The sequence below is a fragment of the Zea mays genome, chromosome 1 (genome assembly GCF_902167145.1).
Source record: "Zea mays cultivar B73 chromosome 1, Zm-B73-REFERENCE-NAM-5.0, whole genome shotgun sequence".
NCBI lineage: Eukaryota > Viridiplantae > Streptophyta > Magnoliopsida > Poales > Poaceae > Zea > Zea mays.
In genome coordinates, this window is record NC_050096.1 from 276,559,979 (window position 1) to 276,631,656 (window position 71,678).

The 71,678-nt window shown below is 48.5% G+C and overlaps 3 protein-coding genes across 3 annotated transcripts; 2 read left to right on the forward strand and 1 right to left on the reverse strand.

Annotated features, from left to right (window-relative positions):
• Positions 1–15,242: 15,242 nt before the first annotated feature.
• Positions 15,243–16,006, forward strand: LOC103643930 (probable histone H2AXa). The gene is made up of 2 exons (NM_001364002.1): positions 15,243–15,505; positions 15,617–16,006. Exons 1-2 carry the CDS (start codon positions 15,311–15,313, stop codon positions 15,833–15,835), a joined length of 414 nt encoding a protein of 137 aa, NP_001350931.1. The 5' UTR covers positions 15,243–15,310; the 3' UTR covers positions 15,836–16,006.
• Positions 16,007–22,860: 6,854 nt separating this feature from the next.
• Positions 22,861–23,541, forward strand: LOC100277034 (uncharacterized). Its single transcript, NM_001364004.1, is given in 2 exon segments — positions 22,861–23,046; positions 23,048–23,541. Coding segments are annotated over 2 exon segments (303 nt in total). The 5' UTR covers positions 22,861–22,950; the 3' UTR covers positions 23,255–23,541.
• A 1,743-nt stretch (positions 23,542–25,284) lies between these two features.
• LOC100278267 (hyccin protein) lies at positions 25,285–26,552 on the reverse strand. The gene has a single exon (NM_001364003.1). It carries the CDS (start codon positions 26,498–26,500, stop codon positions 25,487–25,489), a length of 1,014 nt encoding a protein of 337 aa, NP_001350932.1. The 5' UTR covers positions 26,501–26,552; the 3' UTR covers positions 25,285–25,486.
• Between the last annotated feature and the right edge of the window lie 45,126 nt (positions 26,553–71,678).

The window sequence follows — 71,678 nt, forward strand, 5'->3', positions numbered from 1 at the left end:
GATATAACAACTCAATTCATCTTTGGGTCAATCTTAAAGGATAGATAATGTAAGATTGATAGCTCGAGATAAGAATTGAGTTAAACCGCTCAAGCACCCCAAAGCTTCATATCATCTCTAGGTACCTGCAAAACTTATTAAGTACATTTTGGTACCCATCTCATGATAGGTCCATCAAGGTTAGCCAATAAGGACTTAGGCACCCAAATAGCCTTGGTCCTAGAATGTGGTGAACTCATCACCTTTCTACCACAAGAGTCAAATTTGGGTCTCCTAAGCATATTTGAATGTATTGACAAGTTAGGCTTAGGAGTTTTACCCTTTGGACAAACCTTGAATAGATGACCTTTTTCACGGCAATTGTAGCAAATGTGATGCTTGTCCTTGCAATGCATTTGCCTTTTGCTTTCATCCTTTTTGATGGCCATCTTTCTTGATCGTGCAAGGTCTTGATTCTTCATGTGGGGGCATGAATCAATTTCATGGCCCTTCTCCTTGCATCCATAGCACCTCCTATCGCTTCTCTTTGATCTTTCTTTGTTGAAGCACATAGGTACATTGTTAGAGCAAATCATATGAGCATTAATTTTCTCACCATGGATTTTGCTCATGCCCTTCTTGGAAAGCTTGGTATTCTTTTGAAGAGGTTTTGTGCATGCTACGGTTGTCCCCTTCTCAAGCTTTTTCACCATATTATCACGGTTATCTTGAGAAGGTTGAGCATGACACTTTCCCTTCAATTGAGTCAAGCTCCTTTTTAGCCTCTCATTTTCTTCCTTGAGCTCTTTATTTTCTTGTGTGATAGAAATATCACTAATTCCTGAAATTTCTAGCTCAATGGAAGATTGGCTTGCTTGATAACAACAATTGTTAGCACATGGTAATATAGTTTCTATTTGAGTACATGTGCATATGTGAGGTTGGTATGATTTCAAATTAGTTAACACAACCTCATGAGCCATTTCTAACATGATATGTGAATCCATAAATTTATTATGAGAGTACATAAGCATATCATGTTTTTCTTGCAAAGCTACATTTTCAATATTTATCTTTTCTATTGTGTTCTTGAGCATAGCATTTTTATTTTCAAATTGAGCAATATATGATGAATGATGAACAACTTTAATTTGCTCAATTGAAATGTCTTCATACCTTTGGACCAAATCATCATGAGAGCACTTTAGCTTCTCATGCTCTTTGGTCAACTTCTCCAAGTCTTTGATTTTTTCGATGAGGATGTCTTCTTGCTTATGAAGCATTTCCTTTTGTTCTTCTGCTCTTTTCATGAGATTGAGCAAGCTCATCCGGTTCTTCTTGCTTAGTTGAGCGAAGAATTTTTGAAGATCATCCTCATCTTCACTATCACTTTCATGCTCCTCCTCATCCTCACTTTCGCTTTCACTGTCACTCCCATTAGCGACAAAGCACATATGAGAAGTGGATTTGAAAGACGAACCTTGTGAAGAGGTGGATTCATCGTTTGGTCTCCATCGATCATTTTCTTCTTCTTCAATCTTGTTCTTCGCCTCATCTTCCTTCATTTTGAGGAACATCCTTTCGGCGATTCTCATGGCAAGATCTATTGCCCTAGGATCAACATCTGCACCAAAAGATAAAGTCGAGGCAACCTCAACTTTTTCAAGCTTAGAAGCACTTTCATTTCTTAGCCCCCTTGACATGATCTTTTCCTCACGCGGTTAAGCGTTAGAACGAGGATTAGGCTCTGATACCAATTGAAAGTTGCCTAGAGGGGGGTGAATAGGCAAGTTAAAACTTTTTCAACAAAAAACTAGAAGCAAACTGGGTAAAACTGAATTGATCTCGAAATTCACCCAGTTAACTTTGGAAATGAGATGTTCTAAATGATCCACAGGGTTCAAAGTAGTAGATCTGAGAAGGGCACTTCTCAAAATCCACACACCTAAAAGATATAAACAAATCTTTCACGGAATGGTGAGAGAACGAAGAACATAAACAAACACAATGAGCAAGAACACAAGAGACACAAGATTTATCCCGAGGTTCGGTCACACCACCAAGGTGCCCTACTTCCTCGTTGAGGCGCCCACAAAGAGCCGGGTCTCTTTCAACCCTAATCCTCCCTTTGCCGACCACAAAGGTCAAGCCCACACAATAATCTTTGCTCAAACGAGCGGGTAATACAAACTTTCTTGTGGTCTTCCACAAAATTTGGAGACTCGCAAGAGACACCTAGTCGTCTAGGAGCTAGAAGCTCCAAGAGTAATGAATCCACAAAGAACTCAATGTAGTACCAAAGCTCGAATGAAGAAGAGTAAGAGAGATTTGGAGATGAAGCAAAAAAAAAACCGCAGCTCTCAAACTCACTCAAAGATTTCTCTCCAAAGATTTGAAATGGGAGAGGCAAGAGGTGTGTGAGAGAGAGTGGGAGGTGTTTCTCAGGTTGGGAATGAAGTTTTGTGCGTGCTCTACTGTGGGGAAGAGTGTGGGAGGTGTATATAAAGGTGCCCCCAAAAGCTGGTGGCCGTTGGGGAAATCTGACTGAAATTCGGTTGAACCGGTTCTAAAACCGGTTGAACCGGATTCCACCAGTCGGTTTTCGGTTCACTGGCGGACTCAGTCGGAGACTGGACCGGACTCAAATTCGGTTCAACCGGTTTCAAATTCGGTTAAACCGGTTTCAAATTCGGTTGAACCGGTTTTCCAAAAATCTGCACACGACTTTTTCTGACAGGACTGACTGGCAGACTGGCAGTGACAGAGGGGAACAGTGCAGAAACCGGTTGAACCGGTTTGCAAATTCGGTTGAACCGGTTTGCAAATTCGGTTGAGTCAGGCCGAAATTCGGTTGCTCCGTTTTTCAAATTCGGTTGAGCCGGGCCAAAATTCGGTTGATCCGTTTTGCAAATTCGGTTGAGCCGAGCCAAAATTCGGTTGAACCAATTTTTGAAACTGTTGCGCAGATTTTGAGAAAAGTGAAGTGAAACAAGGGTAAAATGGAAGTTTTAGATCAAGGATTTTGAGCTTTAGTACCAACACCAACCTTCTTTATGGATCCCTCTTGATAGTACGACGATTCCTATACTCAAGTTAGATAAAATATAATTAAGTAAACTCCTTGAGTCATTGGTGTCTTAAGTGTGATTTCTCCATGGTGTTGCTTCATAAGGATCACAAACATCTTTGTCTCACCTTTTGAAGCAAACACAAATCGAGCCTGTGACTTGTGCCATTTCACCATATATGAGTTCAAATCATGGCTTCAAGTCACCTTACTGATGCATCAACATGTTGTAACTCTTTATAGCTGATTAGTTCATCGACTTAGTGCAAGTACTCTCTTCTTCACCTTAGCCATGGTACCTCGGTCTACAAGCCGTCGCTTGGCCTTCACCTTCGCTTAGTTCCTCGAAGCCCTTTCCTTGCTATCTTCACCCTATCAAGCCATTCTTGAGTCACATCCTATTGAGCATCCATTGAGAGAATCATTTCTTCAATATTGTGAACCTTGCTTGAATGTCATTTAGATATAACTGCTAAGATCAATCAAGCTCTAGTTTGATTCTCATATATTTATATATGGACTAATAGTAATATGGTCAAGCCAATTCACGATTCCTCATATCTTATTCACTTTGGCTTGACCAATCCTCTTAATCACTTCAACCTCTATTATGATCATATTTATGCATAGTGATTTCTCAGGACTTGTCCATATATTCAAACCAATATAGAGACCATATTATATCCATTTGCATTGTCTCACTAGTTATTTGACCTTGTGTTGAACCTTGTTCACTGATCATTATACACTATTCAAGTATGTTCATCATACTGAATTCCCTGTTCAACACTTAGCAAACTTGTTAGACCTTTAAATGTGTTGTTATCCAAATCACCAAAACTCACAAAATGGATGAATGCACTTTCAAAAAGTTTGTGAAGATTCTTCATCCCAACATGAGCAAGTCGGCGATGCCAGAGCCAGCCCATATTAGTCTTAGCAATTAAGCAAGTGTCTAGTTCAGCGTTGTTATCATTAAAATAGACTAAATATAGCTGACCATCTAACACTCCCTTAAATACTATTGAATCATCACTTCTCCTAAAGACAGTAACACCAGTATTAGTAAAAAGACAGTTGTAGCCCATTTTACATAATTGAGAAACTGAAAGCAAATTGTAATCTAAAGAATCTACAAGAAAAACATTGGAAATGGAATGGTCAGGAGATATAGCAATTTTATCCAAACCTTTGACCAAACCTTGATTTCCATCCTCGAATGTGATAACTCTTTGGGGATCTTCATTTTTCTCATATGAGGAGAATATTTTCTCCCCTCTCATGTGGTTTGTGCACCCGTTATCGATTATCCAACTTGATCCACCAGATGCATAAATCTACAAAACAAATTTAGGCCTTGTTCTTAGGTACCCAAACGGTCTTAGGTCCTTTCACATTAGAAACAAGCACCTTGGGTATCCAAACACAAGTCTTTGGGCTCTTGTGTTTGCCCCCAACATATTTGGCAACTACCTTGCCTGATTTGGTAGTTAGCACATAAGATGCATCAAAAGATTTAAATGAAATATTATGATCATTGATGCATTGACAATTTTCTTTTTAGGCATTTTGATATGAGTGGAATGCATAGAGCTAGATGCCTCATTATTATACAAATAAGCATGATGTGAAACAATATGAGGTTTTCTAGCATGGATTTTCCTAATCTTGTGCTCATGATAGTTCTTAGGATATAAAATATAACCCTATCTATCCTGAACCGTGGGAGCCTTACCCTTAATAAAATTAGATAGTTTATTGGGGGCATTAAGTTTGGAGTTGCTTTGGCTCCCTTGTTGGAAGCCAATACCATCCTTAATGCAGGGCGTCTCCCATTATAAAGCATGCTTCGAGCAAATTTAAATTTTTTCATTTTCTAATTCATGCTCGGCAATTTTAGCATTTAATTTAGCTATGTGATCATTTTGTTCTTTAATCATGGCAATGTGACCATTCATAGCATCAACATTAACATCTCTACATCTAGTGCAAATGATGACATGCTCAATAGTAGATGTAGATGGTTTGCAAACATTCAATTCTTCAATCTTAGCATGTAAACTAGCATTCTCATCTCTAAGACAAGATATTGAAATCATTGCAAATGTTAAGCTCTTTAGATAAATTTTCACATTTTTCTATCTCTAGAGCATAAGCAATTTTCAACTTAACAAATTTTTTATTTTCTTTAACGAGCAAGTCCTCTTGGCATTCCAAGAGATCATCCTTCTTGTTAATGGATTCTATCAATTCATTTATTTTCTCCTTTTGATCTTTATTAAGGTTGGCAAAAAGAGAAGTTAGATCATCTTCATTATCACTAGAGCTACTCTCATCATCAGAAGTAGTATATTTGGGGGTATCTCTAGAATGTACCTTCTTCTTATTGCCGTCCTTAGCCATTAGGCACTTGTGACCGATGTTGGGGAAGAGAAGCCCTTTGTTGATGGCGATGTTGGCGGCGTCCTCGTCGGAGGATGAGTCGGTAGAGCTCTCGTTAGAGTCCCATTCCCGTCCCATGTGCGCCTCGCCACCCTTCTTCTTGTAATATTTCTTCTTCTCCATCTTTTTCTTCCCCTTCTTGTCGTCGCCCCTGTCCCAGTCACTTGTATATGTATATTTAGCAATAAAGTGACCGAACTTACCACACCTATAGCAAACCCTCTTGGAGCGGGGTTTGTAGTCCTTCCCCTTCCTTTGCTTGAGGATTTACCGGACGCTCTTAATGGTAAGCGCCATCTCCTCATTGTCGAGCTTGGAGGCATCGATTGGGAGCCTACTTGGTGTAGCCTCGTCTTTCTTCTAGTCCGTTGCTTTGAATACAACGGGTTGTACCTCGGGTGTGGAGGTGGCGCCTTGATTCAAGTTGACAATATGTTTGGAGTCTTTGATCATGAGTTCAAATCTCACAAACTTGCCAATTACTTCCTCGGGAGACATCTATTTATATCTTGGATCTCCACGGATTAGTTGCACTTGAGTGCGATTACGAAAAACAAGAGATCTAAGAATAACCTTGACCATTTCATGGTCACCCCACTTGGTGCTCCCGAGGTTGCGTACTTGGTTGACCATTGTTTTGAGCCGGTTGTACATTGCTTGTGGCTCTTTTCCTTTGTTCAGGACGAATCGACCAAGCTCTCTCTCGATCGTTTCACGCTTGGTGATTTTGGTCACCTTGTACCCTGTGTGCACCGTCTTGAGGCCATCCCAAATTTCTTTGGCATTCTTCAACCCTTGCACCTCATTATACTTCTCTTGAAACAAGGAGGCGAGGAGTATAGAAGTTGCTTGGGAGTTAAAATGCCTAATTTGGGCGGCCTCGTCCGATTCGTAGTCCTCGTCGCCCACCTGTGGTGCCTACGCTCCAAACTCAACAATATCCCATATGCTTTTGTGGAGTGAGGTTAGATGATGTCTCATTTTATCACTCCACATGCAATAATCCTCACCATCAAAATATGGTGGTTTGCCTACGGGTACCGAAAGTAAGGGAACACGTTTAGGAATGCGATGATAGCGTAGGGGCATCTTACTATACTTCTTACGCTCATGGCGCTTTGAAGTTGTAGACTCGGCGCCGGATGTGGAAGGTGATGAAGAGTCGGTCTCGTAGTAGACCACCTTCTTCATTTTATTCTTGTCACCCATCCTATGTGACAAAATATTAAATGAACAACTTTAGCACTACATTTTTTTGCTAAAATTTAGCTACTAAAAAACAAACAAGGTGGCTAAAAAGTGATGTGCTAAAATTTAGCAACCATTAGTGAAAGGGAAATGTGCCCTTGGGCCATTTCTAAGTATTTTGGTGATTGAGTGCCAACACAAGTGGACTCATGTTCATCGATGGATAAAGTGCAAATCAAGTAAAAAGGTATGTTTCTAAGACTTAGTACATTGTTTTGGAGACTAATGTACTGTGTCTAAGTGCTGGAAATAGGAGAAATCAAGTTGGAAAAGAGATGACTCTGTTCAGCCAAAGACAACTCGGTCTGGGTACACCGGACAGTGTCCGGTGGTGTACCGGACAGTGTCCGGTTCGCCAGGCCGGCGACTGTCAACTGGCTGCTCTCGGGAAGCAATTAACGGCGTACGGCTATAAATCACCGGACTGTCCGGTGGCGCACCGGACTTTCCGGTGAGCCAACGGTCGGCCACGGAATCCGCGCGCGACGCGTGGCAGAGCCAATGGTCAGAAGGGGGCACCGGACTGTCCGGTGTGCACCGAACAGTGTCCGGTGCGCCAACGGCTAGGAATCTGCAACGGTCGGCTTCGCCAAATAAGGAAAGAGATCTGCATCGGACAGTGTCCGGTGGTGCACCGGACTGTCCGGTGCGCCAGGCGACAGAAGGCAAGAATTGCCTTCTTGAAATTCTCTCAATGGCTCCTAGCTGCCTTGGGGCTATAAAAGGGACCCCTAGGTGCATGGAGCAGAACACCAAGCAACCTTTGAGCATTGTTGATCACTCACACTTCATTCTTGCGCACTTGTTCGACATTCTTAGTGATTTGAGCTCTGTTCTAGTGAGAACCTCGAGATATTGTCTTGAGCTCAAGTCTTGATCTTGTGTGTGCGTATTTGCTGTGGATTTGAGTGTGTTGCTTCCCTCTCTTACTCTTGTGCTTCATATTGATTCTTATTGTAAGGGCGAGAGACTCCAAGTTGTGGAGATTCCTCGCAAACGGGAAAAGAGTAAAGTAAAGAAGAACACCGTGGTATTCAAGTTGATCATTGGATCACTTGAGAGGAGTTGAGTGCAACTCTCGTCCGTTGGGACGCCACAACGTGGAGTAGGCAAGTTTTGTACTTGGCCGAACCACGGGATAAATCCTCGTGTCTCTTGTGCTTGTCTTTATTGTGTCTATTATTGTGATTCACAAGAGCTCTCCTCTCTACTCACTTGATTTCAGTTTTCTAACTCTTAATCAAGTTTGTGGTGTTAAGTTTTAAGTTTTACAGGATCACCTATTCACCCCCCTCTAGGTGCTCTCAATTGGTATCGGAGCCGTTCTCTTCAAGAAAGGGACTAATCGCCCGAAGAGATGGATCCTAGGGGCAAGGGGATGGTGGTCAATGATAAGGAGAAGGAGTCCTTCGTCAATGATAAAAAAGATGACAAGCCTACTGACTCGGGCTCAAGCCACAAAAGAAAAGACGGGAAGAAGAAAAAAACAAAGCGCATCAAGGAGATCGTCTACTACGACGACAGCGACGAGTCCTCTTCTTCCCAAAAAGACGACGACAACTACGAGAAAAAGAAAACGGTCAATTCAAACTTCTCTTTTGATTATTCTCGTATTCCGCAAAATGCAAATGCTCATTTACTCTCCATTCCACTTGGTAAACCTCCTCACTTTGATGGAGAGGACTACGGATTTTGGAGTCACAAAATGCGTAGTCACTTGTTCTCTCTCCATCCAAGCATATGAGAGATAGTAGAGAGTGGAATGCAATTTGATAGCAGTGATAGTCCCATGTTTATTAATGAGCAAATTCACAAAAATACACAAGCTACTACTGTTCTTCTAGCTTCATTGTGCAGGGATGAATACCATAAGGTGAGCGGCTTAGATAACGCCAAGAAGATTTGGGACACCCTCAAAATCTCACATGAGGGGAACGACGTCACCATGCTCACCAAAATGGAGTTGGTGGAGGGCGAACTTGGGAGATTCGCAATGATCAGGGGTGAGGAGCCAACCCAAACGTACAACCGGCTCAAGACCCTCGTAAACAAAATAAGGAGCTATGGAAGCACGCGATGGACGGACCACGACGTCGTCCGCCTAATGCTAAGGTCTTTTACTGTCCTTGATCCGCATCTTGTGAACAATATTCGTGAAAATCCTAGGTACACCAAGATGATGCCCGAGGAGATACTTGGAAAGTTCGTGAGCGGGCGGATGATGATCAAGGAGGCTAGATACGTTGATGATGCTTTGAATGGTCCAATCCACGAGCCTCAAACTGTTGCTCTCAAAGCAACGAGGAGCAAGGAGGCGCTACCTAGCAAGGTGGCACAAGTTGAGGCGGCGAGACTCAATGAGGAAGAGATGGCCCTCATCATCAAGCGCTTCAAGACGACGCTAAGGGGTCGCAAGGAGCACCCCAACAAGACCAAGACAAAGGGGATGCACTCATGCTTCAAATGTGGTTTATCGCTAATTGTCCCGATAATGATAGTGACCAGGAACAAGGGAACAAGAGGGAAAAGAAGAAGGCTTACAAGAAAGCTATGGGCGAGGCACACCTTGGAAAGGAGTGGGACTCGGATTATTCGTCGTTCGACTCCGAAAACGAAGGACTCGCCGCCACCGCCTTCAACAAAGCGTCCCTCTTCCCCAATGAGCATCACACCTGCCTCATGGCAAAGGAGAAGAAGGTAAACTCTCGAAAATCCACTTATGCTTCTTCTAGTGAGGATGAGTCTAGTGATGATGATGAAATAGACTATGCTAGTTTATTCAAGGGACTAGATAGAACTAAGATTGATAAAATAAATGAATTGATTGATGCTTTGAATGATAAGAATAGATTGTTAGAAAAGCAAGAGGATCTCTTATATGATGAGCATGATAAGTTTGTAGAGGCACAAAACTCCCTTGCGTTAGAAATTAAAATAAATGAAATGCTCTCTTGTGAATTGTCTACATGCCATGACTCTATTTCTAGCTTAAAGAGCATAAATGATGATTTGAATGCTAAGTTAGAAATAGCCAATAAATCAACGTCTTGTGTAGAACATGTTGCAATTTGCAATAGGTGTAAAGATTTTAATATTGATGCTTGTAGTGAACACCTAGTTTCAATTTCTAAATTGAATGATGAAGTGGCTAGTCTTAATGCCCAACTTAAGACTAGCAAAAATGATTTTGATAAACTAAAATTTGCAAGGGATGCCTACACGGTTGGTAGACACCCCTCAATTAAGGATGGTCTTGGCTTCAAGAGGGAAGTTAAGAACTTAACAAGCCATAAGGCTTCCATCTCCATCAAGGAGAAAGGGAAGGCCCCTATGGCAAATAGTATTCAAAAGAACCATGCCTTCTTATACCATGATAGGAGATATTCTAGGAATGTTCATCATGATAGGAGTTGCAATGATGTTGTTTCACATGCTTATGATTCAAATGCAATGTTTGCTTCTAGTTCTTCTATGCATCATAGAAATTTGGCTAGGAAAAATGCTATGCCTAGAAGAAATATTGTTCATGTTCCTAGAAAAGTAATGAATGAACATTCTACAATTTATTATGCTTGCAATGCTTCCTTTGCTATTTGTAGAAAGGATAAGAAGATAATTGCTAGGAAATTAGGGGCCAAATGTAAGGGAGACAAGACTTGCATTTGGGTACCTAAGACTATTGTAACTAACCTTGTAGGACCCAACATGAGTTGGGTACCTAAGACCCAAGCCTAAATTTGCCTTGCAGGTTTATGCATCTGGGGGCTCAAGCTGGATTATCGACAGCGGATGCACAAACCACATGACAGGGGAAAAGAGGATGTTCTCTTCCTACGTCAAGAACAAGGATCCCCAAGATTCAATCATATTCGGTGATGGGAACCAAGGCAAGGTGAAAGGCTTAGGAAAAATTGCTATTTCATCCGAGCACTCTATTTCGAATGTGTTCTTAGTTGAGTCGCTTGGATATAACTTGTTGTCTGTGAGTCAACTGTGTAATATGGGATATAATTGTTTATTCACAAATGTAGATGTGTCTGTCTTTAGAAGAAGTGACGGTTCATTAGCTCTTAAGGGTGCACTAGACGACAAACTTTATTTAGTTGATTTTGCAAAAGAGGAGCTCAACAACTTTAAAAGAAATGAAGTTTGGACACTGGTACCTCGTCCCAAGCAAAACGTTGTGGGAACAAAGTGGGTGTTTCGCAACAAACAAGACGAGCACGGGGTGGTGACAAGGAACAAGGCACGACTTGTGGCAAAAGGTTATGCCCAAGTCGCAGGTTTGGACTTTGAGGAGACTTTTGCTCCTGTGGCTAGGCTAGAGTCAATTCGCATATTGTTAGCCTATGCTACTCACCATTCTTTCAGGTTGTTTCAAATGGATGTGAAGAGCGTTTTCCTCAACGGGCCAATCAAGGAGGAGGTGTACGTGGAGCAACCCCTGGCTTCGAGGATGAACGGTATCCCGACCACGTGTGTAAGCTCTCTAAGGCGCTCTATGGACTTAAGCAAGCCCCAAGAGCATGGTATGAATGCCTTAGAGACTTTTTAATTGCTAATGCTTTCAAGGTTGGGAAAGCCGATCCAACTCTTTTTACTAAGACTTGTGATGGTGATCTTTTTGTGTGCCAAATTTATGTCGATGACATAATATTTGGTTCTACTAACCAAAAGTCTTGTGAAGAGTTTAGCAGGGTGATGACTCAAAAGTTTGAGATGTCAATGATGGGCGAGTTAAGCTACTTCCTTGGGTTCCAAGTGAAGCAACTCAAAGATGGGACCTTCATCTCTCAAACGAAGTACACGCAAGACTTGATCAAGCGGTTTGGGATGAAGGACGCCAAGCCCACAAAGACTCCAATGGGAACCGACAGACACACCGACCTCAACAAAGGAGGTAAGTCCGTTGATCAAAAGGCATACCGGTCTATGATAGGGTCTTTACTTTATTTATGTCCTAGTAGACCGGATATTATGCTTAGCGTATGCATGTGTGCTAGATTTCAATCCGATCCAAGGGAGTGTCACTTAGTGGCCGTGAAGCGAATTCTTAGATATTTAGTCGCTACGCCTTGCTTCGGGATCTGGTATCCAAAGGGGTCTACCTTTGACTTGATTGGATATTCAGACTCCGATTATGCTGGATGTAAGGTCGATAGGAAGAGTACATCAGGGACGTGCCAATTCTTAGGAAGGTCCCTGGTGTCGTGGAGTTCTAAGAAACAAACTTCCGTTGCCCTATCCACCGCTGAGGCCGAGTACGTTGCCGCAGGACAGTGTTGCGCGCAACTACTTTGGATGAGGCAAACCCTCAGGGACTTTGGCTACAATCTGAGCAAAGTCCCACTCCTATGTGATAATGAGAGTGTTATCCGCATGGCGGATAATCCTGTTGAGCACAGCCGCATAAAGCACATCGACATCCGGCATCACTTTTTGAGGGACCACCAGCAAAAGGGAGATATCGAAGTGTTTCATGTTAGCACCGAGAACCAGCTAGCCGATATCTTTACCAAGCCTCTAGATGAGTCGACCTTTTGCAAGCTGCGTAGTGAGCTAAATGTCTTAGATTCACGGAACCTGGATTGATTTGTAGCATATATGTGTTTTATGCCTTGATCATGTTCCTTAATGCATTTCGTTGTTTATTTATGGTGCTCAAGTTGTACAAGCACTCCCCGGACCTCACAAGTCCATTTGCAAGTGATGCACATATTTAGGGGGAGATGTGCTACAACTTGACCCTTTGAGACTAACTGTGTACTTGAGTTTGCTTAATTTAGTCTCAAAGGAGGTTTGAAAGGGAAAGGTGGACTTGGACCATGCAAGACTTCCACTGCACTCCGATGAAAGAGTAACTAATTCCAAGTTCATCTTTGTACTCTTATTGCCTTTTTTACTCTTAGTTGAAGATTTTGGTGAGGCAATGGGGTTAAAGGGCCAAAATTGATCCTGTTTTGGGTGCTTGATGCCAAAGGGGGAGAAAATAAGGCCAAAGCAAGAAATGGATCAGCTACCACTTGAGGATTTTGAAAAAGTAGAGTTAGAGTTTTTGTTTGTCAAAATTTTAATTGTCTCTTTTGTCAAAAGTTGGTCTCTTGTGGGGAGAAGGCTTGATTACGGGAAAAAGGGAGAGTTTTTGAATCCTTGATCAATTTCTCTTGAAATATCTCTCTTTATGTTTCAACAAGTGTGTTTGACTTAGAGATAGGAAATTGAGTTTGATTTGCAAAAACAAACCAAGTGGTGGCAAAGAATGATCCATATATGCCAAATTTAAATCAAAACAATTTTGAGTTCTCATTTGTATTGATGTTGCACTTCCTTTAGTTGCTTTTTATTGTATTGGCATAAATCACCAAAAAGGGGAGATTGAAAGGGAAATGTGCCCTTGGGCCATTTCTAAGTATTTTGGTGATTGGGTGCCAACACAAGTGGACTCATGTTCATCGATGGATAAAGTGCAAATCAAGTAAAAAGGTATGTTTCTAAGACTTAGTACATTGTTTTGGAGACTAATGTACTGTGTCTAAGTGCTGGAAACAGGAGAAATCAAGTTGGAAAAGAGATGGCTCTGTTCAGCCAAAGACAGCTCGGTCTGGGTGCACCGGACAGTGTCCGGTGCGCTAGGCCGGCGACTGTCAACTGGCTGCTCTCGGGAAGCAATTAACGGCGTACGGCTATAAATCACCGGACTGTCCGGTGGCGCACCGGACTGTCCGGTGAGCCAAAAGTCAGCCAGGCCAACGGTCGGCAGCGGAATCCGCGCGCGACGCGTGGCAGAGCCAACAGTCAGAAGGGGGCACCAGACTGTTCGGTGTGCACCGGACAGTGTCCGGTGCGCCAACAGCTAGGAATCTGCAACGGTCGGCTTCGCCAAATAAGGAAAGAGATCCGCACCGGACAGTGTCCGGTGGTGCACCGGACTGTCTGGTGCGCCAGGCGACAGAAGGCAAGAATTGCCTTCTTGAAATGCTCTCAACGGCTCCTAGCTGCCTTGGGGCTATAAAAGGGACCCCTAGGCGCATGGAGAAGAACACCAAGCAACCTTTGAGCATTGTTGATCACTCACACTTCATTCTTGTGCACTTGTTCGACATTCTTAGTGATTTGAGCTCTGTTCTAGTGAGAACCTCGAGATATTGTCTTGAGCTCAAGTCTTGATCTTGTGTGTGCGTATTTGCTGTGGATTTGAGTGTGTTGCTTCCCTCCCTTACTCTTGTGCTTCATATTGATTTTTATTGTAAGGGCGAGAGACTCCAAGTTGTGGAGATTCCTCGCAAACAGGAAAAGAGTAAAGTAAAGAAGAACACCGTGGTATTCAAGTTGATCATTGGATCACTTGAGAGGAGTTGAGTGCAACTCTCGTCCGTTGGGACGCCACAACGTGGAGTAGGCAAGTTTTGTACTTGACCGAACCACGGGATAAATCCTCGTGTCTCTTGTGCTTGTCTTTATTGTGTCTATTGTGATTCACAAGAGCTCTCCTCTCTACTCACTTGATTTCAGTTTTCTAACTCTTAATCAAGTTTGTGGTGTTAAGTTTTAAGTTTTACAGGATCACCTATTCACCCCCCTCTAGGTGCTCTCAATTAGCACTTTAGTTCCACCAAAGTTGCTAAACTTTGCTAAAAGTGGTCTCCAACCCTATTTTGCATTGAATACCCCTTTCTCTTCCCCACCATTGGTCGCATGCTCCTCGTGGATCGCAAGTGCTAAAGTTTAGCACTTTATTCAAACATGCCTCAAGTGCTAAAGTTTAGCATGCGCTAAATTTTAGCAGGTGCTAAACTCTAGCACTAGAGAAACAAACATGACCTTAGATATATGTGCCATAGTAACAAAGTAAAGCCTACCCTAAGCTATACTATTATTAAACTTGCTCTAATCAAATTAGACCATATACAACATTTCACCTCATTCAAAACACTGGTTAGCACTGTAAACTGAACTGTTTATAAAATAAATTTGAATATAAATATGATGATGGGTACGCTACTCGAGATAACCTTAGCATTGGATTTTGTGCACTATCCGACTTTCCAAAATTTATACACCATCCGGTATCAAAATACAAGTCGTTTAGTACCACGACATGGTCTCCAAAATATAGCGTTGACCAATTTTTTCTCTCTTAAGATTAAAATAAACTTTTAATATATTTATAATTCTGCAAAATTACTTTTTAAGGGAAATCTATATATGTGATTGTTAGATTTTAAAACTAAATAACAAAACTGTTATTAGTAGTCACAGTTTTATATGTTTGATTTAAGCCTTGACTTTTTTTAAGACAGGAGGGAGTACTATACGGAACAAACGCCACCACTAGTGTCGATGTTGATGCGTCATAGGAAAGCGTTTCACACCATGCTGAGCTGGCTTGCCACATCACCGATCCGTGCCTCACTGCCTCCGAACTCCCACCAATCACAGCACGCGCCCCACTGGAACCCTAACACTATAAAATTGCACGGCGTCGCCCGCCTTTCACCAATCTACTCCTCCATTCTCCACCGCGCCCCAACCTCGAAGAGTTCCGAAGTTTCCACACCCTCAAAGCGAAGCAGCATGAGTTCCACCGGAGGCAGCGGCCGTGGGAAGGCGAAGCCAGCGACCAAGTCTGTGTCGCGGTCTTCCAAGGCTGGGCTCCAGTTCCCCGTCGGCCGCATCGCGCGGTACCTCAAGGCCGGCAAGTACGCGGAGCGCGTAGGCGCCGGGGCTCCCGTGTACCTCTCCGCCGTCCTCGAGTACCTCGCCGCCGAGGTAATCCCCCGCCCCACTTCTTCCTCTCTTGCTGTTTACCAGGTCTACGCCGGTCCGGTCTCGATGTTTGAATCCCCCGTCGTGAGTCGATTGTTTCCTTGGTTTTCGCAGGTGCTGGAGCTGGCCGGGAACGCTGCTCGGGACAACAAGAAGAACCGGATCGTGCCGCGCCACATTCAGCTGGCGGTGCGGAACGACGAGGAGCTGAGCAAGCTTCTGGGCACTGTGACGATCGCGGCCGGCGGCGTGATGCCTAACATCCACCAAAATTTGCTGCCTAAGAAGGCTGGTCACAAGGGGGACATCGGCTCCGCCTCCCAGGAGTTCTGAACGCGTCTTCGGAAGGAGGAGAGACGCGTGGTGATGTTTGGGCTTTGCGGTTTTGGGGCTGTTGTCGATGGGTTTGAGACTGATGGTTTGTGGGATGTAAACAAATGCAGCGCGTTGTTTCATGAATGAACGGATGAAGATGAATGATGGATAGAAGAAAGTATTTATTCATGATTTCCTCCCTGCTTGCATTTGAATTCGATTTGTTGTTTGTCCTATCGTTTGGCACATTGTATCAGGGCTCATGATGGAATTGGTTGGATTGGTTCTGTCAACTGTGCATCCTCTGGTTTGTCAGATTACTATTCCTGTAGGAAAATGCAGTCCGAAAACTCTGTATCGTCTGGTCTTGGGCTTCCACCTTCCAGTAGAAGTTCGTATTGATCATAATCTGTAGCATTACTCATTTGAATTATATTGATTGTTGATGATCACGGTGAACTTCACCCGATGATAGGTTGATGGAATTGGTTCAGGGTTATCCTTGCGCCTCTGTCAACTTATGTTTCTTGTAGCATTACATCTGATACTGGCTGTAGCTGTGGGCCTGTGGCTGTCTTCCGGCTGCAGCTACATCTTCTATAGCACAACAGCCAAAAGCTGCAGTTGCTGCTGCTGCTGCTGGCTGCTGCTGCTATATCCGGCGGGAACCGTTGAGTCTGTACTTGATTAGCCTGCAAGATTGTTCTGCTCTGCTTTGCCCCGAAAGCCAGCCTGCAGCATCCTTGTTCCACTTTCTTCCCTACTTTCCTTTCTCCCTTTGCGCTAAAACAGCAATACGTCCATATGAGCAGTTGAGCACTCCATAAATAACCCATATACTAATAGGTAAGTGTAAAAAACACTAGAGCGTATGTTAGCTAAGAAACGACTCTATCTCTAACATATTCTCTAAGTCATATAAATAATCCTACAAGGTGTGCTTTCTCTAGAGGTATGTACAACGATACATTAGTGTTGCTAGATAGAATTAAATACTTTATTTGTCTTTGATTCTTTGAACCAGAGATGGTTGTCTTTTATACTGGAACGAAGGAAGTAAATACAAGAATTAGATATATTAGATTGTATGAACACGTTTATTTAGTGTATGTAGTGCTTAGAGAACCACAACATAATATTTAGATTGTATATACCCTAAAACGTTAAGCAATTCGTGAAAGTGATTGCGCCTGAATCCCTATTGCTGTGTCTGATTGTGCCTGAAAGCGATGCAGCCATGCAGGTTGTCTCGGTCTAACGTTGAGGTACTCCAACGTTCCGCAATTTTGAAAGTGATTGTTCCTGGATCTCTGTCGGTCTGTCTGATTGTGCCTGAATGAAAGCGACGCAGGTTGTCTCGCGGTCGCAGTCTCGGTCTGACGACGAAGGTCTGGAACGAACTGTGGGTGTCCGACGTGAGGGCCTGGAGGGAGCTATGGGTGCAGTGCAGGCTGGGCCATGTATGCGTTCGGTCATGGACCTTAGCAGTGCCGGTCCTGACATTTTAGAGGCCCGGAACAAGATTTATAATAAAGGACCTTTATAATAATAATTCTTACGCACAATTATAGTGAGCATATATATTGTTAATAAATATTTATATATATTTGAAAACGTTGTTCATATTAAATACAAAGTAACTAAAATATAGCCTAACATCTCATAGAAAAATGCAGCATATATATGTGTCCAGATGACTTAAAAGAATATTACCTCGAACAGTGATTAAATGGATGTAATGCATTGTCAGATCAATCGACCAGGTCATGTTAGTTTCGTTTTTGCCGTGTAGGGCAAGACGTCGCCGTACCCAATGTCATGTGTTGGCTACCGAGAGGAGAGAGCACGGCCGCCTGTCTGTTTGCGACTGAGAGCCTAGACAGATGGGACTGAGACTACGAAGTACTGTTAGAATCTATACTGTCTAGGATCGATTCCTAAGTCCCTAGAATACCAATCCGTAACTGAAAGTAAAATCTTGATGACGTGTAGATCTGATCTACTGATCTACTGAGAGGAACGGAGAAACACACCTTTGTTGCTGTTGCTATCTTTATATCGTCGTCCTGCAGAGAAGCAGCAGGCATCGGGATCCGAGCCGCTGTAGGTTGTCGCGTTTCCAAACACTCCGACGCCTAGGCGATGGGGGCCTCTGGGGACTAGGGTTTTGGGGCGAGGTACTAGCGTTAGTCTTTCCTGCGACCCCTTAGTCCTATATTTATAGCGTCGTGTGCCTGGGGGCTCCAACCGAGGTTAGCGTGGGCCCTCCCAATCAAGGGCCCATTTAAAGAGATAGATAGTTGGGTTTAGCCCAATCCGGTCACTGATGACCAGCTGTAGAGGACACACCCAACAATCTCCCCTTTGTTCTCTACATTCCTTATTCTCAACTTTTCTGGATTCCATCCCTTGACAAGTTTACACATAGAGACCAATGTGTGACAATGACCGATTAAGTATCATCGCACTCATTGACTACAACATGCTCGCCTGCTTCAGAACGGAAAAGACTTTATTTGGTTGCAATCTGCAGCCCCTGTGATTCAAGATCATAGGCACTCCCTTAAACCCATGCCGGCTACGTGATATCTTAACACGTTGGGTGGAAGACCTTTTTGTGAGCGGATCCGCTAGCATCTGCTATGTTCTGTTATGCTCATCTTTTATGGTTTGATCCTGAATCTACTCCTTAACAACAAAACACTAAAAGTCAATGAACTTGGCAGCGCCACATGACTTGTTGTTATAGGAATACGGTACCGCTGGCTCATTATCGCAGTAAATTCTCAGTGGTCGCTCTAAGCTATCAACCACTCTTAATCCGGGTAAAATTTTCTTTATCTTTATTGCCTGCCCATTTGCCTCATGCATGGTTACAAACTCAGCGTGCATTGTCGACGATGCTCTCGCTGTCTGTTTGCGACTTTTATAAGAAATAACTCCCCCAGATATAGTAAATTTATACCTCGAAGTAGGGAACTAGATCTTCTGTTTATTAGCATGAGGCCATTTTTATACCTTGGAGGTACATTAGAGCCTTCTTAACTGCTTAACGGTGTTCTATGCCTGGGTTGATCTGATATCTCCCAAGCATCCCGGTAGTAAATTCTAAGTCAGGGCGAATATATATTTGAGCATACAAAATGCTTCTGATAGTAGAAGCATATGGTACTGACTTTATCTGATCTTTCTGACACTGAATCTGGGGACACTGATGATTCCCAAACTTATCACCCTTGACTTTTGGCGCAGGCGCGGCCTTACACTGATGCATACTGTACTTCTTTAGTAGTTTTCTATGTATGACTTCTGTGAGAGTTCTAATACTTCATTATGTCTATCTCTGTGAAATTCTATTTTAAAACATAAGAGGTTTCTCCTATGTCTTTTTTATATCGAAGTTCGAGGAACAGAAACTTTCTGTTTCCGCCAGTAGATCTTTATCACTACTAGCTAAACATATGTCATCGACATACAGAACAAGGAAGATATACTTTCTTTTTCCTTAGATTTCGCATAAATGCAATTGTCTTCCTCGTTATCCTCGAAACTAAACTTTCTGATAGTCTGATCAAACTTGACGTACCACTATCTGGAGGAATGTTTTAATCCATAAATGGACCTCCTTAAGTGACATCTCTTGTTTTTCTTTTACCGCTCACAACAAAACCCTTTGGTTGTGTCATGAACACGTTTTTCTGTTAACTCTCCATTTAGTGATGTTGTCATTACATCCATCTGATGGAGCTCTGGATCAAAAAAAAGCCACTAATGTCATAATGATCTGAAATGAATCTTTTGTTAGGACAAGTGAGAAGGTTTTATGGTAGTCAATGCCTTCTCACTGTGTGAACGCCTTGGCCACATGTCCTTGTATCTTTCTATATTTCCGTTGGAGTCACGCTTGGTCTTCTAGACCCACTAATTTGCGCTTCTCGTAGCTGTTTCATATGTAATGGGATCACTTTCTGCTTCAATGTCCTCACACATATAAATCTCATCGATTTCTATGTCTACACTTGTGTAAACTCCATAATCATCAGGAATCGCAGATCATCTAGACCTTTGAGACCTTCATAAACTTGTTTCTAGTTCTGGTTCGTTATGGGGCTCCTGCATTGGTGCGTCACTTGGCACAACACTACCACTCTCATGTGAGCTCTCCTATGCAACCGACTCAGAAGAGCCAGACTGTGCAAAAGGTGAATTGACTTACTCTGTGGTAGTTGCACTTGGTGATGCAATATTTGCAGCAGGGGTTTCACCTCGAGTCCTTACAACTGTTGGTGGAACCACAGCGGGTATCGAGAAGTATGGTTCTTCAGCCATCGGAATTGGGACATACGTCCTCTTTTCCTGAAGGTCAACCTCTCTGAGTACCTTACTCCCCTTGATCATGTCATCTTCTAGGAAAATGGCATGTCTAGTTTCTATAAACTTGGTTTGTCTGCCTGGATAGTAGAATCTGTAACCCTTCGATCTCTCAGGGTAGCCAATAAAATGGTAGTTAGTGGTTCTCTCATCTAGCTTTTCCTGTCGAGGATTAAATATTCGAGCTTCTGCTAGACAACCCCATATGTTGAAGTAGTTGAGCGTGGGTTATCTGCCAGTCAACAACTCATATGGAGTTTTAGCCACTGATTTACTAGGAACTCTATTTAGTATATGAATGGTGGTTTTTAAAGCCTCCATCCATAGACCCAATGGTAAGTTAAAGTAACTAAGCATACTCATTACCATGTCCATCAGTGTTCTTCTTACGCCTTTAGGCAACCACATTCTGTTGCGGTTCACCAGGTGTTGAATATTGTGCTACAATACTGTTTTCACTTATGAACCTCGCGAAAGGATCCTGGGACCTATCCATACTCAGTATGGTGCCCTCAGTACTCCCCCACACGATTTGATATGACAATCTTTGTGTTCAAATCGTGTTGTTTTTCTACATCAGCATTGAACTATTTAAACTTGTCTAAATCTTATGATCTATCCCTTGAAAAAAAAGGGTAAATATAATCGTAGCGAGAGTAGTCATGTGTGAAGGTTATGAACAAGTCAAAACCAATGTACTGTCCTAACTGGAAAAGGACCACATATATCTATATGAATAATTTCTAACACTCTCGTACTGTGCATGCAATCTTTGCATTGCACTAAGTCTATCAAGTCTAGGTGATGGAGAATCCGTCCCTTAACGAGACTTCTTTTCTCCCCCTCGAAATATGGCCCAAACGATAGTGCCATAATTTCGACGAGGTTTCTCCATCACATTGTTTTCTTACTCCTGCCGATGTTGGCTAGTTTGTTTTCTGGTGTATCTAGCACCACTGTGCGAAGATAAATAAAGCATGTCTCGTCAGATGGCGAGACCAACATCTTTATTATCAAAACTGAATAACACACAGTCTCTGTCACCGAAGTGATAGTGGATGTGCTGATTGTCTAATCACGAAACTGAAGTTAAGTGTCTGCTTGCTTTCCGTTAACCACTGTAACTGTTTTCAGCCCACTAGGAGCCTTAGGTTTGTACGGAATTGCATTCTGTAGCTTCTATTGCAGGAATTCTGGACACTTTCTATTGTATGCCCTGTCTTCTTGCAATAGAGGCAGGTCTCAGGGGATCTGAGAAACAGTCTGATTGTTGCATGTAGAAAACATCGTGATCATGTTTGATCTTATTCTTGAACCTTTCTTAGAGGTCTTGTTCTGTCTAAGGATTCTTAGTTTGGGAAGATTGATAGAATCACTTATCTGACTTATCAACCTTTCCTCCTTCTAGACACACTGTGTCATGAGTTGATGTATATAACACTTGTCCATTTAGACATGTGCTTTACTGATCATGAAATGTCTCATATTCTGGAATAGCACCCTCAATAGGATCCTGGATGAAACTCTTATTATGGTCAAGTACATTACACTTGGATCTTTTCCAGCTGACCTTATAGATGCTGTACTGCACCATCTTAAGGTCATCCTAAGGTGAGCCTACTGTAGGCTTAATGGGTTTCTCAAACCACAGTGAGGAATCTATTTCATCCACTGTAGTTATCATTTCAATCTTTTCCCGCCATAAGTGACAATAAATACCACATAGCGGTTTAATCTACCTTATCTGACCAACTAGTAGGCCAAAATGTGCACTTTTGCAAAGTAAAACAGAAAATATTTAGAACTTGCATGAATACTGAAAACATAGAACTTGCATGAATTAAATATTCGACGTTGGTTAAATAATAACCATGCCTGATCTACAAAGTTTCTGGTTCTAAAATTCTAAACCATCGTTGGATGATCTAGAAAATATAATTATTGTATAAAATGTGGCAACGATATTCGACGTTGGTCAAAATATTCAATCACCACAAAAAAATCTGAATTTCTATGCACTTAAAGAGAATTAATCCACGTAGGCTTCATAATAAACAATAATGCATAGAGAAACAAATAATAATATGGTTCTAAAATTCTAAAACCATCGTTGGATGATCTAGAATATGTATATTTCTGTTCAAAATGTGGTAACAATATCTAACGTTGGTTAGAATATTCAATTACCACAAATTTTCTGAATTCTATGCAATTTAAACAATAAATTAATCCACGTTGGTTTCATAATTAACTGAAAAATTGCATAAAATACTGAATAAAGTACCAAAAGTACGCAGCGGAATAAAATAGTCCATAAATATATCTGTAATTTTCTATAACTGGAAAAATATTTCTAAGAATTTTCTGCACTGTTTCTAATTTCTGGAAATAGAAAAACAAATTCCAGAAAAAAATTGGAGCCATTTCGGCCTGGCCAACCACCCGGCTCGGCCTTGTTCGGCCCACCTCGGGTCTGGCCATGTGGCCCAGCCGCGCGCTGGCGGCCCATGAGAGGAGAGGGCGCGCGCCTGGGCTGCAACCTAGGCCCAGGCCGCGAAGTCAGCCCATGCGGGGCGCTACCCCACCCCGTCTAAATCCTGGCCGTGCAGCCGGATCGACGGTCCAGATTCTTGCGCGCATGCTATAAAGGGCGGAGATCTCGGTGCCGGTGGAAAAACCCTAAACATTCTACTCCTGTATCCCAGCCGCCACAAACAGCCAGCCGGCCGTCAGGATTTCTCCTTGCGTTCCTGCATGGCTGCATGGCCACTAACAGACTGCCGGCCGCCAGGAGCTATCCATGCATTTCTGCATGGGCCTCATGGCCGAGCTATGCTCAAGTGCCGCCTCTGATTCCCTTTTTTTTTTAATTTTCTTCTCCCCAGCCGCTGCTCCACTCGGCCGCCAGGGAGCATCACGCTTGTTTCTTTCTCTGATTCTTTGTCTGCGCAGCCGCTAGAGCACAGAGCTACTGGCCGAACGTGCCCGAGTACGGCCGTTCCTGCGCGCTGTCTCTTTTTCTTTTTTTTCTTTCTTTCACTGTTTACTGATTTTGGAGATTACTAACGCACGGTTGGCTTCAATGAACCGGAGATGGCCGGCCTGAGCCGCCCCGCATCCCCATCCCGCCGACGTGCGCGTCCCTTCGGGTGGGCGCGCCGTCGTCGGATGGGTGCTGCGCGGTGGTTGAGGCCCAGTCCGACGAGTTAAGAACTGCGGCACTGTTAGCCGTCGTCTGCGAACCTCTCTCTCCCCAGGATCTATCCTCAACTCGATCCCTCAAGTGATTTTGTAACAGAGTCGAGTTTTGGAGGTAAAGAATCATAGATCTGGGTCCCGCGATATTTCTGTTATTTTCTGTGATGATTTTAGTGCATCTGTACACTTTTGATTCACGCGGTTTTTGAAAAAAATTAGGGTTCTAACCCTAGCTTCGTTCTGTACGACTTTTTCCTGATCTGTTCTTGACCGTGAATTAAAAAAAATCACGAGTCCCTGTTTACAGGTGTACCGATTAGGGTTAGGTCATAAATCCTAACCCTAGACAGTTATGTGACCTCTCTCTGGTTTGAGGCCGAGACACACTGTGTCTCTTACAGTGACCAAACCTAAATCTCAGGGTTGAAAACCCTAACCCGAGAGCATCGACTTCTTTCTGTTCTATTATCTCTCTGATCTTGGTGATGAACAATAATAAAAAAATGAGCTCAATCACATTAATCGGGACCTTTCTGTGATCTCATAAAACCGATGTGGATTAGGAGTTCTAGGGTTCTTAGGATGCTTTGATACCATTGTTAGAATCTATACTGTCTAGGATCGATTCCTAAGTCCCTAGAATACCAATCCGTAACTGAAAGTAAAATCTTGATGACGTGTAGATCTGATCTACTGATCTACTGAGAGGAACGGAGAAACACACCTTTGTTGCTGTTGCTATCTTTATATCGTCGTCCTGCAGAGAAGCAGCAGGCATCGGGATCCGAGCCGCTGTAGGTTGTCGCGTTTCCAAACACTCCGACGCCTAGGCGATGGGGGCCTCTGGGGACTAGGGTTTTGGGGCGAGGTACTAGCGTTAGTCTTTCCTGCGACCCCTTAGTCCTATATTTATAGCGTCGTGTGCCTGGGGGCTCCAACCGAGGTTAGCGTGGGCCCTCCCAATCAAGGGCCCATTTAAAGAGATAGATAGTTGGGTTTAGCCCAATCCGGTCACTGATGACCAGCTGTAGAGGACACACCCAACAAGTACTACTATTAGAATATAGAAATCAAGATTATTGGACTACACCTAGTTCTCCTTGCTTATAATTAGGTCTTTAAAAGTTCTGTAGAGTCAGCAGATATATATATATATATACACAATATATATTATATGTCTATATATACGTACAATTATTTAGTACCTAGACTCCTAGATTGAGGCCCCATTAATCTGAGGGCCCTGGTCGGGGGCACTGCTCGACCCCCGCCAGGGCCGGCGCTGGACCTTAGTTAGGTTGACAATAACTGCAGAGCTTTACGAAGGATACAAGAAAGTCAGGAACCCGATACCCCTCTGACTCTTTCTACCAAGATAAGTACAGTAGTACCCACACCAACATACGGCTTTACTAAAAAATAGGTATTTTTTGCCATGCTGAATAGTCTTATGTCTAACGGTTTTATTAAGTCGGATATAATAATGAATAAGTCCGAGGGGTCATACATAATCCCCGGGACGCACCGGCGGCCGTTACAACCGTTAACTTTGGTAAATGCCGACGGCCCCTTGCAGCCGTCGGACATAAGTTATTTCTGACCCGTTACGACCGAGGGACATGTGCCGTCGGATAAAAGTTTTTGGTTGTCAGACATAAGTTATGTGTTCGATGGTTTAGGTTTTATTTTCGACGACTTTTGCCGTCGGAAATTTTATATTTTATTATGAAGATAGTGGACATTTTGGTCTATATAGAGAATAAAAAACATAAGATATGTTATTATGAAGAGATGTATGTATTACACAGAGGTTTAATATGACATTTTAAAGAATCTTATCGCCGACTTCACGTCGGCGAGTACCGGTTTCCCGAGACGGTTCTAAACTGTGTTCTTTACATTTCACAAGCTTGAAAACTTATCATTCTGATAGTTTGTTTCAGTTTTCAAACGATTACATCACTTATTGCGCGTAATCTCTCTGCTGGACAATACAAGAGAGACTGGAGTACTTCTATCCGAATGCCAGAGGTAATGCTACCCATAATAAATAAATACTCGTTGCATTAGCTGAATACGTTGTCAGTATTCACCAGTCTATCAGTTGTTCGAGTTGAGAATGTTGGCCCTCATGGCCTCCAGCTCCGCCGTATTCTCGATGGCGCCAGAGAAAGAGGGCTCCGGGATCGGTTCCTCCACCATCTGCGACAGCCTCACGAGGCTCCTGGTGGCCAGCACCGCGCGCGCGTCCATCGTCTCGGTGGCCCTCCAATACAGGCATTCCGCGGCGCGGGCGGCCTGCGCCTTCAGCTCGTCCGAGCCCGTGGTGCCCAGCAGGCAGTGCGCCACGATCTGCAGCGCCGGCTGGAAGAGCTCCCACGGCAGCGGCACCCGCTGCCATTTCTCCGCGTCGCCGCCGGCGGGGGCGGGCGGGAGCCGCTGTTTGTCGGCGCCGTCCAGCTTGCTGTGCGTCCCCGCCCAGGCGACGCAGAACCCGCAGAAGTCCATCTTGGACGACAGCGGCATGTGCGCGAGCTTCCCGTGGTAGAGCTGCAGGACCGCGCCGACGATTTGGGCGCGTCGGGTGGCGCGCACGGTGCCGTGCGGCTCCAGCGGCGGGGAGAGCACGGCAACGTCGAGGTCGACGGGCTTGGCCTTGGGCGGCACCTTGGCGTCGTGGTACGGGCTCGGGTTTGCCAGGTTCGGGAGCGACACGGTCTCGGCCTCCCCGGCGCCGCGCTGCGCCGCGGCGTGCGCGTACAGCGCGAGGAGCACGGCCTCGAACCCGGCCAGCGTCTTCCGGGACACGGCGCGGCACAGGTACACCCCAGCCAGCACCGGCACGAATCGCAGCACCACGAGCTGGAGCTCGGGGACGTTGGACCGGAACGCGTCGTAGAGCCAGCGGCAGAGGCTGTCGTTCCCGGCGCCCGACCCGGGTCCGCGGAGGCGTCCCGTCACCTCGCTGGCGACGTCGGGGTCGTTGAGGAGCGCGGCCGCGGGGTCTTCGGCCGCGGCGACGGAGCCCGGGAGCGCGCCCCCGAGGATGCCCGCGAGGGCGTCCATGGCGTCCTTCGCGCTGTGGATGGGCGGCGACGGCGCGTCGTTCGGCATCGTGGCAGTCAACGGCGCAGAGAGGAGCGGGCGCGAGGATGAGGAGGCTAGCGCGGTCGCTTGTGGCGTGGCCTCGACGACGTACGGGAAGGGAAGGCGGATAGATCGGAAAGGATCACTGGTCGAGAGATTCAGAGATTTGAGCGGGTGCGCTACGTCCCAGCTAGCCTTTTTGACCCGCGCACCAAGCTCGTCAGGAGACGAGAGCGAATTAAGGTGGGCGTTTGGCGACGGTGTGCATGGCTGCATGCAGCGTTGACCCTACCCATATTGAAAACAATAAACTAGGCATATTATACCAAAGGCATGACCCTATACCCATATTGAAAACAATAGCAAGTTAGCTGCTGTGACCCCAGCTTACAAACTACTAGACAAGAACAAGCAAAAACTCAAAAGAGAGCTGAAGGCGCAGGATGAATTTGATAATTTGATAAGTCACTTCCTTTGAGCTTCCTTTGATAAGTCACTTCCTTTGAGCTTCATCTGAAGAAAGGATATAGGTCTATAAACATGAGTACATACAAGATCAACTAGTATAAGAGATTAATTCTGAAATTCAACTAGTTATTACCTGCAATCATGTTCAGGATGAATTCTCTCCTAAGAGTCTCAGGAAGCGCGAAAAGCATCGTCATCTGATTAGGGACCTTCACAAAAACAGCAGCGGCTTTGAGCAGTTCACTACCCCCAAAACCAAGTCTAGTCAACTCAACAACAGACTTCTCTTGTAACTCTTGCATTTGATCCTTTTTTGCTTCCATCTCCATCACTTCTGCCATCCTTCCAAAGTGTTGTGAGGCTTTGTTAAGATCAACACGAATTCCACTTGCTAGATCCAAGAATGGGTCACTTGACATATTATCTTTGTGTTTCTTCCTTCTTTTGCTGCTCGATGAAGTTGAATTATCTGAGTTCCTATTATCCATAGACAGTTGTGGTGTATCCATAGAAACCATATCCTCTTCCACTACTGGACAATCTTCTCCCATAGCTATTTCTTTCTCCATGTTAATTACAGCCTCACCAAGCCCCTCGACCCCTTCTCCAGTAGCTATGTCCTTGCCATATATAGCAGCCAAGGTATCAAAATGTGGAAATGCAATACCATAAAGTCCCTTTGCATCAGGATTATCCTACAAAGAAACAAACTTTTCATCAATAATACAGTAGACTAAATTGTGTATGAACCTGTGTAGTATATTCAGAAACCAAGGTAGGAGATGTTGTTACCTTACAATGGGCTTCATATTGTTGTTTCTCACATTGCACCATTTTTCTGTTGTCATCCCAATTAAAACCACTCTTAGCAAGCATGACCTCAATAGCACCATACTTGGTCCTAAAATGCCTCACTCTAGACTCAATGTGTGGAATAGCACTGAGACCACACCCTGGTAGCCTTGCTTTGAGTTCATTTTCTAGAACAGAACAATACCCATTCTTAAAATCTCCCTCGCTTTTCCACTTTGGATCTAAAGATATCTCATATAATGCTTTAATTAACTCCTCATCCTCATAATAAGTCCAGATCCTTTTGTTTTTCCCTCTTCCCCGAGCAACACTTGAGCTCTCTGATTGGTTCATGTCCTACAAGAAGTATTTATGAAAGTATAAGCATCATGCCAAAAATAATGAATAACATCAAAGACAAAAGGTACAAACCTTAGTTATTAGACCTAGCTCTATATCTATTATACATCCCCTGAGCAAGATTATTGAACCACATTGCCAGGCACAGGCACGAAAGCCGTCTGCCGGTCGCGAAACGACGAGGCGCTCGCCCGCCACCCCGAGCGATAGGCTACTGCGACTGCTAGGTGCCTAGGTTCAGATCCCGTCAGGTCACCACCCATAATGGAGGGAGAGGGAGAGAGGGAGAAAGGATAGAGCTACTGCGACTGCGAAGATCCACACCACCCATACTGCTACTGCGAAGATCCCGTTAGGTCACCATCCATACTGCTACTACGACTACCAGATCCACACCACCCGACGGGATCTAGAGAGGGAGGGAGACAGGATCCAGAGAGGGAGAGAGAGGGAGAGGACGATACTCACCGGTGAGGGGCGACGGCCGATGCGGGGGAGGCGACGGCCGACGCGAGGGAGGCGACAGCGAGAAGGGAGGCAACGCGAAGGAAAGCTTCGGCGTCGCGAAGGGAGAGGAAAGCGTCACCTACCGAGTGGTATTGATTTACTGGGGAATTGAATAAATGAGGTATTTGATTATAGGGTATCTATTACAGACTATATCTAACCAAACAGTTGTATGAGTATCCCTTTACGGACGTAATTAGATCACGTTACATTTGGTGTAACCAAACGCCTCCTAAGTTAAAAAAAGCACACAATAAACTAGGCTTTGGCATCCCCATGCAGCCAACTTCCCTTCAGATCTCTCTAGCGCACCTTGTCATGAGACGCTCGTCACCAATGCAACAATCCTTCCGTCAGCTTCTCCAGCATCTCGCCCGTACCGTACTTCCTCTCAACCATCATCCATTGTTTCAAGAGGCTAATAATTTTGTACTAATTATAAGAGAGTTAAAGCATCCTAAGATATATCATAACGAAAATTGTGACAGCAAATAGGTGCACTTAAAAAATATAAGTAATAAAGAATCTAATAATACTTATTTAATATTATAATTATTATTGTTTATTATAAAATTTGTCGGGTACCATAACTAAGGGTACCCCCAACGTTCCTAATCATGGCTGGTAAACACCCTCAGACCAACTGACGGGTGCGGTTCAAGCCAAGACTTCGTCTACCCGAAGAACGCGATCTCACCCGAGCCCAGCCTCGGGTTGGAACAGTGGTCCCAGACGAGTTCACGCCTTGCCCGAGGCCCTTCTCAGGCAGCTGGCGCCCCCTCGGATCTCCTGAGGCCCGGCTCGGGAAGGCTTCGTTGTGAAGCAACCTTGGCCATACCGCCACACCAACCGACCGCTTCGCAGGCGCATTAAATACAGGGGATGTCTGACGCCGTATCCTGACACACGCGCCTCAGTCGGCCAGGCCGAAGTGACCACAGTCACTTCGCCCCTCTACTTTACTGTCCGACATGACAGGAAAACAGCGCCGCTCACTCCGCTCCGACTGTCGTGTCAGCCACCCCGGCAACGACTGACAACAAGTCACGATCAACCACCGAGTTCAGCCTTGGGCGCAACAGGAAGCTCCGCCTCGCCCGACCTCATGCTCCGGCCTCGGGAGGAGGTCTCCGCCTCGCCCGACCTCAGGCTCCGGCCTCGGGAGGAGGTCTCCGCCTCGCCCGATCCCCGGACTCGGCCTCGACCCCGGTCTCGGGAGGAATCGCGTCCTCGCCCGACCCCGGCCTCGGCCTCAAGAGAAGTCTCCGCCTCGGTCGACCCTGGGCTCGGATTGACCGCGTTAATAGGGGATGCATCATTTTCCTATTCCTAGCCTGCTCAGGCTACAAGGAACAAGACCGGCGTCCCATCTGGCTTACCCCGGCGACGGGTAATGATGGTGCCCCGCGTGCGCCATGACGTCGGTGGCTCTTAGCCACTTATGACAGCAAGGAGACGTCAGCAGGATCCACGCCGCGCTGCCAGCTGTGCTCCTACAGGACTCAGGCGCTCCTCCAACGGCCACGCCATCACATGTACAGGGCCCAAGCTCTCCCTCAACGGCCACGTTGGCATGTACACAGGGCTTAGGCACTCCACTGTCGGACACGATAGCGCATAGCTGCGCCCCCCGTTGTGAGCCTAGACTCTCTCCTTGCCTCTATAAAAGGGAGGTCCAGGGCCACCCTGAGCGGGGTTCGCGCGAGGGAGGCGGCGGACGAGCTCTGTGTCCCTCTCTCTCTCTCACACGACGCGCTTGTAACCCCTACTGCGAGCGGCACCCCTGGTGCAGGATAATACAAGGCTTGTCCCACATCTTGTGTTCCATCCCGCGCCAACCCATCTGGGCAGGGACACGCAGCGACAATTCACTCGTCGGTCCAGGGACCCCCCGGGGTCGAAACGCCGACAGTTGGCGCGCCAGGTAGGGGCCTACTGCGTGTTAACGAACACCTTCCCGTTGAGTTCCAGATGGAGAGTCTTCAGCGACCTCTCCAGCCTGGGACAGTGCTCCGCTTCGGGAGTCTCGAGTTCATGTCCATCGACGGCAGCTACGATATGGTACTCCTCCCCCTCGCGGTGTGACGACAACGACGGTCTCCGACTCGCCCGGCGGCGGCGAGCTCTATGACAGCATCTCCCCGCGGCAGAAGAGGAGCACTCTGGTCGTCCCCGCCACCCTCCTCACCGGAGGGGGCGGAGAAGGCAACTATGGCCACGCAGGAGGCGGCACCTTGTCGGCTGTCGCACCAGAGCGAGCCGATGACGCTGGCACTCCCCCAGGGGACATGTCGGACATTGCCCTCGCACCTGAGGCGACGGCGGGTGTCACTTCCCCGCGACGTGTCAGCCCCAAGCGGACTGATGACGTCGGCACCCTCGCAAAGGACCTGCTGGGCGTTACCCTCGTACCTGAGATGACGGTGTGCTCCGCCCCCGACACGACTTCACCACCGTCCATCGACCAAGAGGTACCGTTCGTTTTCCATCCCGTACCTTTTCGGTTCAGCTTCGATCCACCTAGCGACCCCGCTATGGTGAGCGCCTTCGTAAAGGCGTATCCAAACCTTCCGAGGTACCACATGTGGTCGACCTGGGACCGATTGACAGCCGTCTCAACCTTTGAACCGGCGGGTTTTGAGGAAGAGGACGACCCCGACTCCGGTTGGGATTTCTCTGCCCTCAATGACCCCGGTGCCATGCAGGGCTTCATGTCCGCATGTGACCACTGCCTCTCCGGTTGTTCTGACGACGGCCATGACCTTGACGACGAGGGTTACGGCCCAAGTCGCGAATGTTTCCACGTCGATCTGGGAGATCACAACGAAGGCAACCACCTCGGTATGCCAGAGGTTGATGATCCCCCTGGGCCCGCATCTCGCGTTGACATCCCGCGGGAGCTAGATGTGGTCCCAGTCCCTGCGGGGGGTCAGGACATACAGCTCGAGCAAATCCGTGAGATGCAGGCCCGGGTCGACGGGGAAGCAGGCCGGCTTGTACAGCTCCGACAGAACATCGAACAGGAGTGGGCAGGCCGATCACTCGCCGGAGAAGCCTGTCATCGGGCCCAAGACATCCGGCGCCGCATCGTCGATAATGCCAGGGCAGCGCTGCCTCCGGCCGTCAGCGGGTCCGGCCAGGACCTAGCTGCAGCGGCGATGCTGCTTCAGGCCATGCCGGAGCCATCCACCACCGAGGGGCGACGTATCCAGGCCGAACTCAAGAATCTCCTAGAAGGCGCTGCGGTTCGACGAGCCGAGAGCTCCGCCTCCCGCAGGCGAGCTGACCCCTCGGAGCATCACGCGGTGTCCTCCCGGCGCATTCGGGAAGCCTCGGTCCATCCCGAGCATACACGGGATAAGGCGCCCGCTGCCCGGGAACGCCTCGGCAGCGAGCACCACCATCTCGACCATCGAGCCCGCCTCGACGAGAAGGTGCGCCGAGGCTACCATCCTAGGCGCGGGGGACGGTGCAACAGTGAGGAGGATCGTAGTCCTTCGCCCGAACCACCCGGTCCACGAGTCTTCAGCCGGGCCATACGACAAGCACCATTCCCTACCCGTTTCCGAGCCCCGACTACTATCACCAAGTACTCGGGGGAGACGAGGCCGAAGCTGTGGCTCGCAGACTACCAACTGGCATGCCAGTTGGGAGGGGCGGATGATGACAACCTCATCATCCGTAATCTACCCCTTTTCCTCTCCGACGCCGCCCGAGCCTGGCTGGAGTATCTGCCTCCTGCGCAGATCTCCGACTGGGACGATCTGGTCAAAGCTTTCGCGGGGAACTTCCAAGGCACGTACGTGTGCCCTGGGAACTCGTGGGACCTCCGAAGCTGCCGCCAGCAGCCAGGGGAGTCCCTCTGAGAGTACATTCGACGGTTTTCGAAGCAGCGCACCGAGCTGCCCAACGTTTCCGACTCAGATGTCATCGGGGCTTTCCTTGCCGGCACAACCTGCCGAGACCTGGTGAGCAAACTGGGGCGCAAGACTCCCACCCGTCCGAGCGAACTGATGGACGTCGCCACCAAGTTCGCCTCGGGTCAAGAGGCGGTCGAAGCCATCTTCTGGAAGGACAAGCAGCCTCAGGGGGAGCCGAAGATAGACGCCCCTGAGGCGTCCGCCCAGCGGGGCACGAAGAAGAAGGCTAAAAACAAGTCGCGTGCAAAGCGCGACGCCGCAGACGCAAATCTCGTCGCTGCGGCCGAGCACAGGAACCCTCAGAAACCTCCTGGAGGGGCTGGCGCGTTCGACAAGATGCTCAAAGAGCCGTGCCCCTATCACTAGGGGCCCGTCAAGCACACCCTTGAAGAGTGTGTCATGCTCCGACGTTACTTCCATAAGACCAGTCCCCTGGTGGAGGATGGCAAGGGCCATGACACCGACAAGAAGGAGGGCAGCAAGGAAGAGGGATTCCCGGAAGTCCATAACTGCTCCATGATCTACGGCGGGCAGGCGGCGAACGTCTCGGCTCGGCACCGCAAGCAGGAGCGCCGGGAAGTTTGCTTGGTGAAGGTGGCGGCGCCAGTCTACCTAGACTGGTCCGACAAGCCTATCACCTTCGACCAAGGCGACCACCCCGACTTCGTGCCAAGCCCGGGAAGGTACCCGCTCGTCGTCGATCCGATCATCGGCAATGTTAGGCTCTTTAAGGTCCTCATGGATGGGGGCAGGAGCCTTAACATCATCTACGCCGAGACCCTGGAACTCTTAGGGGTTGATCGGTCCGAAGTCCGGGCCAGTGCGGCACCCTTCCACGGGATCGCGCCCAGAAAGCAAATCCTACCCCTCGGACGGATCGACTTACCCATCTGCTTCGGAACTCCCTCTAACTTCCGAAAGGAAGCTCTCACCTTTGAGGTCATCGGGTTCCGAGGAACCTACCATGCGGTGTTGGGAAGACCATGCTACGCCAAGTTCATGGTCGTCCCCAACTACACCTACCTCAAGCTCAAGATGCCGTGCCCGAATGGGATTATCACCGTCGGATCCACGTATCGCCACACATACGAATGCGACGTGGAGTGTGTGGAGTACGCCGAGGCTCTCACCGAGTCCAAGGCCCTCATCGCTGACCTGGAACCCCTCTCCAAGGAGGCGCCCGACGCGAAGCGGCACGCCGGCAACTTCAAACCACTTGAGGCGGTCAAGTCCGTCTCTCTCGACCCCAGCAATGACGCCAGCAAGCAAGTTCGGATCGGCTTCGAGCTCGACCCCAAATAGGAAGCAGTGCTCGTCGACTTTCTCCGCACAAACGCCGAAGTCTTTGCGTGGAGTCCCTCGGACATGCCCAGCATACCGAGGGATGTCGCCGAGCACTCACTGGACATCAGAGCTGGAGCCCGACACGTGAAGCAAACCCTACGCCGTTTCGACAAAGAAAAGCACAGGGCCATAGGCAAGGAGATCCACAAGCTACTCGCGACAGGGTTCATCAAAGAGGTATTCCATCCCAAATGGTTAGCTAACCCTGTTCTTGTAAGGAAGAAGGATGGGAAATGGAGGATGTGTGTAGACTACACTGGTCTAAACAAAGCATGTCCGAAAGTTCCCTACCCTCTACCTCGCATCGATCAAATCGTGGACTCCATCGCTGGGTGCGAAACCCTGTCATTCCTCGATGCCTACTCAGGCTATCACCAAATCAAGATAAAAGAGTCCGACCAGCTCGCGACTTCTTTCATCACACCTTTTGGCATGTACTGTTACACTACAATACCATTTGGGTTGAGGAATGCAGGTGCCACTTACCAGAGGTGCATGAACCACGTGTTCGGAGAACACATCGACAGAACGGTCGAGGCTTACGTCGACGACATCGTTGTCAAGACGAAGAGAGCCTCCGACCTCCTCTCTGACCTTGAAACGACATTCAAGTGTCTGAGAGCGAAAGACGTGAAACTCAATCCCGAGAAGTGTGTCTTCGGAGTCCCCCGAGGCATGCTCCTTGGATTCATCGTCTCCGAGCGGGGCATCGAGGCCAACCCAGAGAAAATCGCGGCCATCACCAACATGGGACCGACCAAAGATTTGAAAGGAGTACAGAGGGTCACGGGATGCCTTGCGGTTCTGGGCCGCTTCATCTCACGCCTTGGCGAGAAAGGCTTGCCTCTGTATCGCCTCTTAAGGAAGGCTGAGTGCTTCACTTGGACCCCCGAGGCCGAGGAAGCCCTCGGAAACCTTAAGGCGCTCCTTACGAACACACCCATCCTGGTGCCCCCGCTGCAGGAGAAGCCCTCTTGATCTACGTAGCCGCGACTACTCAGGTGGTCAGCGCCGCGATCGTAGTCGAGAGACGAGAAGAAGGGCATGCACTGCCCGTCTAGAGGCCAGTCTACTTCATCAGGGAAGTCCTCTCCGAGACCAAAGCTCGCTACCCACAGATCCATAAGCTGCTCTACGCAGTGATCCTAACACGGCGAAAGTTGCGACACTACTTCGAGTCTCATCCGGTAACTGTGGTGTCATCCTTCCCCCTGGGGGAGATCATCCAGTGCCGCGAGGCCTCGGGTAGGATAGCAAAGTGGGCGGTGGAGCTTATGGGCGAAACACTATCATTCACCCCTCGGAAGGCCATAAAATCCCAGGTCTTGGCAGTCTTCCTGGCTGAGTGGACTGACACCCAGTTACCGACAACTCCAATTCAGCCTGAGCTCTGGACCATGTACTTCGACGGGTCACTCATGAAAATAGGAGCGGGCGCTGGCCTGCTCTTCATTTCACCCCTCGAAAAGCATCTCCGCTACATCATTCGCCTCCATTTTCTGGCATCCAACAACGTGGCCGAGTATGAAGCACTGGTTAACAGGCTACGCATCGCCGTCGAGCTAGGGGTCCGACGCCTCGACGCTCGAGGCGACTTGCAGCTTGTCATTGACCAAGTCATGAAGAACTCCCACTGCCGTGACCGGAGAATGGAAGCCTACTGCGACGAAGTTCGGCGCCTGGAAAACAAGTTCTACGGGCTGGAGCTCAACCACATCGCCCGACGGTACAACGAGACTGCGGACGAGCTGGCAAAAATAGCCTCGGGGCGAACGACGGTTCCCCCGGACGTCTTCTCCAGAGACCTACATCAACCATCCGTCAAGATCGATGACACGCTTGAGCCTAAGGAAGCCTCGGCCCAGCCCGAGGTACCCTCGGCCGAGCCCGAGGTACCCCCGGCCGCACCCGAGGCACCCTCGGCCATCGAGGAAGAGGCCTTGCCCGTCGAAGAGGGACAGGATGGGGTCACGCCAGATCCGAACTGGCAGACCCCGTACTTAGAATATCTCCTCCGAGGAGAGCTTCCCATCAACAAGACCAAAGCTTGGCAGCTGGCTCAGCGCGCCAAGTCATTCGTCTTGCTGGGTGATGAAAAAGAGCTCTATCACTGTAGCCCCTCGGGCATCCTTCAACGATGCATATCTATCGCCCAAGGACAAGAGCTGTTGCAAGAAATACACTTGGGGGCTTGCGGCCACCATGCAGCGCCTCGAGCTCTCGTGGGGAATGCCTTCCGACAAGGTTTCTACTGGCCAACCGCGGTGGCCGACACCACTAGGATTGTGCGCTCCTGCCGGGGGTGTCAATTCTATGCAAAGCAGACGCATCTGCCCGCTCAGGCCTTGCAGACGATACCCATCACCTGGCCATTTGCTGTGTGGGGTCTGGACCTTGTCGGTCCCTTGCAGAAGGCACCCGGGGGCTTCATGCACCTGCTGTTCGCCATCGACAAATTCTCCAAGTGGATCGAGGTCCGACCCCTAAACAGCATCAGGTCCGAGCAGGCGGTGGCGTTCTTCACCAACATCATCCATCGGTTCGGGGTCCCAAACTCAATCATCACCGACAATGGCACGCAGTTCACCGGAAAAATGTTCCTGGACTTCTGCAACGACCACCACATCCGTGTGGACTGGGCCGCCGTAGCCCATCCCATGACGAATGGGCAGGTGGAGCGTGCCAACGGTATGATTCTGCAGGGGCTCAAACCAAGGATCTACAACGACCTCAACAAGTTCGGCAAGCGGTGGATGAAAGAGCTACCCTCGGTAGTCTGGAGTCTGAGGACGACGCCGAGCCGTGCCACGGGTTTTACGCCGTTCTTTCTAGTCTATGGGGCCGAGGCCGTCCTCCCCACGGACTTAGAATATGGCTCCCCGAGGACCAAGGCGTACGACGACCGAAGCAACCAGGCCAGCCGAGAAGACTCGCTGGACCAACTCGAGGAGGCTCAAGATGTCGCCCTACTACATTCGGCACGGTACAAGCAGTCCCTGCGACGCCACCACGCCCGAAGCGTTCGGTCCCGAGGCTTCCAGGTGGGAGACTTGGTGCTTCGCCTGCGACAGGACGCCCGAGGGCACCACAAGCTCACTCCTCCCTGGGAAGGGCCCTTCATCATCGCCAAGATCTTGAAGCCCGGAACATACAAGCTGGCCAACGACCAAGGCGAGGTCTACAGCAACGCTTGGAACATCCAACAGCTATGTCACTTCTACCCTTAAGATGTTTTAAGTCATTCATGTACCTCGTTTACATACACAAAGTCTAACCGTCAAGGAAGGTGTTGGAACTTGCTCACTGGCACAAGTCGATCCAACGGGGGGGGGGGGGAGTAATAGCGCAAATAGGGTTTCAACACGTGATGGCAAAAGCTCTATTCATCTAGCCTCTTAAGGGCACTGTGCGGGGGTATTTATAGGTACCTGAGTGCCCAGCGTCCAGTGTTAAGGACGCATGTGCCCTCAGGCATCTAGGTTATCCCCGGAATATTCCCATAAAGCGGGGTTACAGACCATAATTACAGGGATGCCTTTACAAATTAGGCCCGTAACGCGCAGCGGCCACGCAGGGCCTGTTACAATGGGCCGAATCACACGTGGGCCTCCATGCTGGACGAGGTCGCAATGATGGGACGACCTCGTCACAGGTCTTCGTCCGATGACGTGTGGGACGAAGGGTGAGCCTGCCTGTTGTCTTGTCTTCGCTGGTCCGACGATTACGGCGAAGGCATCGAGCGAAGGGTGGCGTCTTCGCCTTCGCCCCAACATTTGCCCTCCGAGGGACCAGTTCGACTAAGTCATCTGGTGCCGAAGACGTCGCTAGATGGTGGAGACGCTTCCCTCGCTCGAGGTGGTTCCGCGGGGGTTTTTGACATGACCGTTGATTGACACCGTACTGTTGGACTGCGGGTTTCCCGAAGCGCCGCGCCCTGTGTATAAAAAGGGGGCGGGGGGCGGCGCGTTTTAAACGTTATCTTTCCGCGCTCCGTGAAAACCCTAGCCGCCTTTTCCACCATCTTGCTGCTCGTCTGCCCTCCTTTGCTCTTGTTTGCCGGAGATCTGGCCCGAGTGAAGCAGACTGCCCGCCGCCGCCGACGGTACGTAGCGATGCCGACCTCTTCTTCTTCTGCTGCCGCTACGCCGCCGGCCGACGCGTCGTTTGAGGAGACGCTGAGTGCAGTGGCGGCGGAGGAGTTGCGCGCCGGCAAAACAGTGGATTTCGGTGTGTCGCGGATGTCCTTGGTCCGCGTGCAAGATATGCAGCAGCTTGGTTACTTTGGCGGGGGAGTTGCTCGTGTCCCGGGGACGGAGGAAGTCCCCAAGCCGGAGGGCGAGTTGGTTGTGTTCGAGGCGTTCTTTGCCGCTGGTCTTCACCTGCCTACGCACCGATTTGTGGGAGAAGTCCTACGCAGATTTAACGTTCAGATCCATCAGCTGACTCCGAATGCCGTGGTGGCTCTGTCGAAGTATGTCTAGGCGACGACTTCGTACGGCAGACAGCCATCAGTCGAAGTCTTCGCGAAGTACTATTGCCTGCACTGGCAGAAGAGGATGATTGGAGATGAAGTTGCCCAGTTTGGGTCTTGTACATTTACGCCGAAGACCGGCAAGACCACAATGGAGGTAGTTGAGCTGGTTCCTTGCGCCCGCAACAAGTGGGGCAATTGACATGAGTTTTGGTTCTACGTCGCGGAGGGTACAGTCGAAGACCACCCGGGGCTCCCCGTGTCCGAGATGTGCTCGCATTTTTACTCAGCATACCCGCCTTTTGTAGTGGCGGAGGAGGATGCGGACGAAGGGGCCCTTCGGTGCGCCGCCAGCCTGAGCAGCGGGCGCGATTTGGTTGAAGAGTTTGTGGCGTACGGGGTATGGCCTTTGGCGCATGGCTGGGCGTTGGGCGAAGTGTGCCCTCGCCAGATGCCTTCCCATGGTGGGAAGCTGGTGCGAAGTCCTGCCTTCGCGCCGGATCTGCATAGCCGCGATCCGGCTGCCTTTGTGCGTGAGGCGGAGGATGGGCGGTGCGGATCGTTGGTCGGTACATGCCGAGGACGGAGGGCCAGCGCAGCTGGGATATTCTCGGGTCGAATGACCGCTTGAACAGGGTTTTTGAGTTGAATCGTCTGCCGTATGGCGGTTATCCCGGCCAAGACGATGTGGATCGTCGCGGGAAGAAACCGGTGGTAGAGTCTGGAGACGACCCCGCGCCGGCGGCCGCCCCGTCCTCTAAGAAGAGGAAACTAGGTACTGCTATGGGAGAACTTGGGGTTTCCGATGGTTTTGCTAGAGAATTGATGAGGACGTGCGCGGCCCCGGGGGGAAGGATGTCTTCGCCCGAGCTCCGGGAGACTTCGGCGCGGATGCTGAGGGTTACCGGCGGTTGGTGGCCTAAGAATGTTCCTATCTCCCGTGCGGCCGGCGAAGACTTTTTTACATCTCGCATGGTTCGTGATTGGAAAGTGTTTCCTTACGGGCGGAATATTGCTGTTGTTGTGTCGGCAGTGATGGACAAGGATCGCCAGGGAGCTGCACAGAAGCGCCAGGCTGTCGTCAGGCTTCATGAAGCCAGGCCGAAGAGGCAGCAGGGGGCTGCAAAGGCTACTGCCCCTGGCAGAGGCCAGCCGCCGCTGGCGGCGAAGTCGGCCGTCCCTGCATCCAGCAGGGTGCCGGAGACTGCGAAGGCGGCTGCCGCCGGTGGTCCCAAGTCCGCGAGGGCTGCCCCTGCGTCCAGCAGGGTGCCGGAGGCCGCGAAGGCGGCCCGAGGGTTGCCGCCCCTGGGCAAGCGCGTTGCTGACTTCGCCACCGACATTAGTGTGGACGATTATCTTGTTGGTAAGTCGTTGGCTCGATTTTTTCCCCTTAATTTGTTGATACGTCGCAGGGTCGAACGAAGACCAACTTGTTGTTGTTCCGCCTGCCGCGGCGGCCACGGCGGCTACCGTGGTGCCAAGGGCGAGAGGCAGTGCTCTTTGTGCCGGCGGCGAGATACCGGCACTCACTGCCGTCAGGGACGAGGCGGGTGCTGTGTCCCGCCGGCTGGAGGAGATGAAGGAGGCACTAAGTCAGGTGCGTTGAGCTAGACTTCGGTTTTTTTATCGGCTTCGCCGGGGCTGTGGTCTTATGTGTGTCTTGTAGGCGGCTGACTTCGCAGGTCGCGCGGCGTCGGGGGCCCTGACGGCAGTTGTGTCTACCGAAGTCGAGAGACTTCGGACGCAACATGCTGACGCCGTCCGGGAAAAGTCGGCCGCCGACAGTAAGTGCCGCAAGCTGGCGGACAAGGTGGCTGCGCTGGAGGGTGAGAAGGCTGACCTCCGGCGCCAACTGGCGGAGGAGAGGAAGGAGGCTAATGAGGCCCTCGCCAAGGCGCAGGCTGCGCAGGCGGAGGCCAATTTGGCTCAGGTGGAGGGCAGTCTTGCCCGGCAGCGCGCCGAGCAGTTGGAGGAGCGGCTCAGCGCTCTGCAGAGCCGCGTGGAGAGGGCCGAGGCCTCGACGCGCATGGAGGCTGAGCGGACACGCAAACAGCTTATGGATTCATACCATGAGCTGGGCGCGTGGACCGCTGACTTCGAAGTGCCGGACCGAGAGCCCGGACTTCGCTGCCTTGAGTGGGTACAGGAGGAGCTGCAGGCGCTCCCCACCATCGTGGAGGGGTTTATATCTTATGCCTCCCTGGTCACCTGCGAGGGGGCGATGAACGCGCTCTCTCACGAAGGGTGCCAGCACTATGAGGTCTTCGACCAAGCTGATGAGGATTTCGAGCGTGATATCTATAAGGTTGAGGACCCTATAGTGAAGGAATCCGCTGGAGCCCTCTACGACCGGATGTGGGGCCCCCACGGTCGAGAGGTGGTCAGGGAGCGGGCCGAGACGGCGAGGGGTCAGGTAATGTTTGGCTTTTGTTTGGTGTTTGTTGTATGTGGGCTATGTATGGTTTTGCTGAATTTGTGTGCTGTGCCTCAGGCGGCGCGTGGCGAGAGGGTGGATGACTTCGGAGCTTTGAACAGCGCGCCGCCTAACCCGGAGGCGAGGGTGGCTGCGTCCAAGACCGCCCCGGAGGTGCCCCCGGAGACCTTCGAAGGCGTTTTCGATGCTCCCGCAGCCTCTGCGGCCGGCGGAGGCCCGTCGCCAACTGCCGCGCCGAGGGCTGAGGGTCCTGTGGAGATGGCGGCGGAGCCGGCAGCAGAGGATCCCGCGACGGCTGGGTCTTCGCAGGTGGCTTAGTGGGTGTGGGTAGTTAGGAAATTTTGGATATGTTGCTGAACCTTGGTTGTTGCGCAGGTTCAAGATTTTGGGCCTGCGCACACAACCGCTACTGCTAATGTTTTGGCGGCTTCGACCGTGGATGATGGGAATAAATCGGATGAGTCTGCATTTAAGTTTTCTGATTTTGTTGACTCTGGGGGCTCGGTTGAGTGGACCGAAGAGTCGTCGGATGAGGACTTGGACTATTTTGCGGCCTTGGATGTGGCAGCGGCGGAGGCTTCGCCGCATGCTGCGGATGCTGAAGTCGTGCCTGGTTCGAGTGCTGGGCGTAGGCGGCGAAGGGTGGTCGCGAAGCGTAGAGTGAGTGAGGTGGACGGTGGTCGGCTTCGTGTGAGTGGGGCTGGCAGGCAGGAACTGTTGTCCTTGTCGGCCGCTATGAGTGCAGGTGAGGGGGAACTGCGAAGTCTTTTTGCGGGTGAGGAGCTGAGGATAATGCTTTTTAATTATAGGGAGATGGGAATTATTCCAAAGGTTGAGCCGATGTAAAGTGTGATGCCCTCGCTTGTACATATGTAATGGCTTGTATGATGAAGTTTATGTGTCGTCGGCTATGCTCGCGAAGGCGTTACGTGCTTGGTCTGGTGTGTTATGCTGCGCTGGTTCGCATGTAGTCATTCTTTGTGCGGACGGGTTGGTGTAGTCGTTTTCGCATTTGTTAGGCTTCGTCCGGCTGCACCCTTAGGCGACTGTTGCACGGATAGTTTATTTCAAAGACTTCGACTTTTCGCACTTGCTGTGCTGGCCCGGCTGCACCCTTAGGCGACTTCCGCACGGATGGTCTTCGCGGAAGACTTCGATTTTTCGCACTAGTTGTGCTAGTCCGGCTGCACCCTTAGGTGACTTCCGCACGGATAGTCTTCACGGAAGACTTCGATTTTTTGCACTTGTTGTGCTAGTCCGGCTGCACCCTTAGACGACTTCCGCATGGATAGTCTTCGTGGAAGACTTCGAGTTTTCGCACTTGTTGTGCTAGTCCGGCTGCACCCTTAGGCGACTTCTGCACGGACAGTCTTCGCGGAAGACTTCGAGTTTTCGCACTTGTTGTGCTAGTCCGGCTGCACCCTTAGGCGACTTCTGCATGGATAGTCTTCGCGAAAGACTTCGAGTTTTCGCACTTGCTGTGCTAATCCGGCTGCACCCTTAGGCGACTTCTGCGCGGATAGTCTTCGTGGAAGACTTCGATTTTTCGCACTTGTTGTGCTAATCCGGCTGCACCCTTAGGCGACTTCTGCGCGGAGTTGTCGCACGCGAGGGCGGCTGCCGCTGGTCCTCGCGGTGACTTTGTATTGGTCGAATGTTGAAGACCGTCGGTGCGGTCTTTTTTCGACGTAGATTTTGCGGGGGATTTTTCGCTTGTATATTACATGACTCCGCCTCGTTAAAAACCTCACCCTCGGGAGGAAAAGAGTGCGGGCCAGAACAAAATTGTTTTTGCAAATTACAAGGGCGAGCTGACCCTGATGAGTCAAACAAAAAACTTGCGAAGATTATCAATGTTCCAGGAATGCTCTAAGTCTTCGCCGTTTGGCGTTGCGAGCCTGTATGCGCTGGGGGAGGCCTTCGACTTGACAATGTAAGGGCCTTCCCACATGGGCTCGAGCTTGCCTTTGGACTCCGTTCGAGCTATCCGGACGAGTACGAGGCCCCCTTCGCTGAATTCCCTTGGGATGACTGCCTGGTCACGCCATGCTTTTGTCTGGGCTTGGTATTTGTCCAGAGCCTGCAGGGCAAAGACGTAGTCTCCGTCGATGAGATCCTTCGAAGTCGGCTCGTCTACGTCTGGGACGGCCGACGTGGCTGTCCGAGGCGACCCATGCTTTATTTCTTGCGGAGTCATGGCCTCCGATCCGTATAATAGGCGGAAGGGGGTAAACCCAGTCGCCCTGCACTTAGTTGTATTCAGTGCCCAGACCACTTCGGGTAACAGGTCGGGCCACTTGCCTTTTTTGTCGTCGAGGAGCATTTTCTTGACAGCTGTGAAAATTTTGCCGTTGGCGCGCTCCACGACTCCGTTGGACTGGGGGTGGTACACGGAGGCGAAGGCAAGCTTGGTGCCGATGGAGAAGCAGAAGTCTTTGAAATCTTGGTTGTCGAACTACTTGCCGTTGTCGACTGTGAGTTCGGATGGTACTCCGAAGCGGCAAACAATATTTTGCCAGAAGAATTTCTGGGCCGTCTTTGATGTGATGGTGGATACTGCCCTCGCTTCAATCCATTTGGTGAAGTATTCAACGACTACAAAGGTGAACTTGAGGTTCCCCTAAGCCGTGGGCAGGGGCCCAACAATGTCTAGGCCCCAGCGCTGAAGGGGCCACGTGTGGGCGATCAGCTTCGTGAACTGCGAGGGGCGTCCCGAGCGTGGGGAAAATTTCTGACAGGCCTCGCAGGATCTGACAACCCGATTTGCGGCGCAGATAATGGCGGGCCAGTAGAAACCTTGGCGTATCACCTTTGCCGCTAGGGCCCTGGGGCCTGCGTGGGAGCCGCAGGTCCCCCTGTGGACTTCGCGCAGGATTTGAACGCCTTCGGTCTTGGTGACGCACTTAAGCATCATCTGACTGACCCCCTTTTTGTAAAGTTGGCCCTCGATCAATGCGAAGTCTCGGCTTCGGTGGTGGAGGCGCTTGGCCTCGTTGCTGTCGACTGGGTGATAGTACCCCTGCAGGTACAGGGTTATTGGCGCCCGCCAGTCTTCGGTCATGATAAGGTTGATCATGCGGTGGCCCTCACTGTCATTGGTTATTTGGAGCCCTTCAGGGCTGCGGACGGCTGGCGTGCCGATGACGTGATAGAACACGTCGGAGGGTAGAGCTTCACCCCTGGCGGCTGCCTTGGCCAATGCGTCAGCTTCTTCATTCTTGGCCCGGTCCACATGCTGCAATGTGAATCCCTTGAATTGTTTCTCGAGACTTCGGATGGCCGCGAGGTACTGCCTAAGTGCGGGGTCCTTTGCTGCATAGTCCTTCTCGACTTGGCCGGCGACCACCTTGGAGTCTGTTCGGACTATACAGGTGGTGACGCCGAGGGCTCTTAGTTTGCAGAGGCCGAGGATGATAGCTTCGTATTCTGCTATGTTGTTTGTGCATCTGTCAGATTCCAGAGCGAAGCTTAAGCGTGCCGCGTATCTGTGCCTGACCCCGGCGGGTGAGGTGATGACTGCAGCAGTGCCTGCCCCCACATGGCACCAAGCATCGTCGCAGTGGATTGTCCAAACCTTCTCTGCGAACAGATCCGGCTGTGTTATTGGCCCGGTCCAGTCGACGACGAAGTCTGCTAGAACTTGTGACTTGATCGATGTCCTGGGCTCGAAAGTGATGTGGTAGCCAGAGAGTTCGGCCGCCCATTTGGTGATCTGTACCGATGCCTCCGGGTTTTTGAATAATTCGCCGAGTCCCCTATCTGAGGTGACGCGGACCTTGAATGCTTCAAAGTAGTGGCGCAATTTGCGCGAAGACATAACAACTGCATATGCAATCTTTTCGAGCTCCGTCATGTTACATTTTGACGGTGTGAGCACTTCGGAGACATAATATATTGGGCATTGCCTGATCACGCCCTCTACTGTCTGCTCCTGAACCAGTGCCGCACTGACCGCGTGCGGCGAAGCCGCAACGTAAAGCAACAGTGGTAGCGAAGAGTCGGGGCTCGTAAGAACGGCCAACTCCATCAGGTACTGTTTTAGTGAGGCGAAGGCCGCCGCCTGCTCTGGTCCCCAAGCGAAGTCTTTTGTGCCGCGGAGTGTTTTGAGGAAGGGAAGGCTTCGCTCAACAGATTTGGAGATGAACCTGTTGAGGGCGGCCAATCTGCCCGTCAGACGCTGGACCTCTCTGGCTGACTGCGGGGGCGTCATGTTGATAATGGCCTGGATTTTGGTTGGGTTGGCCTCGATGCCGCGGTGTGATACCAGATAACCCAATATTTTCCCCTGGCGAACACCGAAGACGCACTTATCGGGGTTTAGGCGAAGTCGTGCGTCCCGCATGTTCGCGAATGTCTCGGCGAGGTCTGCGAGATGGTCCTCTTTATTCCTGCTGGCGACGACAATGTCATCCACGTATGTGAATACGTTTCTGCCGACTTGCCCTTCGAGCACTGTTTTAGTGAGCCGGGAGAAGGTGGACCCGGCGTTCTTGAGTCCCTCCGGCATTCTGATAAAGCAATATGTGCAGAAGGGTGTTATGAAGCTGGTGCTGGCCTTGTCCTCCTCCTTCATGTATATTTGATGATAACCGGAGAAGCAGTCGAGGAGTGACATGACCTCGCACCTGGCCGCGCTATCGACTATTTTGTCGATCCGGGGCAACAGGAAGTTGTCCTTTGGGCAGGCCTTGTTGAGGCTGGTGAAGTCTATGCACATTCGCCACTTGCCGCTCTTTTTCTGCACCATTACCACGTTGGAGAGCCACGTGGGGTAAGCCACTGGCTCGATAAATTTGGCTTCCAGGAGGCGGTGTACCTCTGCCTTGGCGGCCTCTGTCTTCTCGTCGGACATTTTGCGAAGCCGTTGTTTTTTCGGTCTCACTGAGGGGTCGATTCCCAAGCTGTGCTCAATTATGGACCGGCTGACCCCGACCAGGTCGAGGGCTGACTGTGGCGGAACTGCCCGAATTATTCCAACTTAAGTGCCTAAGCCCCGCCTTAGAGGCTAGACCACACTTAAATGGGAATAACCCGTCAATCCCTCGGATCTAGTCCGACACGGCCACTGACAGGATCAAGTACCACAATCTCACTCGAAGGTGAGTCACAGAGCAAATACAATAAAGCATAAAACCATGCATGTCAGAGTATTAGATTATTACATCATCATCATCATCATCGGAGTTTTTGCAAAAGTAACCATTATTGTTCGAAGTGCAGCGGAAATAAACTAACGGTAAATAAATAGAGGGATGGGGAAGCCTGTCCCATCACTCCTCATGCTCCTCCTTAGCCGAGGCAGGGTCCCACTCGACAGTCCAACCTGGTGGCAAGGTGGACGGCCAAGTTATTCCAGCAACCATTTCCTCCAGAGAACCTGTAAAAAATTATGCCACAAGCAAGGCTGAGTATACTAATACTCAGCTAGACTTACCCGGTGTGAGGAGTCTACTCCTCTACCTCTAGACATGCAGCTGTTTGGCTGTGGGGTTTGGTTGCCAAAGCACTAGCTGAGTTTCTAAATCAAGATTTTAACTTAGTCAAAATTAAGTGTGACTCTCTTAAGGCTAAAAGTGTACTATCTACTCATACATAGTAGCAAACATTATTAGCAATCAACATCTTATATCAACTCATCATGTTTCCACTTGTTACTCAATGCAGTACAATGGATCAAGCAGTCTCATTAGCTGCGAGAAGCAGACGATTCGAATCGAGTTTTTATCCTTGCAAGGTAAACCTAAACACACGACATGTAGGGGCACTCCGTCCCCACACACATCAACCATCCCCATCGATTCCCTGGCAACAGAAAGGGGCTCACCGCCTTGGCGTACAATGCCTCACTGACCCCGACTGGCCGTCGTGCAGTGACCGCACTTGTACCCACCATAACCGGAATGGGAGACCTCGTCTCAGGTCGCGTGAGGAGGGCAATCTGCGGGCAGGTTCACTCAGGTACTAGGCTTACCGATTTACCATATTTCTCGGTATGTGTTTAGTACGTTCAAACGCTTGACACAGGTATCCGCACGTTAATCCTTATTCCATTTTCCATCTCGTAGACAACCAATCCCCATGGATTGTTGTCCACAACTAGAATCATGATGATATAAAAGTGGGTACAACCAATTCCTGATCTCGCACGAGTGCTAGAAAAATCACTCGTCTTCTACCGAGATCCTAATTAAATAAAGCAACTACTCGACTTATCATACTAGTATTCATCTCAAAAGGATTCCTGAGATCATGCAACTAGGGTTTCAATCAATTCCTACACCTAAGTGCACAATCAATCCTACAATCATTAAGTGAAGTAAAATAGCATAATTAACAGGTTATGCATAAACCGGGGCTTGCCTTCTAAAGCAGTGGCAGGCAGGTCCTCTGGTGCAGGCTCGGGTGCTGGATCCGGGGCTACCTCCTGAGCAGCTTCTTGCTCCGGCACGAGGATGTACTCTCCGTCAGCAAGATTACAGTCTATCGAAATGCCATGAACATGTATGTCATGATTATGCATGATTTAAGAACATTAAGCTAAAAGAAACTAAGTCAAGGATCAACTTAGGGTTTCCTGGTTAAGTGGGGCTTCTAGTGGTATGTATATACATAGACTTATTACCTTTTAGGTTTAGGTTTTCTTTTTAGGATAACATAGTGGATTTGCATTGTCTTTATAGATTTCAGTGGACCATGTTTACAAAGGTTTTTGGATGGCATTAATTTCCATTATTCATTTTCCTTTCTTTAATTTCTATTTAGGGTTTCTAGTGTAGGTTTGAACTACGACAGTGTTTTAATAATTTCCAAAAATTCTGTAAAAATTACAGTGGGTTGTCACTTGCTATTCTGACTTGTTTTAAGAATTTGAGGCTTAAAGTACAGAAGCTAGGCTTTAAATAAAAATAACAAGAGTTATGCAAAATGGGCCACTTTACACTACATCTCTTAGTTAGGGGTAGGTTCTGTCCTAAAGGTTATTTTTGCTGGCATCCCATAGCAATAATAGGTTCCTGTGCTAAAAATCACAGAAAGCTAAGGGGTGGTTATTTAGTTATGATTTTCTCAAGTTTAAGGTCAAAAAGGCTCTTTCTACTACATTATTATTTGAAAAATGTCAAACAGCAGATTTCATATTTTTCCCAAATTCTCCTTAATAAAACATTAGTTATCCCAAGGGTGGGGGTGTTTTTACCTTGGGGTTATTTTTATAGAGTTTTTCTAAGTTTTACTTGTTTTATTAAAACAAAAAGGATCCCACTTATTTTATACTAAAACAGGGCATGATATATTTTTCCAGTAAACTACATTAAATAAGTATCCTAATAAAAATAGAGGTACTCTCCGGTTCTTTGGTTAAAGTACATTTTCAATTTTTCTTACCCTTAAGCATATTAGGAAATAAGGGGTAGAAACTAACTTAATGGAGTGGACAGAGAGGTTTAATATTTTTATTTGGTTTAGTAGGCAGATACAAACTTCTCAAAATTTTTCAATCCCTGGTCAAACAATATTCCTATTTTTCCTTCCAATATTGAGTTTTGAGTAGTTTTCTTATTTAATTCAAAACTTCAGAAAGAAATACAGAAACCATGGGTTTTATTATTTTTATCTGATAGTTCATAATTTCCAGAATCTAGCAAAATTGGTTTGAACATTTTTGGATGATTATTCTTCAAGTTATGCATTTATTTAGCCATCTGTTATAACAAAAGAAAAATAAATTCAAAAATGGAAAAGAAAAACAGGTTTACGCTGAGGCCCCTGGGGTTTATCTCTTTCTTTTCTCACAGATCAGCCCTCGGTCCACTATTGACTTGGGTCACTGACATTGCGCAAAGCCCCCTGGACTTAACTGAAATCTAACCCGCGCTCCCTGACCGGCTTAAACAGTACCCGCGGCATAGATTACGGCGGCGGGGCTTACCGGCGGCAGTAGAGCTCCGGCGGGGTGGTCAGTGACGTCCGGGAGGTCGCGACGGTCACGCCGGTGTGCGGGTCGGCGTCGGAGGTGGCCGGAGCTACCCTGGCCACGAGCACAGGCGGCGGGGGTCGTCGGCGGTTCCTGCACCGGCCAAACCACGGCGGTAGTGTTCAATTAAGGGGCACGAGGAGCTTCACGGGGTGCCGTAGAGGCCATGCGCGCAACGAATTGGAAAACGGTGCTGGGGCTTACCCGGTCCACGTGCGCCGGTGGGTTCTTGAACTCCGGTGAGCACGATTTAGCTATTCCGGTGACGCGGGTCCCCGGTTCAAGCTTGAGCAAGCCTCACGGCCTCACCAGGAAGCTATCGGAGGGCTTGGATCGAACGGAGGAGGACGGGAAAGGGGCTGGCCACGGTGGTTGCTCTCGGGCGGCACTGGCGGGTCGCGGGGAGGTCGCCAGAGCTAATGGCTGGCTCGGGGAAGTCAGGCGAGGTACGGAGGAGGCAACGGGGAAGGCAACCGAGCATTGGGGCGGGCTTTATAGCCGAGGCGCGGGCGTGGTCACGGGCGGCCGCGGGCGCGCGGGGGTTCGCGCACGGGCGTGCTCTGAGCGCGCCCCCGGATATCAGCTCGCGTCGAACACGTGGAAGCTTGCTTCTGCCATGGTTCAACGGCGGATTAGAGCGCCATAGCGTGCGTATCTTGGCAAAGTCACTGTGTACGGTCGCTTCTCTGCTCCAAATCCTACCTTTTTGCTGTGAGTTCCAAGTCGAGATATGGTCGGGGTAGGGAGATAGAGAGGGGAGAAGTTTGCTGTGTCAGCCAGGCCCGAACCGAGACAAAAGTGGTGCCAAGTCGTGTCTAGCGTTCTAGGATAGGTGTCATCTCTTTCCAGGGTGTTCTAGGGTTAATTTGGCGCCATTTTGTCAATTGGGTCGAAGGGTTTTGAAAATTGGATTAAGGTGAACATGTGGAGTCTTTGTGCAAGGGTTAGTTTTTGTACTTAGGCAAAAACTGAATTCTCCCTTGTGCTGAACCTTAGGTGAACTTTTTAGGGCTTTTCTGAAAACTTTTTGGGGGTACTTCCTTACTATTAATTGTAGGTTATTAAGTATATTACAACTTTTATATTTGGCCCAAACCATGATCATAAGGTTTACATGATCTTTTGATCATGGCTTCAATTAGGGTTCCTAATGCCCATGGGGGGGTTGCTTTAGGGTTTTGGGAAATCCCCACTTAGATGTGCATGACAAGCTAGGGCATGATATCCAAGATATTTTGCACTTGATTAGGACCTTGAATCCAAAGTTTGGGGTACTTTGCCCATACACAACTTCATGTGATAATGGGTTAAAAGGGGTAACCCTGGGGTGGACACCCTGAGTAACACCTGGGGTGTTACAGCCCTCCCCCCTTAAATGAATCTCGCCCCGAGATTTCAGGTAGAGCCCCTTGGAGGGATGCTTGAAGGTGTGCTGGTGCTGTTTTCCCTTTATACTTAAGTTTCTCTTATTACTGCTCTTCGAATGTCATCTCTTTGCAACTTCAGAAGGAAGCCCTTTTTAAGTTAAATCCACAACTTAGACTATCCTTGTTATCTAAGTTTTTCTTATAATTGAATTCAAAGGGCAGGTGGGGGTGGGGTTTTGGGGTTACATACCGACTCCTTTGGGTAGAAAGTCGGGGAAGCGAGAGCGTAGAAAACCCTCAGTCTCCCATGTAGCTTCCTCTGCTGAATGGTGACTCCACTGAACCTTGTACATTTTGACTGACCTTGCCCGAGTTGATCTTTCCTTCTGATCTAATACCTTGACGGGGTACTCTTGGTAGGACAAGTCTGGTTCTATCTCAATGTCTGGTTCCGGTAGCATTTCCGCGGGTAGGCGAACACATTTCCGCAGCTGAGATACATGAAACACATTATGAACTGCTGACATGTGAGGTGGTAATTCCAATTGGTAGGCTACGGGTCCACAGCTTGCCTTGATCTTATAGGGTCCAATGTAGCGAGGAGCTAACTTGCCCTTGATCCCGAACCTCAGGACACCCTTGGTGGGTGATACCTTAAGATAGACATGATCTCCCACCTCAAACTGTAGAGGCTTCCGCCTCTTGTCATGATAGCTCCTTTGCCTGGCCTGAGCAGCTTCCAAGTTCTTGGTAATGACTCTGACTTTTGCCTCTGCCTCGAGTACCAAATCCGGCCCAAAAATTTCCCTCTCTCCTGCTTGAGACCAATTTAGCGGGGTCCTACACCTCCTCCCATATAATGCCTCAAAAGGTGCCATCTTTAGACTGGACTGATAGCTGTTATTGTAAGAAAACTCTGCCAAAGACAGACACTTATCCCAATCCTTTCCATAATGTAGTGCACATGCCCGCAACATGTCTTCCAAAATCTGATTTACCCTTTCTATCTGGCCATCCGTTTGTGGGTGATATGCTGAGCTTCGGATTACTTGGGTCCCAAGTGATTCTTGCAGTTTCTCCCAAAAGCGTGCCACAAACAGTGCTCCTCTGTCAGATATAATGGTCTTTGGAATACCATGCAATCTTACTATCTGATCAACATAAATTTCAGCGTACTTCTCTGTCTTGTGGGTGGTGTGCACTGGCAAGAAATGAGCGGTCTTGGTCAACCTGTCCACAATAACCCAAATAGAATCATGGTGCCTGGAGGTATTGGGCAGTCCCACTATAAAATCCATGCAAACGTCCTCCCATTTCCAAGATGGTATGGGAAGGGGTTGCAAAGGGCCTGCTGCCTTCAAGTGACTAGCTTTAATTCTCTGGCAGGTGTCACACTCGGATATGTACTTGGCAATTTCCCTTTTCATTCTAGTCCACCAATATAGAGATCTGAGATCATGGTACATCTTGTTGCTACCAGGGTGCATGGAAAATTTGGAAAGGTGAGCTTCATCTAGTATCTTCTTTCTGAGCTCAGGGTCCTTGGGAACAACCAATCGATCTCCAAACCATAGAATTCCCTTGCTGTCCTGTCGGAAACACTTGTATTTTTCTGCTTTTTGCTTGATCATATCTTTGATAACCTGAACACCCTTATCCTCAACCTGTGCCCTGACTATCTATTCTTGCAACGTGGGCTCCACCGAGATATAGCTTAGGTCACCCGAAGAAACAACTTCCAGGTTCAATCTACACAACTCATCACACAGGGTGGTAACTCTTGCATCCATGCTCATACAATTGCACTGGGCCTTTCTGCTCAAGGCATCTGCCACAACATTGGCCTTACCTGGGTGGTAATGCACCTCCAAATCATAGTCCTTGATTAACTCCAACCATCTCCTCTGCCTCATGTTCAGATCTGCCTGAGTGAAAATGTACTTGAGACTCTTGTGATCAGTGTAGATGTTATAGTGAGCTCCCATCAAGTAGTGTCTCCATAATTTAAGAGCATGAACCACAGCTGCCAATTCTAGATCATGGGTAGGGTAGTTCTGCTCATGGGGCCTGAGTGCCCTAGAAGCATAAGCAATCACCCTGTTCTCTTGCATCAAGTCACATCCCAATCCGGTACCGGAAGCATCACAATAAACTTCAAATGGCTTGGTGTTGTCAGGTTGGGCCAGCACTGGGGCTGTTGTCAAATGCTGTCTCAAAGTGTGAAAGGCATCCTCACACTTTTGGCCCCACTCAAATTTGACTCCCTTCTTCAGCAATTCAGTCATTGGTTTGGCAATTCTGGCGAAATCCGGAATAAATCGTCGATAATACCCTGCCAATCCCAGAAAACTCCGAATCTGCCTCACTGTAGTCGGGGGTTTCCAATCCATTACCTCTTGTACCTTCTCAGGATCAACCGATATCCCATTCTGAGAAATGGTGTGACCCAAGAATTTAATCTCCTTCAGCCAGAACTCACACTTACTCAACTTAGCATACAAATGATGATCACGCAGTCTCTGAAGTACAGTATGCAAGTGTTTGGTGTGCTCGGCTTCATTCTTGGAATAAACCAGAATGTCATCAATGAAAACGACCACGAACTTGTCTAGCTCTGGCATGAATACTGAGTTCATCAAGTACATAAAATAAGCCGGGGCATTGGTCAGCCCAAAAGACATCACTAAAAACTCATAGAGCCCATATCTGGTAGAGAAAGCCGTCTTGGGAATATCACTGGCACGGATCTTAATCTGATGGTAACCTGAGCGAAGGTCTATCTTGGAGAATACCTTGGCTCCTACCAACTGATCGAACAAAACATCAATGCGGGGCAGTGGGTATTTGTTCTTGATAGTCACCGCATTGAGAGGGTGGTAGTCAACACACATCCTCAAACTCTCATCCTTTTTCTTCACAAATAACGCTGGACATCCCCATGGTGAAGTGCTTGGACGAATAAACCCCTTGTCCAACAATTCTTGCAATTGCTTCTTCAATTCTGCCAATTCCGCGGGAGGCATCCTATAGGGTCTCTTGGAGATAGGAGCAGTCCCGGGTTGCAACTCAATTGCGAACTCAATGCCTCGGTCAGGTGGCATCCCTGGTAATTCTTCCGGAAACACATCCGGGTAGTCACGGACCACTGGGATCTTTTCCACTGGGGATTCTAACATAACAAAGGCACAAGATCGGGTACAACCCTGGTTGGGTAAATACAAAACAGTCTCGCCATAAGCAGGGGAATGGATTTCAATGGCTTTGGCTGCAATGTCCAATACTGCCTGATGTCTGGTCAACCAGTCAGCTCCCAAAATAATATCCACGCTATCCAATCCTAAGATGAGAAGGGTGGTTCTAATCACCAGACTACCAAATTTTATAGGCACTTGCCTGTTGATTTGATAAGTGGCAACTCTGCCTCCTGGCGTTGAAATTGTAATGCCCCCATCGGTATGGTGAAAGGGCAACTGGCATTTGGCACTAAACTTGGCACTGATAAAACTATGTGAAGCACCGGAATCAAAAAGAACAATAGCGGGAAAATTTAAAACTGTAAAGATACCAGTCATGACGGGTGCTCCCTCGGGAATATCAGCCATGGTGGTGAAGTTCAGCCTGCCCTGCCTCACTTGCACCTTCTGTCTCTTGCCTTGGTTCTGATTGACATTCTGCCCCTGCCTCTGTTGGTTCCTGGGGCAATTCTTGGCATAATGCCCAGTGTTGCCACATGTGAAGCACCTGTTGTCATTTGCCTGGCGGTACTGCTGCTGCTGATTGTTCCTCGGAGCTGGAAATTGGTTGCGGTTGGGTGCCTGCTGCTGCTGCTGAGGTCGGATCACCCATCTTCCTTGCTGCTGTTGGGGTCCCCTGTTCTGAGTGTCGGACACAATCCTGAAGCGCTGTGGCTGAGCTGAGGGTCCTACCACAGGGGTCTTCCTCTTTTTTTCTGCCTGTCGAGCTGTAATGCAGTCTTCCTGGGAGATAGCCATGTTGACCAACTCGTTGTAGCTATTGGCCCTGACGGTGTTGAGACGATCACGGAGCTTAGCGCTGAGCCCTCATCTGAACCTGTCTCTCTTCTTCTCATCTGTATCTGCATGGTACCCCGCATACTGGCACAAGTCATTAAAGGCCTGGGCATACTGCAACACTGTCCTGCTGCCCTGAGTGAGTGCCAGAAACTCATTGAGCTTCCGGTCCATGATCCTGGCTGGTATATGGTGTCCTCTGAAAGCTGCCTTGAACTCCCTCCACTCCACCTCTCGGTCCTCTGGCTGCATAGCGAGAAAATGATCCCACCAAGTCCTTGCGGGTCCGCGAAGCTGCTGGGTGGCGAACCTGACTTTGGTGGCCTCTGAGCAAGCTCCATGGAGCAGTGGGAATTTGGATTCCACCACCCGCAACCATACATCTGCATCAAGCGGGTCCTCTGCCCTGGTGAACAATGGAGGCTGGGTGCTAAGGAATTCCTGGTATGTAGCCGCCGCGGGGTGACGCTGGTGGTCTCCACCACCATAATGCTGAGGTGGTGGCTGACGTTGAGCCAGCTGCCTCAGGATCTCATTCTGCTGAGCCATGAGCTCCTGCAGAGTGGGAGGTGGTGGCGGCGGTGGAGGAACGCGCTCGTTCTGGCCACGACGCTGCCTCCCGGCCATCTGAAAAAAAACCACATACATACTTAACACCATAGTTCCAAGTTCAAGATTTTACCGCGGGGAAAAGTTAAAACAACATGACAGACTCTGATTTCAACAAAAGGATTTTAAAGAGGCATAGTTTCTTCCTTCCACATTTAAACTGATAACAACATCCATCAAACAAGCTCCCAAGGGAGTTTAGCATGATTACATCAATTTGTCCAAAAATGACTCAACTCTATCTAGCTTAGTACCCCAAAGGCGCAAAAGCTAAGCTAGCCGCGAGGAGTCCTACCATCACCAGTGTCTAACTCTACTCTGAACATCTAGTGAGCGAATGAGGCCGCACTCGACTCGGGGGAAGGTGGTCTTCCTGAGCCAGCAGTGTCCACACTGGAGGCAGGCTCATCTCCTCCCTCGATGTCGACGTCCTCGTTTGCCTCTTGGTCCTGGATCTCCTGGTGATGCATGTCCAGGTGCTCGTTAGCCTCAACAAGCTGCTGCTGAGTGTTAATGAGCTGATCCTCTAGAACCTCAATGGTGTTTTCCCTGGTGCCCACTAGCTCCTCCAACTCATGAACCTCATCAGACAACTGCTCCACTTGTAAATCTTTTTCTACCAGCTCCTGGGACAAGTCAACCACGAGCTCCTCCCTGTTGTCCAGGGTGATCTTGGTCGCCTCCAGTAGTGCCATCAAATGAGACATTGCCTCCCCACGCATCACTTGCAGACGATACAGGGCGTTCATGCACCGCACCGACAAGTGAGCCGTGTGGCCTGGGTAGAGAGCCCAGATATCCTTGGCATCCTCCACCCGATCCTTCCACATCGGGTCGTCCTCCTTTTCCGCGGGGAACAACCCAATGGGGTGGGTAGAGAGCTCCAAGGGATGGAACCCACAAAAAGTCGTCAACCCGTGCAGAGCGATCGCCTCGATCGTATCCCCCGCCCGGTATCCGAAAGACTCGGAGTCCAGAGAACGCTAGCCTGGCTGCAGGGGATGAGGCTCCAAGGTCATCCTCACCCTACAGCGGGGCACTCGGTGCTTCTCGAACTTCTGCACCGCGTACTGAGGGGGTGTCATGTATCCGGCCCCCTGAAGTACCTCCCACAAAATGCGGGAAAAGCCCTCTCGTGCAAGTCCGTCAGTGTGGGTCAGTGCATTTCCGTCATCGGAGGATCCGTGGGAAGTCATCTGTGTACGGTTAAGCGTAAGTAAAAGAAAAAGAATTATAAAAAGAACAAGGAAAAAAATAAAACTCAGCCCTTCTCTAGTTAAATGAAAGAAAAAGCACTGGGGACCTAGTTGGTTGTTATCTCGTTTTTAAGTCCTTTACTCAGTTATCCATTTGCTTAATTATGAATGCATGCATGCTCGTCCTGAACGACCTCACAACAAGATAAAAGGAATAGGGAGGAACTCCCATCCTGTAAAAGTGGCATGTAGGGCCTAGTTACTTAACCACCTAGCTACCCTTCTATTACCCTCAGGCTTCACGTCCTTGGTCTATCCTGTTCGCCCTACTATCTATCCAACATTGTTTCTATCAAATTTTACTTGGAAAATTGATGGTATTTACATTTTATTGATTCCTCTGTGGTGGTACAAGCTCCGATACCAGCTGTGGCGGAACTGCCCGAATTATTCCAACTTAAGTGCCTAAGCCCCGCCTTAGAGGCTAGACCACACTTAAATGGGAATAACCCGTCAATCCCTCGGATCTAGTCCGACACGGCCACTGACAGGATCAAGTACCACAATCTCACTCGAAGGTGAGTCACAGAGCAAATACAATAAAGCATAAAACCATGCATGTCAGAGTATTAGATTATTACATCATCATCATCATCATCGGAGTTTTTGCAAAAGTAACCATCATTGTTCGAAGTGCAGCGGAAATAAACTAACGGTAAATAAATAGAGGGATGGGGAAGCCTGTCCCATCACTCCTCATGCTCCTCCTCAGCCGAGGCAGGGTCCCACTCGACAGTCCAACCTGGTGGCAAGGTGGACGGCCAAGTTATTCCAGCAACCATTTCCTCCAGAGAACCTGTAAAAAATTATGCCACAAGCAAGGCTGAGTATACTAATACTCAGCTAGACTTACCCGGTGTGAGGAGTCTACTCCTCTACCTCTAGACATGCAGCTGTTTGGCTGTGGGGTTTGGTTGCCAAAAGCACTAGCTGAGTTTCTAAATCAAGATTTTAACTTAGTCAAAATTAAGTGTGACTCTCTTAAGGCTAAAAGTGTACTATCTACTCATACATAGTAGCAAACATTATTAGCAATCAACATCTTATATCAACTCATCATGTTTCCACTTGTTACTCAATGCAGTACAATGGATCAAGCAGTCTCATTAGCTGCGAGAAGCAGACGATTCGAATCGAGTTTTTATCCTTGCAAGGTAAACCTAAACACACGACATGTAGGGGCACTCCGTCCCCACACACATCAACCGTCCCCATCGATTCCCTGGCAACAGAAAGGGGCTCACCGCCTTGGCGTACAATGCCTCACTGACCCCGACTGGCCGTCGTGCAGTGACCGCACTTGTACCCACCATAACCGGAATGGGAGACCTCGTCTCAGGTCGCGTGAGGAGGGCAATCTGCGGGCAGGTTCACTCAGGTACTAGGCTTACCGATTTACCATATTTCTCGGTATGTGTTTAGTACGTTCAAACGCTTGACACAGGTATCCGCACGTTAATCCTTATTCCATTTTCCATCTCGTAGACAACCAATCCCCATGGATTGTTGTCCACAACTAGAATCATGATGATATAAAAGTGGGTACAACCAATTCCTGATCTCGCGCGAGTGCTAGAAAAATCACTCGTCTTCTACCGAGATCCTAATTAAATAAAGCAACTACTCGACTTATCATACTAGTATTCATCTCAAAAGGATTCCTGAGATCATGCAACTAGGGTTTCAATCAATTCCTACACCTAAGTGCACAATCAATCCTACAATCATTAAGTGAAGTAAAATAGCATAATTAACAGGTTATGCATAAACCGGGGCTTGCCTTCTAAAGCAGTGGCAGGCAGGTCCTCTGGTGCAGGCTCGGGTGCTGGATCCGGGGCTACCTCCTGAGCAGCTTCTTGCTCCGGCACGAGGATGTACTCTCCGTCAGCAAGATTACAGTCTATCGAAATGCCATGAACATGTATGTCATGATTATGCATGATTTAAGAACATTAAGCTAAAAGAAACTAAGTCAAGGATCAACTTAGGGTTTCCTGGTTAAGTGGGGCTTCTAGTGGTATGTATATACATAGACTTATTACCTTTTAGGTTTAGGTTTTCTTTTTAGGATAACATAGTGGATTTGCATTGTCTTTATAGATTTCAGTGGACCATGTTTACAAAGGTTTTTGGATGGCATTAATTTCCATTATTCATTTTCCTTTCTTTAATTTCTATTTAGGGTTTCTAGTGTAGGTTTGAACTACGATAGTGTTTTAATAATTTCCAAAAATTCTGTAAACATTACAGTGGGTTGTCACTTGCTATTCTGGCTTGTTTTAAGAATTTGAGGCTTAAAGTACAGAAGCTAGGCTTTAAATAAAAATAACAAGAGTTATGCAAAATTGGCCACTTTACACTACATCTCTTAGTTAGGGGTAGGTTCTGTCCTAAAGGTTATTTTTGCTGGCATCCCATAGCAATAATAGGTTCCTGTGCTAAAAATCACAGAAAGCTAAGGGGTGGTTATTTAGTTATGATTTTCTCAAGTTTAAGGTCAAAAAGGCTCTTTCTACTACATTATTATTTGAAAAATGTCAAACAGCAGATTTCATATTTTTCCCAAATTCTCCTTAATAAAACATTAGTTATCCCAAGGGTGGGGGTGTTTTTACCTTGGGGTTATTTTTATAGAGTTTTTCTAAGTTTTACTTGTTTTATTAAAACAAAAAGGATCCCACTTATTTTATACTAAAACAGGGCATGATATATTTTTCCAGTAAACTACATTAAATAAGTATCCTAATAAAAATAGAGGTACTCTCTGGTTCTTTGGTTAAAGTACATTTTCAATTTTTCTTACCCTTAAGCATATTAGGAAATAAGGGGTAGAATCTAACTTAATGGAGTGGACAGAGAGGTTTAATATTTTTATTTGGTTTAGTAGGCAGATACAAACTTCTCAAAATTTTTCAATCCCTGGTCAAACAATATTCCTATTTTCCTTCCAATATTGAGTTTTGAGTAGTTTTCTTATTTAATGCAAAACTTCAGAAAGAAATACAGAAACCATGGGTTTTATTATTTTTATCTGATAGTTCGTAATTTCCAGAATCTAGCAAAATTGGTTTGAACATTTTTGGATGATTATTCTTCAAGTTATGCATTTATTTAGCCATCTGTTATAACAAAAGAAAAATAAATTCAAAAATGGAAAAGAAAAACAGGTTTACGCTGAGGCCCCTGGGGTTTATCTCTTTCTTTTCTCACAGATCAGCCCTCGGTCCACTATTGACTTGGGTCACTGACATTGCGCAAAGCCCCCTGGACTTAACTGAAATCTAACCCGCGCTCCCTGACCGGCTTAAACAGTACCCGCGGCATAGATTACGGCGGCGGGGCTTACCGGCGGCAGTAGAGCTCCGGCGGGGTGGTCAGTGACGTCCGGGAGGTCGCGACGGTCACGCCGGTGTGCGGGTCGGCGTCGGAGGTGGCCGGAGCTACCCTGGCCACAAGCACAGGCGGCGGGGGTCGTCGGCGGTTCCTGCACCGGCCAAACCACGGCGGTAGTGTTCAATTAAGGGGCACGAGGAGCTTCACGGGGTGCCGTAGAGGCCATGCGCGCAACGAATTGGAAAACGGTGCAGGGGCTTACCCGGTCCACGTGCGCCGGTGGGTTCTTGAACTCCGATGAGCACGATTGAGCTATTCCGGTGACGCGGGTCCCCGGTTCAAGCTTGAGCAAGCCTCACGGCCTCACCAGGAAGCTATCGGAGGGCTTGGATCGAACGAAGGAGGACGGGAAAGGGGCTGGCCACGGTGGTTGCTCTCGGGCGGCACTGGCGGGTCGCGGGGAGGTCGCCGGAGCTAATGGCTGGCTCGGGGAAGTCAGGCAAGGTATGGAGGAGGCAACGGGGAAGGCAACCGAGCACTGGGGCGGGCTTTATAGCCGAGGCGCGGGCGTGGTCACGGGCGGCCGCGGGCGCGCGGGGGTTCGCGCACGGGCGTGCTCTGAGCGCGCCCCCGGATGTCAGCTCGCGTCGAACACGTGGAAGCTTGCTTCTGCCATGGTTCAACGGCGGATTAGAGCGCCATAGCGTGGGTATCTTGGCAAAGTCACTGTGTACGGTCGCTTCTCTGCTCCAAATCCTACCTTTTTGCTGTGAGTTCCAAGTCGAGATATGGTCGGGGTAGGGAGATAGAGAGGGGAGAAGTTTGCTGTGTCAGCCAGGCCCGAACCGAGACAAAAGTGGTGTCAAGTCGTGTCTAGCGTTCTAGGATAGGTGTCATCTCTTTCCAGGGTGTTCTAGGGTTAATTTGGCGCCATTTTGTCAATTGGGTCGAAGGATTTTGAAAATTGGATTAAGGTGAACATGTGGAGTCTTTGTGCAAGGGTTAGTTTTTGTACTTAGGCAAAAACTGAATTCTCCCTTGTGCTGAACCTTAGGTGAACTTTTTAGGGCTTTTCTGAAAACTTTTTGGGGTACTTCCTTACTATTAATTGTAGGTTATTAAGTATATTACAACTTTTATATTTGGCCCAAACCATGATCATAAGGTTTACATGATCTTTTGATCATGGCTTCAATTAGGGTTCCTAATGCCCATGGGGGGGTTGCTTTAGGGTTTTGGGAAATCCCCACTTAGATGTGCATGACAAGCTAGGGCATGATATCCAAGATATTTTGCACTTGATTAGGACCTTGAATCCAAAGTTTGGGGTACTTTGCCCATACACAACTTCATGTGATAATGGGTTAAAAGGGGTAACCCTGGGGTGGACACCCTGAGTAACACCTGGGGTGTTACACTGACCAAGCGAAGACGTCCTTGTTCTTGGACAAGCAGCACAAGAGTTTTTCCTCGTAATGCGAAGTGAGGTCTTCGCTGATCATGACTGTTTGCTTGGGCGTGGCCTGGTCGAAGGGAACAGTCTTGGTCCTGTCGTTGCTTTGCAGCTGCGCCTTGTGTTGTTTTTCAGTTGGGCTGGCGGGCGCTGGGACCTCGCGTTGGGCCGTGAGGCAGTGGACATTTCTTTGCCCGGGGACGAAGTCCCGCTCTATATTGCGCGCAGTCTGTTGATTGCCGTAGACCGAGATGGCACGTAACGGACCTGGTATCTTCATGCACAGGTACAATCCATGAATGGCTGCCTCAAACTTGTTGATGGAGCCCCGGCCCATGATGGCGTTGTACGGATATACCATGTCGACGATGTCAAAGGTTATTTGCTTGCTTCGGGCATTGGGCGCTACACCGAAGGAGAGAGGCAACTCTATTTTGCCGATAGGAAAAGTGCCCTTGCCACCGAAGCCGTACAACGGATTGTCCGAAGGCTTGAGCAAGCTGTGGCTTATGCCCATGCGGTCGAAGGCATGGAGGAAAATGATGTCTGCCTGACTGCCATTATCAACGAGGACTTTGTGCAGGTCCCAGCCTGCCACGCTGCAGTTGATGACCATGGCGTCGATATGGGGGGCGCTGCGTAGGTCGACGTCTCGGGCGTCGAAAGTTAGCGGTACATGGGACCACTTCGTCTACACGACTGGGCCGGTGATGGCGACGTGGTTGATGCTGCGGTAGTGGTCCCGCTTCTGTCTCTTGGTGTCGAAGTCGACACTGGACCCCCTAGTTATCATATGAATGACTCCGCGATACGGCTGATCGGCGAAGTCTTCTTGCTTGGGGGCGTGGGGGTGGGGGATGTTTTGTTGTTGCTGGTGTGGAGGTGGGGGTGGGGGAGGTACGATTTGGACTTCCTGATGGTGTTGGTAAGCGTGGTGCGGTGGATGCGGGGCGGGGGCGTGGATGTATGGTGGAGGGTGTTGCTGATAAGTGTGCGCGACGACTCTTGGGTTGTCGGCCGGTTGCGCCCGTGCCATCCTGTCTCTGGTGGCCTTCGTCTCTAGGCAGTCTTTGGTTTGGTGGGTGCAGTCTTTGCCGTGGAAGAGACAGTAGAATCGGCGCAGCGGCTGCGCGCGTCCCTGGCCCCTACCGTGAGTTCCACTTCCGCGGCCCTGGGGGGGATATTCCTGGCGGCGAGGGGCATCACCAGCGGGGTGCTGGTTGGCAATGTTGTGCACCTGCTGCTGATTACGGCCGTCTCGGCCGGAGTCTGGCTGCGGAGTCCTCGTCCACGTGAGGTTGGACTGTGGAGCATCTTTGGGTTTCCTCTGAGACTCAACCTTGCGCTGGTGGAGCTCTTCGGATTTGGCATATTTTTCAAATAGTTGATATAATTCCTGGAGGTTCTTTGGTGGGTCCCTGATGCAGTGGCTGTAAAGGACGCCGGCGCGAAGGACACTGATGGCGTAGTGAATGGCGATCTGGTCGTCAACTGAGGGCAGCTGTGACTTGAGTGTTAGAAACTTGCGGTAATACTCCCGCAGAGTCTCTTTTTCCAGCTGCTTGCAGAGTGAGAGTTCGGCCAAGGCGTCGGTGTCTGGGCGGTACCCTTGGAAGTTGAGCAGGAATTTGTCCCTTAGGCTTCTCCAGGAGTCAATGGACAGCGGGGGCAACCTGGTGAACCAGGTGAGAGCTGGGCCTTCGAGGGCGATGATGAAGGACTTGGCCATTGTGGCATCGTCCCCTCCGGAAGATGCAACGGTGACCTGATAACTCATGATGTACTGTGCTGGGTCCGTGCTGCCGTTGTACTTGGGATAGGTCCCTGCCCGGAAGTTGGCAGGCCAGGGTGTCACTTGCAGATGTGGCGCTGATAGTCGCCTAGAGGGGGGGGGGGTGAATAGGGCGAAACTGAAATTTACAAATATAAACACAACTACAAGCCGGGTTAGCGTTAGAAATATAAACGAGTCCGCGAGAGAGGTCGTAAAACAAATCCCAAGCGAATAAACAAGTGAGACACGGTGATTTGTTTTACCGAGGTTCGGTTCTTGCAAACCTACTCCCCGTTGAGGAGGCCACAAAGGCCGGGTCTTTTTCAACCCTTTCCCTCTCTCAAACGGTCCCTCGGACCGAGTGAGCTTTCTCTTCTCAAATCAACCGGGAGCAAAACCTCCCCGCAAGGACCACCACACAATTGGTGTCTCTTGCCTTGGTTACAAGTGAGTATTGAACACAAGAAAGAATGAAAGAGAGAAAGCAATCCAAGCGCAAGAGCTCAAATGAACACGACAAATCACTCTCACTAGTCACTAGGGCTTTGTGTGGAATTGGAGAGGATTTGATCTCTTTGGTGTGTCTAGAATTGAATGCTAGAGCTCTTGTAGTAGTTGGGAAGTGGAAAACTTGGATCCTATGAATGGTGGGGTGGTTGGGGTATTTATAGCCCCAACCACCAAATGTAGCCGTTGGGAGGCTGTCTGCTCGATGGCGCACCGGACAGTCCGGTGCACACCGGACAGTCCGGTGCCCCCTGCCACGTCATCACTGCCGTTGGATTCTGACCATTGGAGCTTCTGACTTGTGGGCCCGCCTGGGTGTCCGGTGCACACCGGACAGGTACTGTTTGATGTCCGGTGTGCCAGCATGGGCGATTCTGACTTCTGCGCGCGCAGAGCGCGCATTAAATGCGCGGCAGAGAGCTGTTGGCACGGAGATGACCGTTGCTTCGGAGTCGCACCGGACAGTCCGGTGCACACCGGACAGTCCGGTGAATTATAGCGGACTAGCCGTTGGAGTTTCCCGAAGCTGGCGAGTTCCTGAGGCCGACCTCCCTTGGCGCACCGGACACTGTCCGGTGTACACCGGACAGTCCGGTGAATTATAGCCGAGTCGCCCCGGGAATTCCCGAACGTAGCGAGTTTGAGTCTGAGTCCCCTGGTGCACCGGACAGGAACTGTTCACTGTCCGGTGGCACACCGGACAGTCCGGTGCGCCAGACCAGGGGTGCCTTCGGTTGCCCCTTTGCTCCTTTGTTGAATCCAAAACTTGGTCTTTTTATTGGCTGAGTGTGAACCTTTTACACCTGTATAATCTATACACTTGGGCAAACTAGTTAGTCCAATTATTTGTGTTGGGCAATTCAACCACCAAAATTATTTAGGAACTAGGTGTAAGCCTAATTCCCTTTCAATCTCCCCCTTTTTGGTGATTGATGCCAACACAAACCAAAGCAAACAGAGATGTGCATAATTGAACTAGTTTGCATAATGTAAGTGTAAAGATTGCTTGGAATTGAGCCAATATAACTACTTACAAGATATGCATGGAATGTTTCTTTCTTATATAACATTTTGGACCACGCTTGCACCACATGTTTTGTTTTTGCAAAATTTTTGTAAATTCATTTCAAAGATCTCTTGCAAAATAGTCAAAGGTAAATGAATAAGAGTTTGCAAAGCATTTTCAAGATTTGAAATTTTCTCCCCCTGTTTCAAATGCTTTTCCTTTTACTAAACAAAACTCCCCCTAAATTAAATCCTCCTCTTAGTGTTCAAGAGGGTTTTGATATACCATTTTGAAATACTACTTTCTCCCCCTTTTGAACACAACAGGATCCCAATTGATAAATACTTCTTGAAAAACACTAAGTTTTGAAATTGGTGGTGGTGCGGTCCTTTTGCTTTGGGCTCATACTTTCTCCCCCTTTGGCATGAATCGCCAAAAACGGAATCATTAGAGCCCATTAAGTACTATCTTCCCCTTTGGTCATAATTAAAAGAGTTAAGATTATACCAAAGACGAGGTCCGGTCCTTTTACTTTGGGCTCTTACTCTCTCCCCCAAAGACAAGGTCCTTTTCTTGGAGCGATGGCGAAGGATGAGTTACGGAGTGGAAGCCTTTGTCTTCGCCGAAGACTCCAATTTCCTTTCAATACACCTATGACTTGGTTTGAAATACACTTGAAAAACACATTAGTCATAGCATATGAAAGAGATATGATCAAAGGTATATAAATGAGCTATGTGTGCAAGTTAGCAAAAGAAATTTCTAGAATCAAGAATATTGAGCTCATGCCTAAGTTTGGTAAAAGATTGTTCATCAAGTGGCTTGGTAAAGATATCGGCTAATTGATCTTTAGTGTTAATATAAGAAATCTCGATATCTCCCTTTTGTTGGTGATCCCTAAGAAAATGATACCGAATGGCTATGTGCTTAGTGCGGCTATGCTCGACGGGATTGTCAGCCATTTTGATTGCACTCTCATTATCACATAGCAAGGGGACTTTGGTTAATTTGTAACCGTAGTCCCGCAGAGTTTGCCTCATCCAAAGCAATTGCGCGCAACAATGACCTGCGGCAATGTACTCGGCTTCGGCGGTGGAAAGAGCGACCGAATTTTGCTTCTTTGAAGCCCAAGACACCAAGGATCTTCCCAAGAACTGGCAAGTCCCCGATGTGCTCTTCCTATTAATCTTACACCCCGCCCAATCGGCATCCGAATAACCAATCAAATCAAAAGTGGATCCCCGAGGGTACCAAAGCCCAAACTTAGATGTGTAAGCCAAATATCTCAAGATTCGTTTTACGGCCGTAAGGTGGGATTCCTTAGGGTCGGATTGGAATCTTGCGCACATGCAAACGGAAAGCATAATGTCCGGTCGAGATGCACATAAATAAAGCAATGAACCAATCATCGACCGGTATACCTTTTGATCCACGGACTTACCTCCCGTGTCGAGGTCGATATGCCCATTGGTTCCCATGGGAGTCTTGATGGGCTTGGCATCCTTCATTCCAAACTTGGTTAGAATGTCTTGAGTGTACTTCGTTTGGCTAATGAAGGTGCCCTCTTGGAGTTGCTTGACTTGGAATCCTAGAAAATACTTCAACTCCCCCTTTTGAATGTCGCCGAGGATGGTGTCGACGGGGTGATCTCGTTGTATTGCTTGGTGGACTCTTGGGTGTGGCGGCCTTGGTTCTTCCTCATCCTCCTTTTCTTGATTATTTTCATCTCCCCCTTGATCATTGCCATTATCTTGAGGTGGCTCATCTTCTTGATTTTGTCCTTCATCAACTTGAGCCTCATCCTCATTTTGAGTTGGTGGAGATGCTTGCATGGAGGAGGATGGTTGATCTTGTGCATTTGGAGGCTCTTCGGATTCCTTAGGACACACATCCCCAATGGACATGTTCCTTAGCGCGATGCGTGGAGCCTCTTCATTACCTAACTCATCAAGATCAACTTGCTCTACTTGAGAGCCGTTAGTTTCATCAAACACAACGTCACATGAGACTTCAACTAGTCCAGTGGACTTGTTAAAGACCCTATATGCCCTTGTGTTTGAGTCATAACCAAGTAAAAAACCTTCTACAGTTTTAGGAGCAAATTTGGATTTTCTACCTCTTTTAACAAGAATAAAGCATTTGCTACCAAAAACTCTAAAGTATGAAATGTTGGGCTTTTTACCGGTTAGGAGTTCATAGGATGTCTTCTTGAGGATTCGGTGAAGATATAACCGGTTGATGGCGTAGCAGGCGGTGTTGACCGCTTCGGCCCAAAACCGGTCCGGTGTCTTGTACTCATCAAGCATGGTTCTTGCCATGTCCAAAAGAGTTCGATTCTTCCTCTCCACTACACCATTTTGTTGAGGTGTGTAGGGAGAAGAGAACTCATGCTTGATGCCCTCCTCCTCAAGGAAGCCTTCAATTTGAGAGTTCTTGAACTCCGTCCCATTGTCGCTTCTTATTTTCTTGATCCTTAAGCCGAACTCATTTTGAGCCCATCTCAAGAATCCCTTTAAAGTCTCTTGGGTTTGAGATTTTTCCTGTAAAAAGAATACCCAAGTGAAGCGAGAATAATCATCCACTATTACAAGACAATACTTACTCCCGCCTATGCTTATGTAAGCAATCGGGCCGAATAGATCCATGTGGAGTAGCTCAAGTGGCCTGTCGGTCGTCATGATGTTCTTGTGTGGATGATGGACTCCAACTTGCTTCCCTGCCTGGCATGCGCTACAAATCCTGTCTTTCTCAAAATGAACATTTGTTAATCCTAAAATGTGCTCTCCCTTTAGAAGCTTATGAAGATTCTTCATCCCAACATGGGCTAGTCGACGGTGCCAGAGCCAACCCATGTTAGTCTTAGCAATCAAGCATGTGTCGAGCTCAGCTCTATCAAAATCTACTAAGTATAGCTGACCCTCTAACACACCTTTAAATGCTATTGAATCATCACTTCTTCTAAAGACAGTGACACCAATATCAGTAAAAAGACAGTTGTAGCCCATTTGACATAATTGAGAAACAGAAAGCAAGTTGTAATCTAAAGAATCAACAAGAAAAACATTGGAAATGGAATGGTCGGGTGAAATAGCAATTTTACCAAGACCTTCGACCAAACCTTGATTTCCATCCCCGAATGTGATAGCTCGTTGGGGATCTTGGTTTTTCTCATATGAGGAGAACATCCTTTTCTCCCCGGTCATGTGGTTTGTGCACCCGCTGTCGAGTATCCAACTTGAGCCCCCGGATGCATAAACCTACAAAACAAGTTTAGTTCTTGACTTTAGGTACCCAAACTGTTTTGGGTCCTTTGGCATTAGAAACAAGAACTTTGGGTACCCAAACACAAGTCTTGGAGCCCTTGTGTTTGCCCCCAACAAACTTGGCAACGACCTTGCCGGATTTGTTAGTCAAAACATAGGATGCATCAAAAGTCTTAAATGAAATGCTATGTTCATTTGATGCATTAGGAATTTTCTTCTTAGGCAACTTAGCACGGATTGGTTGCCTAGAACTGGATATCTCACCCTTATACATAAAAGCATGATTAGGGCCAGAGTGAGACTTCCTAGAATGAATTTTCCTAATTTTGTCCTCGGGATAACCGGCAGGGTATAAAATGTAACCCTCGTTATCCTGAGGCATGGGAGCCTTGCCCTTTACAAAATTTGACAATCTTTTAGGAGGGGCACTAAGTTTGACATTGTCTCCCCTTTGGTAGCCAATGCCATCCTTAATCCCAGGGTGTCTCCCATTATAAAGCATGCTACGAGCAAATTTAAATTTCTCATTTTCTAAGTTGTGCTCGGCAATTTTAGCATCTAGTTTAGCTATATGATCATTTTGTTGCTTAATTAAAATCATGTGATCATGAATAGCATCAACATTAATATCTCTACATCTAGTACAAATAGTAACATGCTCAATGGTAGATGTAGAGGGTTTGCAAGAATTAAGTTCAACGATCTTAGCATGAAGTATGTCATTCTTATCTCTAAGATCGGCAATTGTAACTTTGCAAACATCAAAATCTTTAGCCTTAGCAATCAAATTTTCATTTTCTAATCTAAGGCTAGCAAGAGAAATGTTTAATTCTTCAATCCTAGCTAGCAAATCATCATTATTATCTTTAGGATTGGGAATTGAAACATTACAAACATGAGGATCAACCTTAGCATTTAAACAAGCATTTTCATTTCTAAGGTTGTCAATCATCTCACGACAAGTGCTTAGCTCACTAGATAATTTTTCACATTTTTCTACTTCTAGAGCATAAGCCTTTTTAACCTTAACATGTTTCTTGTTTTCTTTAATTAGACAATCCTCTTGGGAGTCCAAAAGGTCATCCTTTTCATGAATAGCACTAACCAATTCATTTAATTTTTCCTTTTGAGCTATGTTAAGATTGGCAAAAAGGGAACGCAAATTATCTTCCTCATCACTAGCATTTTCATCACTAGAGGATTCATATTTAGTGGAGGATTTAGATTTAACCTTCTTTTTGCCGTCTTTTGCCATGAGGCACTTGTGGCCGACGTTGGGGAAGAGAAGTCCCTTGGTGACGGCGATGTTGGCGGCGTCCTCGTCGTCGGAGGAGTCGCTTGAGCTTTCGTCGGAATCCCATTCCCGACAAACATGGGCATCGCCGCCCTTCTTCTTGTAGTATCTTTTCTTCTCCTTTCTTCTTCCCTTCTTGTCGTCGCCTCGGTCACTGTCACTAGATATGGGACATTTAGCAATAAAATGACCGGGCTTACCACATTTGTAGCAAACCTTCTTGGAGCGGGACTTGTAGTCTTTCCCCCTCCTTTGCTTGAGGATTTGGCGGAAGCTCTTGATGACGAGTGCCATCTCCTCATTGTCGAGTTTGGAGGCGTCTATTGGTTGTCGACTTGGTGTAGCCTCCTCCTTTTTCTCCTCCGTTGCCTTGAATGCAACGGGTTGGGCTTCGGATGTGGTGGCATCGTCAAGCTCGTTGATCTTCCTCGAGCCTTCGATCATGCACTCAAAACTTACAAAATTCCCGATAACTTCCTCGGGGGTCATTTTGGTATATCTAGGATTGCCACGGATTAATTGAACTTGAGTAGGGTTAAGGAAAATAAGTGATCTTAGAATAACCTTAACCACCTCGTGGTCATCCCACTTTACGCTCCCAAGGTTGCGCGCTTGGTTCACCAAGGTCTTGAGCCGATTGTACATGTGTTGTGGCTCCTCCCCTTTGCGAAGCCGGAACCGACCGAGCTCCCCCTCAATCGTTTCCCGCTTGGTGATCTTGGTGAGCTCATCACCTTCATGCGCGGTCTTGAGTAAATCCCAAATCTCCTTGGCGCTCTTCAACCCTTGTACTTTGTTATACTCCTCTCTACTTAGAGAGGCGAGGAGTATTGTTGTAGCTTGAGAGTTGAAGTGCTCGATTTGGGCCACCTCATCCTCATCATAGTCCACATCCCCTACGGATGGTACCTGCGCGCCAAACTCAACAACATCCCATATGCTTTTGTGGAGCGAGGTTAGATGAAATCGCATTAGATCGCTCCACCTAGCGTAATCTTCACCATCAAAAGTTGGTGGTTTGCCTAATGGGACGGAAAGTAAAGGTGTATGTTTGGAAATGCGAGGGTAGCGTAGGGGGATCTTACTATACTTCTTGCGCTCTTGGCGCTTAGAAGTGACAGAGGGCGCATCGGAGTCAGAGGTAGAAGTTGATGAAGTGTCGGTCTCGTAGTAGACCACCTTCCTCATCCTCTTATGCTTGTCGCCTTTCCGATGCGGCTTGTGGGAAGAAGATTTTTCCTTCTTCTCTTGGTGGTGAGAAGAGGAAGCCTTTTTCTCCTTCCGTTTGGAGGAGTCCTTCTTCTTCTCCTTCCTCTTGGTGCGGGACTCTTCCGATGAAGTGCTCCCATGGCTTGTAGTGGGCTTTTCGCCGGTCTCCATCTCCTTCTTGGCGTGATCTCCCGACATCACTTCGAGCGATTAGGCTCTAATGAAGCACCGGGCTCTGATACCAATTGATAGTCGCCTAGAGGGGGGGGTGAATAGGGCGAAACTGAAATTTACAAATATAAACACAACTACAAGCCGGGTTAGCGTTAGAAATATAAACGAGTCCGCGAGAGAGGTCGTAAAACAAATCCCAAGCGAATAAACAAGTGAGACACGGTGATTTGTTTTACCGAGGTTCGGTTCTTGCAAACCTACTCCCCGTTGAGGAGGCCACAAAGGCCGGGTCTTTTTCAACCCTTTCCCTCTCTCAAACGGTCCCTCGGACCGAGTGAGCTTTCTCTTCTCAAATCAACCGGGAGCAAAACCTCCCCGCAAGGACCACCACACAATTGGTGTCTCTTGCCTTGGTTACAAGTGAGTATTGAACACAAGAAAGAATGAAAGAGAGAAAGCAATCCAAGCGCAAGAGCTCAAATGAACACGGCAAATCACTCTCACTAGTCACTAGGGCTTTGTGTGGAATTGGAGAGGATTTGATCTCTTTGGTGTGTCTAGAATTGAATGCTAGAGCTCTTGTAGTAGTTGGGAAGTGGAAAACTTGGATCCTATGAATGGTGGGGTGGTTGGGGTATTTATAGCCCCAACCACCAAATGTAGCCGTTGGGAGGCTGTCTGCTCGATGGCGCACCGGACAGTCCGGTGCACACCGGACAGTCCGGTGCCCCCTGCCACGTCATCACTGCCGTTGGATTCTGACCGTTGGAGCTTCTGACTTGTGGGCCCGCCTGGGTGTCCGGTGCACACCGGACAGGTACTGTTTGATGTCCGGTGTGCCAGCATGGGCGATTCTGACTTCTGCGCGCGCAGAGCGCGCATTAAATGCGCGGCAGAGAGCTGTTGGCGCGGAGATGACCGTTGCTTCGGAGTCGCACCGGACAGTCCGGTGCACACCGGACAGTCCGGTGAATTATAGCGGACTAGCCGTTGGAGTTTCCCGAAGCTGGCGAGTTCCTGAGGCCGACCTCCCTTGGCGCACCGGACACTGTCCGGTGTACACCGGACAGTCCGGTGAATTATAGCCGAGTCGCCCCGGGAATTCCCGAACGTAGCGAGTTTGAGTCTGAGTCCCCTGGTGCACCGGACAGGAACTGTTCACTGTCCGGTGGCACACCGGACAGTCCGGTGCGCCAGACCAGGGGTGCCTTCGGTTGCCCCTTTGCTCCTTTGTTGAATCCAAAACTTGGTCTTTTTATTGGCTGAGTGTGAACCTTTTACACCTGTATAATCTATACACTTGGGCAAACTAGTTAGTCCAATTATTTGTGTTGGGCAATTCAACCACCAAAATTATTTAGGAACTAGGTGTAAGCCTAATTCCCTTTCAGGCGCCAGGGGACTTCGCTCGTCGAGGTAGTTGACCTCTTGAAATGGCGCGACATGTGGGAAGGCGTAGTCGCGCTGGGGGAAGTGCGGGTCTTCCACTTGCGCGCGCTGTTGCAGGGGTGGCCCGTGCTGCAAGCCGAGGTGGCCTTCGCGCTGCATCAGCGCGATCTCCCGCTCGAGGTCCTGGGCCTTCTGCTCTTCGTCGCGTATCATTTGCCGCACCTTGGCTAGTGCAGACACGCGCTGGCGCTTGGCCTCCAGTATCTCTTTTT

Bases quoted from the DNA above. Each gene is read 5' to 3' on its own strand.
- LOC100278267 (NM_001364003.1), bottom strand. From the start codon at position 26,500: ATGCCGAACGACGCGCCGTCGCCGCCCATCCACAGCGCGAAGGACGCC.
- LOC103643930 (NM_001364002.1), top strand. From the start codon at position 15,311: ATGAGTTCCACCGGAGGCAGCGGCCGTGGGAAGGCGAAGCCAGCGACC. The intron at 15,506-15,616 runs GTAATCCCCCGC...TGGTTTTCGCAG, and splicing joins TCGAGTACCTCGCCGCCGAG to GTGCTGGAGCTGGCCGGGAA.